This window comes from Seriola lalandi, unplaced genomic scaffold (genome assembly GCF_002814215.2).
Source record: "Seriola lalandi dorsalis isolate HSWRI2012SDOR001 ecotype SW California unplaced genomic scaffold, Sedor1 jcf7180002054322, whole genome shotgun sequence".
In the NCBI taxonomy this organism is placed as follows: domain Eukaryota; kingdom Metazoa; phylum Chordata; class Actinopteri; order Carangiformes; family Carangidae; genus Seriola; species Seriola lalandi.
Window position 1 is genome coordinate 343,982 of NW_019524875.1, and position 67,744 is coordinate 411,725.

General features: G+C 40.4%; 2 protein-coding genes, 1 long non-coding RNA gene and 1 pseudogene across 7 annotated transcripts; 1 reads left to right on the top strand and 3 right to left on the bottom strand.

Annotated features, from left to right (window-relative positions):
• Positions 1 to 10,336: 10,336 nt before the first annotated feature.
• On the bottom strand, positions 10,337 to 15,931 carry LOC147819088 (uncharacterized). The gene is made up of 3 exons (XR_015437291.1): positions 15,843 to 15,931; positions 10,835 to 10,978; positions 10,337 to 10,564 (listed from the first exon to the last, which is right to left on the bottom strand). It is a non-coding gene; the product is annotated as an uncharacterized LOC147819088 (long non-coding RNA).
• Positions 15,932 to 25,670: 9,739 nt separating this feature from the next.
• On the top strand, positions 25,671 to 40,705 carry hlfa (HLF transcription factor, PAR bZIP family member a). Its single transcript, XM_023406962.2, has 4 exons — positions 25,671 to 26,018; positions 26,969 to 27,328; positions 34,977 to 35,191; positions 36,533 to 40,705. The coding sequence occupies exons 1-4, from the start codon at positions 25,904 to 25,906 to the stop codon at positions 36,746 to 36,748; spliced, it is 906 nt and encodes a 301-aa protein (XP_023262730.1). The 5' UTR covers positions 25,671 to 25,903; the 3' UTR covers positions 36,749 to 40,705.
• A 623-nt stretch (positions 40,706 to 41,328) lies between these two features.
• mmd (monocyte to macrophage differentiation-associated) lies at positions 41,329 to 58,629 on the bottom strand. 5 transcript variants are annotated; one of them, XM_023406970.2, is made up of 8 exons: positions 58,561 to 58,629; positions 48,326 to 48,359; positions 47,343 to 47,424; positions 47,032 to 47,192; positions 45,871 to 45,945; positions 45,672 to 45,773; positions 43,926 to 43,995; positions 41,329 to 43,127 (listed from the first exon to the last, which is right to left on the bottom strand). In XM_023406970.2, exons 2-8 carry the CDS (start codon positions 48,349 to 48,351, stop codon positions 42,924 to 42,926), a joined length of 720 nt encoding a protein of 239 aa, XP_023262738.1. In that variant the 5' UTR covers positions 48,352 to 48,359; positions 58,561 to 58,629; the 3' UTR covers positions 41,329 to 42,923. The 5 variants fall into 5 exon arrangements, with proteins under 5 accessions (XP_023262738.1, XP_023262736.1, XP_087030286.1 ...); XM_023406968.2 differs by lacking the exon at positions 58,561 to 58,629 and adding an exon at positions 54,577 to 54,655; XM_087174160.1 differs by lacking the exon at positions 58,561 to 58,629 and adding an exon at positions 54,556 to 54,651.
• A 63-nt stretch (positions 58,630 to 58,692) lies between these two features.
• On the bottom strand, positions 58,693 to 59,107 carry LOC147819089 (small integral membrane protein 36 pseudogene; annotated as a pseudogene).
• Between the last annotated feature and the right edge of the window lie 8,637 nt (positions 59,108 to 67,744).

Here is a 67,744-nt window from a genome sequence, read left to right on the forward strand (position 1 = left end):
GTTGATTAAAGGTCATTAAATGTTGGGGTACTCATTAATAACACTCATTAAAAAGTATAACCAGCCCTGTTCAGCCAATAATTAACCCCTAAATTACAATGTGAGACATTTTTAAAGTCACTCCAGCAACAACTTAAGGCAATATGATAATTATGAATTAGTTTCAGACAGAGGGGGCATCTTTTCTTTGAATACGCGTTTATTTATGTGTGCATATTTGTTTTTGTTTCCACTTTGTCGGTTTTCTCTTAAGAAAACGCCCTTAGCAACAAGTGCAACATTGCATCGTACCTGCAGCTCCAGGCAAGATAAACGCAACGATATAAACAAAAGGTAGAAAATAGCAGGAATGCAGAAGGGTGGGTACTGGGTCAGAAAGTGTACACGGCCCAGATTGATGGTGTGACACATGTGTGAGGCCCTGTTTCTGTGAACTGCATTCCTTGAGCAGGGAGGCCTCCAGGATAGGGGCTTGCTGCAGTATTCTTGTGCCTGCCTGTTTAATCACATTTACAGGAGCCCACAAGCCACGGTTGGGGACTACTAGAGCGTCTGGAGCGGACTCAGGAGCTCACATGGCAGACCATGCTTGCTGCTCACATCTAGGCCGGCCTCCTTTCTCCTAGATCATTACACAAACCAATGCCTAAGCCTCTGCTTCAGCACTCCGCTCTGCCTCCGCTCCTCCCTCACTCCGCCACGGATTCCACTCCAGGTCTTTAATCTAGCTTGTTCCCTACTTTGAAAGTAGGTCACTGTTTGCTTTGTATTATTCAGCAACTGGAATGATTGTGCAGTGAGGGTTCTTGACTGTGATCTGGGTGACATGCAGCCAGCTAGTGGTGTGCAGAGCAAAAGAGAGAGGGCGGCAATAACAACACATCCTGACCGTGTGATTAAAATAATATTTGGCGTTGGAAGTGAAACTTCTCCATCAGTTTTGCACTCTCACACTTAAGCAGCAACCTCAGTGAATGACCTCTGCGCCGACATCGGCCTGTAGGTTTCATGCCACAGAGGAAATGGACGGGTGCTTAATGAGCAGTCATGAGGAGGCAGATGAATAAACGGCAGCATAAGCAGCGAGCTGAAGAGCGAGGAGGTCATAGCAACAAAGGGTCATGAAATGTTTTAACATTTAAGAGCATGAAATGAAATGAGCCTTCTGCAGACACGCACAACGATCTAGACGAGATGAACTCACACTGAGTTCATCTCATCCTTGCCACAGCTCCTGCACAGCCTCCAGTACATTGATAAAATCTGGCAGGAGTCTGGTCTGTGTGTGTGAAGGTATATACAGCATATTTGTGCCCACTTGGTATGAAATACTTTCTATTTTTTTCTGCTAAATGAATCTGTATTCAGTCCACAGGGGCTTTAGCCCAGCCTGGGATCCTACCTGGAATGCAGGGCTGTTACATAACTCAGAGGACTTTGGATGATCTGTGATTGATGCACTTTGTGGCATGTTTTCTTGGACCGGCTCCATCTGAAAACACAGCAGTGGCACACACGCACAAACAAAAGCACACACTATAAAATTATTTGTGGCCGTGTTAAGCTTTGTGTAAAAAATCAGTGGGCTCACCATCTGTTGAGTCACACATTTGTTCTGAGAATTTATCAACTGTCATTCTCATAGTTAGATACTGTAGGAAAATCATTAGTGGGGGAGAGGGGGAAGGGTTATGATTTTTAGTCACTGATGGCACAAATTCAAAAATCATTTATATAACCCAATATCACAAATGACAAATTTGCCTCAATAGGCTTTAATATTTTACACTTTTCCTTTTATTTGAAGTGTTGATCCATAAGAGGATATATTTGTGGTTTTAAGAACCAATGTATTTAGTTTTACATCTCCTCTCTCAGGCTTCGCTCTTGAGCTATAGTAACAACAGGTTGGTGAGCCAATCATAAGAGAGGAGGCTCTGATCCTCTGTTCTGATTGGCTGACTGTTTTCTGTGTGAACGAATAAAAATATAGCAGATTTCATGAAAAGACTCACAGAAACCAAATTCTGCAAGGTTGGATGGAGGTTCCAGGTGGGCGAGGCTAGAAGCGCAGCTGGGTGCGGTGACTACTTTGTTGTGACATCACAAAGTTCCAGAAGTCCTGACAGCTCATTTTAAGGCTCAGTTTCTGAACACAGGGTGTGTGCATTTCTCTGTGAACTGTGCGCTTTGATACTTTCACAGTATTAATATAGAACTTAGGCCTGCTTCATAATCAAAGAAGACACAGAAATCTCACTTTCTATGACCTTTAACAACCTGTACATCATATGACGTCTTCTGTCCTCAGATAAGGAAAATTCCTAAAAAAAAAAGACCTTTAATGGGGAGAAAAATGGAAGAAACGTTAGGGAGAGCAACAGAGGACAGATCCCTCTTCCAGGATGGACAGACTTGCAATAGATGTCATGTCTAAAGACAGGAACAGCATAGTAGATCTAGAGTATGGACAGTGAGGGCGTACCTACGCATACAGAAACCTACTGTACACTACCTACTCAGCACTAAACACCAGACAGACACAGTTAGAGACAAGCTTGTGAACATTTAGCAGCTAAAGAACCACAAATTTCCACATATTTGGTGGAGACCAGAAATACCACACGTGGCCAAAAACATCTGTTATTATAGGTTTCAGATTTACATATTTTCAATTCAATTCAATCGACAACCATTATCTCAAGGCATTTTACAGGGTAAGGCCAAGACCTTACAATATTATAGAAGAACCCAACAGTTCCCACAATGAGCAAGCACTAAACACTCCCGTTTAACAGGAAGAAACCTCTAGCAGAACCACACTCAGGGTGGGCATCCGTCTTGGGTTGAGAGAAGTGAAATTGGGGAGAGTGGGGGAGAGAAAGATAGAGAGAGAGAGCAGGAACAGCTGTATATACTGTTGTATTTAAGCACTCAGACTGACTGTTAAATTGAAAAAAAAAATGGTACAGCAGTCGCACCAATTCACCAGTGCTAATTTATTTTAACATAGTAGTCAGGAGGTTGTTGCAGTGTTTTTTTAAGTCACAAGAGGGTCCATTAAAAGCTTAGTAAAGCTGGCCTTGCTAGTTAGAAAAATGAACCATAAGGTTCAGCTGCTCTTTCCACAGCAATCATTTTTCCTCAGACTGAATAAATAACTGACATAATACCTGTAGATAATGCAGTATTAATAAAATTTGTGTGCAGGTATATGGAGCATAAGGTATGAAATATCCTATATCCAATTATTTGTGCTAAAATAATCTGTATTCAGTCCATGTCACTGCATTAATGCCACTGACAAAAAAGCCGGATGCCTCCCAACACAAAGCCTGCAGGCTTCAAATTGATATGCTGGTCTGAATAAAGATGGCATATGAGCAGGAATAAATCATCTCTTCGTTTCCTGCTGCGGTTCTGATAACCTTTTCCTGTCCTCATTAAGGAATGGAGATTATAGATGTTCCCGTGTTTTGAAATCTGTCGTGGTTTCATCTCAGTGCGATAAAAACCCATCATACAGGTTGTCTGATTGACTTGCCTCGCTGTTTGTAGTTCCCACATTCGTCTTTGTAACTAATCTTTACTCATTAAATCTGATAAATATTAAAGCCGTCCGAGGTTCTGGTTGCCTGGAAGAAAAAAAAGGTGTAGCTTCTTATATTTAACCTGTGTGCCTACAACATACAGGAAGGTTGCAAAGATGTGTTTATGAACCACAAGAAAGACTGTTAGTTTCCTCCTCATGTCTAGAACATTGTGTTTTTTTTTATAACTGATTACCGATGACTCACCTGACAGGTTTGAAGGTGTGGATGAGAATACCATGTAAAAGAAAAAGGTGTGTCGCATAAAAACTTCTGCATCACAATGTGCTTTTGAGATGCCTCAAGGACAACTACTTGATCGATTCTGTCCTTAAAGTTTCTCTGAAATGTGAGTACTGAGCAGGAAATGTTACAAGAAATAAATCCCCGAATTGAAACAACAACTTTCTGCCCTCAGCTTTGATCCTGTGCCTTGGTTTCACTTGGAGCAAACTGACCTCAACAGAGAACCACATAAGACATTACCAGGCAATAATAAATGCTGAAACCCAATGTAATGGGCGCACATAAATGTGTCTAACATTAGTCACCATTACCTGCTAATAAGCAGGTAAGCAGCAGCGATCTTGTATGTATAGAGTCAGCATATAATTAACTAACTATATCATTAGCATTTACGGAACATACTTTCTGGCAGTCACCTCAGCGAGTTCAAATAATCAAACCACATAGAAGCGAGAGCGAGATGCGAATGATACGGAAGAGGATTAGTGCCAGGTGAAAAAAATTATCTTTCTGATTATTTTCTTTTTCTTATCAGAAAAATCAGTCAGAATTAAAAAAAAAAATACATATATATTTTCACATTTGACCCTAATCCTCTTGCATACATAAAGACTGTGTGCCCCTTTTTAAATAAATAAAAATGTGTTCAGTGCTACAGTACAGTGCTTCGAGAGTTTTGGAGGGTTTATTTGCGCAAGCCTGCAATGGAAGATGGTTAGTTACTCTGTTGTCCTGACTGAAACATGAGAATGATGCCTGTTACCAAGAAATCACAAAGTAGTACCCAGTACTACAATATTAAGGCTCCAAACACCTTGTTACCCTTTATACATAATTGCAAACACCTTGTTAGCTTTAGCCTCAGTCTTTTCTGCATCATTACTCTGCGCAGAATTTCACGTATCATTTCAGTCGCCCACTAACAACAAGAAGTCTGTTTTTGCCCACTGTGATGTAGACCAGCTATGAGTTAACCTGCCTGTGAAGGAGGGAGGAGGAGCCTAGAACCGGTTGATTAGCAGTCTATATAGAACGCTGCAGGAATGATGAATGCTGGAAATTAGCATCGCCCTGATTCCTTTGACAAAACATCCAATGGGATTCTTCAAATGGTTTTTAGATTATCGCAGAAGATGAGATCTTTGACAAACAAAAGTTTATGATGCTTACATATTTTGTTCAGCAAAATAATCTTCATGGACGCCTCTTTGTTGATATTTGAGGCCTAAATAGCTACAATGGCCAAAAGTAAACAGCGAATGTCAGGCCATAATTGAACACCACAGTCACGACTTTGACGTATAATTTGATTTAGTTCTGACTTCTTCGAGGAGTAGATCAGTTTTCGTGTTCAGCGTGATGACATTTCATTTGCCCAACAACCTCCGTAGTCTCATTTAGCCACTTGTTGGTAACCGGTCTTTTTAAGACATGAAAAGTTTAAAAATATGGGTGGAGTATTTAATGACGTACTTTATATCATGGAATAAAAGCTTGTGTTGACCACGGACCTTACTAACCGCCCAACCAAAACACTTATTCAAAAAACCCACTGACTTTGGGATGAGGTAACCGGATGTGAAAGAAACTTATTTCTGGGGTTTAGGACTCTTTCCTGCAGCACTGTAGAGGATAGAGCTCAGATGTGAGTTCTGCAGCAGAACTAAGCTACCTGTACATCTTTTGACAGTAGTTTCACTGCAACTTTGTTCTTACAGGTATGATGTAGTTTGAAGACTATGAAGTTGCAGAAATTTGATTGTAGTTGCTGGGAAATGTTAATATGTTAATTACATACATGTGTCTTCCTTAGTTTACCTTTTATATATACAGTACAGGCCAAAAGTTTGGACACACCTTCTCATTCAATGCGTTTTCTTTATTTTCATGACTATTTACATTGTAGATTCTCACTGAAGGCATCAAAACTATGAATGAACACATATGGAATTATGTACTTAACAAAAAAGTTAAAAGTTAAAAAGTGAATTAACTCTTAAATAGGTCTTATATTTTAGATTCCTCAAAGTAGCCACCCTTTGCTTTTTTGATAGTGCTGCAAACCCTTGTTGTTCTCTCAATGAGCTTCATGAGGTAGTCACCTGAAATGGTTTTCACTTCACAGGTGATCCTTGTCAGGGTTAATTAGTGGAATTTCTTGCCTTATTAATGGGGTTAGAACCATCAGTTGTGTTGTGCAGAAGTCAGGTTGATACACAGCTGACAGCCCTATTGGAAAACTGTTAGAATTCATATTATGGCAAGAACCAATCAGGTAAGTAAAGAGAAACGAGTGGCCATCATTACTTTAAGAAATGAAGGTCAGTCAGTCCGGAAAATTGAGAAAACTTTGAATGTGTCCACAAGTGCAGTCGCAAAAACCATCAAGCGCTACAACGAAATTGGCTCACATGAGGACCGCCCCAGGAAAGGAAGACCAAGAGTCACCTCTGCTGCTGAGGATAAGTTCATCCGAGTCACCGGCCTCAGAAATCGCAAGTTAACAGCAGCTCAGATTAGAGACCAGATAAATGCCACACAGAGTTCTAGCCGCAGACACATCTCTAGAACAGCTGTTAAGAGGAGACTGCATGAATCAGGCCTTCATGGTCAAATAGCTGCTAGGAAACCACTGCTAAGGAGAGGCAACAAGCAGAAGAGATTTGTTTGGGCCAAGAAACACAAGGAATGGACATTAGACCAGTGGAAATCTGTGCTTTGGTCTGATGAGTCCAAATTTGAGATCTTTGGTTCCAACCGCCGTGTCTTTGTGCAACGCAGAAAAGGTGAACGGATGGATTCTACATGCCTGGTTCCCACCGTGAAGCATGGAGGAGGAGGTGTGATGGTGTGGGGGTGCTTTGCTGGTGACACTGTTGGGGATTTATTCAAAATTGAAGGCATACTGAACCAGCATGGCTACCACAGCATCCTGCAGCGACATGCCGGTTTGCGTTTAGTTGGACCATAATTAATTTTACCATAGGACAATGACCCCAAACACACCTCCAAGCTGTGTAAGGGCTATTTGACCAAGAAGGAGAGTGATGGAGTGCTGCGCCAGATGACCTGGCCTCCACAGTCACCGGACCTGAACCCAATCGAGATGGTTTGGGGTGAGCTGGACCGCAGAGTGAAGGCAAAAGGGCCAACAAGTGCTAAGCATATATGGGAACTCCTTCAAGACTGTTGGAAAACCATTTCAGGAGACAACCTCTTGAAGCTCATCAAGAGAATGCCAAGAGTGTGCAAAGCAGTAATCAGAGCAAAGGGTGGCTACTTTGAAGAAACTAGAATATAAAACATGTTTTCAGTTATTTCACACTTTTTTGTTAAGTACATAATTCCACATGTGTTCATTCATAGTTTGGATGCCTTCAGTGAGAATCTACAATGTAAATAGTCATGAAAACAAAGGAAACGCATTGAATGAGAAGGTGTGTCCAAACTTTTGGCCTGTACTGTATATATATATATATATTTGTGTGTGTGTGTACATATATATTTATGGGTATATACAGTATATATAGTGTTTTACACCTATTATTGTCTGAAGTGAAGGAGCCGTCGTTTAAAAATTTACAATGAGCTTGGTAGATCTGTCCTGATGTTTTTTTTAACTGCTAAGTTACTGTACAAGGACAAAATGCTTCACAGGCTTAGCAACAGTAAATAACACAGTCTGGGCTCATTGCTTATCAATTCATTTTCATTTGGGGAATAATGTGTGGTTTCAAAAGTTACAGTCTCTCTTGAAAATAGTAAATCTTTGTTTTCCACATGTCTTGCAGCCATGCGAGTGACCATCCTCTCTCATAGCCTTAATCTTAATCAATGAGATGGAAGATCAGAAAATGCCCTTTAGTCATTCTTGGAACAGTTATATTTTGGAAGACACTGATCTATTTTGAGGACATGCTGCAATGAGCAGTGCTGTTCTCATCCTTATTGGGTCCCAAGGCCCTAACCCATCAACCCCTATCAGTCTGTTTAAAATTCTTACTCAACATCCATTTAAAAAAAAAAAGAAAAGAAAATGTATTTATGTCAAATAAATAATTTGTTTGGTTTTTGGTTTGTTGAGCAGCCAGTGGGTCCAATTTGGTCTGGAATTAAATTTTCCAATTCTGTGTGCATTTTTCCCTTTTATATAAACATGCTTGCATCAATGTACATTTTATTCATAATCTGTAATAGTGTGCTACCACGAATCTAGACCAAGCAACCGAATTTGCCGCAGTCAGAAGCTGTGCGAAAACATCAGCAGTTTTCTTCTTTCAAGTGCTTTCGTGCCAGTGGGAAAAAGTAAATTTATGCTTAATTTGATTCACCAAACTCCACCACAAATGGATAACACAATCCTGTTTGTGATAGAGAAACCTACTGTAAAAGGTCCCGGTGTATCTAAACATTGAAACCATGCCAGTCAGCAACGAGGAGAGCGTACCACCTTAGCATGGTTTCAGAGGGAACGTGCAGCCCACACAGCTGCCTGCTTGTTTCAGTGTGTCTCTGTTGCCTGACTCAGTGGTGGCTTTATAGCTGGCACTGTCATCTGCCTCGTCCTCCGCAGGGAACAAAAGAGAATCATTCAATCCAACATGTCCCGCAGAGCCGGAGATGAAGGACACTGTCTGCTTCAAATAAGCTCAGTACAGAGGTGAAAATGTTCCAAAGTATTCTACTCTACAGGAGTATGCTACTGCTCTTTGAAGAAACTTTTATGTTTCCACGCAACAGCCACAGCCGGAGGCATGTTGTTGTCGGGTTGCCCGTCCGTCCGCCTGAACGTACGTATGTCCGTCCCCTTCTCGTGGGCACGATATGTCAGTAACGCCTTGAGGGAACTTCTTCAAATTTGGCACAAGCATTCACTTTGACTCAAGGACGAACTGATTCGATTGTGGTGGATAAAGGCTAAAGATCAAGGTCATGCTGACCTCACAAAATGCAGTTTTGGCCTTGTGAACGCAATATCTCTGTGACGCAAAAAAATTTGGTTAGCTAATGCTAACATATCTACTGACAGTTTAATGCTAAAGGCGTCAGTGCTTCTTTTGACTGTATACTAGTAGTAAGATGAGACCAAGACAATAACAGGGCTATGACACTCTCTAGCTACTGTTTCACTGGCTATGATCTCAGAAAACCTAAATCATAAAAAGAGTCCATTTCCCTCTCTTAGCCTTTAGCTAGGTGCAGGTCTGTAGGTGCAGGTCAGTGAAATGATCAATTATGGATGGAGTCATGTCTCCCTGCTCTGCTGTTCTCCCAGTGTTGTCTTATCTGTTCTACAGGATCCTGTTTGCCGCAGACAGACACTGCTGACACAGACGAGTCATGGGGTCAAAGTGTGGCTGGTGTTGAACCGACAGCCGCCATCTGCTCTGTGCCCTGAGTGGCATCCTTAGCTCCGCCCTCAAAAGAGGCACAAGCCAGGACAGAGTCTTACCCCGTGCGACCCCTGAGTGTTGCTTTTATGCATGCTTACTGACATGTTTACTTCTGCCTCGGGAGTCAGGGGGATAAACATGACGAGCTCAGTTTGCGCCCTCTCCACACCATCCCAAACTCACCTTAAACGTCCTATTTATTATTTATTATTTAGAGTGGTAGTGTAACGGAGGTGGTGTCACATGTTCTTGATGATCTGAATAATAAAAGTTAAATGCAAATATTTCAGTGAATAAGCTGCAAGAGAAAAAAATCGATGATGATCTTTTGTTAATTTAAAGTGAATGACAAGAATCATGTCACGTCTTTATTTCAAATTTTTTGAGTTTCATCAATACAGTTCATCATTTATGAATTGGAGATGCACATATTAGTAGTATTTGGTATGCCTGATTTTTTTTTTCGTTCTCCTCTTTGCTGCTGTCACATCACACCAATTTGTCTCCTCATGCATTTTTGTGCTTTCCTCATCCGTCCCACCTCTCACTAAAAGTAGCTTTTGCCTCTTCTTTGTCTGATCCAACATTGTGGGTGGCCGTTGCAAAATTAGCCAGACTCCTCTCTTCATTTCTGTCACGGTTAAGCCGTGACTCTAGTTTGTTTTCCTGTTTCTCCTGTCTGTCTGTCTGTCTGTGTGGCGTGGGTGTGGCCCACTCCCTCTCCCTGGCTCCTGCTTCACCACCTCACCTGCCTAAAATCAGCTCATCAAGCTCAGCAGTATAAGAAGCCTGGCACTCCCTCCACTCATTGCCAGGTTGTTCAGACTTTCTTAGTGGTAACGACTCTCTCGGCCGCTCTAGCCTTGGTACTGAAGTCTATTCAGGTGTGCTTTCCTCGTGATGGCCAACATTAATTTGTATTTGTGTCTCCAGGAACCCCTCCAGCCCTCAGCCTCTGTCCACCTGCTCCCCCACGCTACATCTGCTCTAAACCCAGGCTGTCTGCCCTGCTCTGTTTCAGCTACAGTCCAGGATACTGCACAGCCACCCAACCCCTACACCTACCTACAGCAATTCTACCCATTGCAATAAATCCACGACTTTTGTTACTCTCACAGATGAGCTTGTTAACTCTAGGCTTTTAGAACCAGTTAGCATGTTCAATGACAGCACCTGTACCAAAGCAGCAAAACAAAATGTATGAAAAAGACACAGGATAATGAGAAAATACATAAACAGCTTCCCGGGAGTTTTATATCAGACTCATAATTCTTCCATTTGCAGTTGAGGAACCTCCTCCCACTGTGTGCTGTGATTATTGTTTTGGTCAGACATCTGAAAATGACAAAAAATAGCCTTTTTATGAAAATGGAGGTGGAGGTTAAACTGAGTGCTCAGAGCCGCAGGTTACAAATTCATCCTGGTGATCAGAGGATGCAAAACGAAAAATGGTCAAAACAGTTTTGAAGTCAGCACGTAAGTAAGCCATCAGATAATTCGACTGTGATTGGCTCAGAGGCGACCGGTGCACGTATGTGAAACTAGGTCACCTTAACCAGAGTACGTAAGAGTGACAGCACGAACTCTCCTCTCCTTTGAACTCACCACAGTCAGTGGAGACGATGTTGCCTAGAAACTGATTATTCCTCAGTTCTCCAAGGTTTCACATAGTTGTTGTTGTTGTTGTTGTTGTTGTTGTTGTTGTTGTAACAACACATCATCACTTCATCTTCAGTTTACAGGCTAATTCTTAAAAAAAAACACACACACACACACACAGAGTCTGGATTAGAGAGAGAATCATGCATGATTTGATTCACTAAACTCAACCACAAATATAAAACAATCCTATTTGTGATGGAGAAACCTGCTGTAAGGTTTGTATATTTAGTGTCCACAGCCTTACAAGACTGGATATAATTCCTGGTGTATTTCCAGAACAAGGAGAGCGTACCACCTTAGCATGGTTTCAGTGGGAGCATGAAGCCCACACAGCTGCCTGCTTGCCTCAGTGTGAATCTGTTGCCTGGCTCAGTGTAGCTGGCACTGTCATCTCACTCATCCTCCGCAGGGACACAATGATGGCATTACCGCCGCTCCTCTCTAAAAACGTACATTATGTCATTCAACCAATTAACCAGCCAACCATTCAACCTTATTCTGTGTGAGTCACATGTTTCTGCCATGATTTTCTTCTCAATGAGGTGACATAAGTCTGGGTTACGAGAACGAGGATTAATCCTTTATTCTTGATTTCAGTCGAGTGGCAGCCGTGGGTCTGAATGTGAAGTGGATGGAAGTCCAGATATCACATTGTGGATGAAAGACAGGCGTAATTGAACAATGAATTAGACCTGACATCTTATTTGATGTTTTTTTTAACCCCTGGTCCTGTGTAAGCGTAATGATCTATAGTGACCTCCGACATATTTAGGTAGCTTGTTAAGATTTCCAGGGCATGGAGGGATTTACTTAGTAATCCTCCCATCAGCTGGTTAAAGCCAGTGGTCTATTTTTGTTCAACTGAAACTACGCTGTACTATTCCTGTAGTGTTTTTAACCGTGGCTGACCACTTCTGCAGGAACCAAAGCTGCAGTTTGGATTATTATTAACTACACGTGTACATTCAACTGGTAGTTTCTCAGTGGCACATCAAAGCTCAAAACACACAACAACATGATGTAAATGAATAAATACATATTAGTACTGACACAGTTTTTCGATTTGTTTAATCAATTGAGCATTGGATAATTAATCTGCAACAGTAATAAATAACTTAAAGCAATAAATAAATTATCAGGCAAAAATGAAATATGGTGACAACATGCATAATGTAAAGATGTCACTTTGAACTGAATTGTGATTTTTCTCTACTTTCTTACATCTTATAGTCAAAATTATCTCCAGATTAATCGAAAATTGATATTCTCTTGCTGTATCATTTGGCTTCAGTTGATACTGAGGTCATTTCAGTGCCATATTACAAGCCAAACCTCCATCGTTTTGTTGTCCCCAAAAAGGTCACAAATATCAAAAAAATGGAAGTTGCTCATATATCAGAGTGACAGTGGTGGGCTAAACACGGCCTGTAATCTTCACAGTGTTGCAGGGAGGGAGATTATAAAGGGCAGAGAACAAAGGTCTAACAGAGATAAACTGGGCTGAATTTATTCAGATACTTTCATATTTGAACTGATGAACATCCTGTTTTACTCGTTTGTTTCCCTTTGGAAGAAGCTATAAGTTTTGTATTGCACTTTGTCTGACATTATTACATATGCATATTCTGTATCTGTAACTGTTTCAGCTTTACATTGAAACTATATGATGAAATGTACCAACTCAACTCAATGATTTTTGTGCATCATGTTATACGTTTTCCCCAAGTTCCGCCTGACATGTCTGTTATCTTTGGAGCTTTTGAGATCTGCACTAGACTAAAATAAAGTTGGCTGCACAGCACGAGTTGAGTTGGTAATAACTAACCGCCAGTGGGTGTTAATTAATAAACACTTCATTTATCTCTCTGTAACTTCATACTGTTTCTTCTTGAACTTCCTGTAAATGCATAAATCAGTTTAGTGCATTTAATTTAAACCAATAAATCAATTTATATTAGAGATTATATTATTTTGCTGTGTAACTGTCCCCAGGGAGTTTGTCTGTAAAGGTTAAATGACAAAGATTATGAACATTTAAAGAGATTGAACATCAACACACAAAAGAATCAGTTTTTTCGAAGCTTCATTCTCAGACTATTTGTTTCTGGTATCTGGTTCACAAAACCCAGTTAAGTCCGGTTCTTAAAGACTTCCTGTTACACACTTGGTGTATCACGGAGCAGAGCCAGCTCCATGGCAACTAAATGCTTGCTAGCTGTTAGCGCTATGACATTAGTGCCTGTGTGAATCACTTGGCTTGAGGGCTTCCTGGCGAGCCTCCAAGGGGCTTCCGTGACAACACCAGACAGCCGAAGGACAACCCCTCCAAACACACACTCACTCATACAAACAAACACACACACACACACGTACAACTCAGCGTCCTGCTCATCTGTCCCTCCTCTTCTCCCAAAGCCTCGTTTGGCTCAGCCTGGCTCGTCTCCGGCTGCCTGAAGGCAAGAGGACGGTACCGCCGGGGCAGCAGCTGCTGTTGCCGTACCAACACTGGTACACCGGAAATAACAGACGGGGCCTGGAGAGCCTGAGGGACACTTTGTGCTTCGTCCATTCAAATGTGCAGACAAACGGTGCATCACCCACCACATGAGAGAAGCCACTTCTTAACCCATTTAACCAAACAACCCCGGCTCTGAGTTGATGCGTGTAAATATTATCTGATTATGAGAAACCTAGTTAAGAGACTTGGCTCTCTCTTATATCAGTTCCTGCAGCACGGAAGCTTCTCTCACCTTTGGTTCAGCCCAAGTAGGATTTAAACAGGAGTTCAGCCAATAGATGGTTTACTGAGTGGATGCACACACAGTTAACACTCACTCTTCATTCACACTTTTCACTGCATCATTTAACTAAGACTCCTCTGAATGGGAGTGGTTCTCAAAGTGGGGTCCCCCAGAGGTCCATGAGGGGGTTCCTGAGGGTCCCCAGGAAAAATGTATTTTCACTATGTTCCCATCCATAAGTACCACAATGACAGGATGTATGACTATTATGGTCATAAGTTTCAAACACTGTCGGTAATAAAACCTCTAAAAGCATCTAAATCTAAATCTTATCAGATGGGGGTCTGTGGTCTAATTTGTGTTTAAGGTGTAAGGGGTTCCTTAATGTGAAAAAGTTTGAGAAGCACTGTATTAGAGAAGCTATAGCCAACATGCTGGAGCTTGTTTGGAGAGGGATTGTCTGGTGAGATAATCAGTCCACTCAGACCCACAACAGGCAAATGAAGCAGCGGAGAGTTCTGACAAATTATCATCGAATACGAAACGTCTACATTGGCAAGATTCAGTGCCATGCAAAGAGTGTAGTGGTGAACGTAGATGGACGGTTAAACACACTTGAATCCTTTCCATGTGATTTTACTCGCCTAGACATAAATATAAATGCCTGATGTCACGTGGGAAATCAACTAGATTTTAAATTCATTTTGAAAACATCAACAGTGAATTAGGGGAACTATTGAACTTCCTGGAACAGTTACTTCCTGGAAAACAGTGACCTCATACTGCACCCGTGGGTGTATGTGAGAAGTCCAACCAATTACGCTATGACTGATTTCAAGATGATTCCATCTTTTCTGCCCTTTGTTTCAAATCAAATCATCTTTGGCTTCATAACTGATATGCCATTAATTTACATTTTAGATCAATCTTTCACTGCGCTGTCCTGATCATACATACTGTTCGCAGGACTTTTAAATATCATGACCACAATCTTTGATACTTTGACTCTAGCAAAGTGGTTTCTATTACTAGTACAAAATGTGGCAAAACATGTGTTGACAGTCAACGTTTTGCCTGAAGATAATTGACAAATGCAAATTGGTTTCTTATGAGCTGGTGTGACTCAGTCACTCTTGGTGAGTTCCTACACTTTGCAGTTACTACTGAACCATCATGCCTCAGAGTTCTGGCTCCAAAATAGTGTCACCTGAACATTACAACCAGATGTGATCGTTGATTATGTCATTCAAAAACAATTAGTCTCCCACTGTAACAGAGGCTACTCTTCTCAGGCTTTCAGGCTTTCCAGCACATTTGGAACCTGCCCAGATTCAACCACAAGAGCATTAGTGAGATCCAACAGTGATGTTAGGTGATCAGGTCTGGCTCGAAGTTCTGTTCAACCCAAAGGTGTTGGATGGGGTTAGAGGTCAGGGCTCTGTGCAGGCAGTGCAGTGGTCTCTCATTGTGTCACTGAATGTCTCAAGCGTACACAGGGGAAAAGGAAACAAGAACAATCTTTTCCATGTAGCCAGTTTTAAAGCCCTTAAAGCGAGGTACCTGGTAGTTCTTATGGTATCACCTCCACCGAGCTTCCAAGCGAGCTGAGGCGATGCCAAAAGGCTGCGTAAAAACTGCAGACCACTGATTGGTCAGAGAGAGTTGTCACTACTGCGTCATCACTGTGCGAGCTGGGAGATTCCATGTGACTCTTTACTATACGTTTAGTATGGCAACTTGCAAAACGACACCTTGGTCCGATGAGGAGGTGCAGATGTTTCTCTGTTTGGTATCCCTTCGCTATCCTCCATTGTTCGTGTGTGTCTTGTGTTGAAGATAATATCACAATAGCTTTGTAGTAGCAACATTGATGGGGTGCTATCTGCAGTGGAGAAACAAGTTCCTGGTACCAAAAGCAAGTAGAGTTGAGTTGAGTCTGTACAATGTGGTGGAAAAATGCTATTAGCTACACAGATGCACTGACAACAAGAAGAAAGACAAACTCGTTGTATAGCAAGTCTCAGGACAACACAAACAGGTTCCAAGACAAATACCAAGTTGAGACAATCAATTCTAAGTCCTTAACTTGGGGTCATTTCCATGTGGAATAATCTTCTACTTCTACTTCGATTTATCGACTTAATTGTCGTAGCGTGGGCATCAACAGACCTGCAACACAGCAGAAGCCAATCAAATCCAGCTGAAGTTACCTGTGGTGGATAATCACATATTTTCTGATTGCAGCAGCCATTCCCTCACTGAAGGAAGCCTCGGCTCAACACCAGTAACTTCAATCAAATGAACATCGGAATGGGAGCAGACAGCAGTCGTTTAATGAGGCGCTCTGCTGGGTCCAGATTGTTTACGCTCTGTGTCATGTCAAAAATGAGAGGGCTGAATTGAAATGGTCCGCTGTTCTGTGCGGACACCTCCACTACCTGTTTTCTGCTTCTACATCCTGACTCACTGCAAGAGGCAGAAACACGGAGACACACTGGCACAACACAGCCCCGTAACATCAACACAACAGGTTTGTTTTTTTTGTTTGCGTGACAGGAAGAGAGAATCGGGACAGACGTAGAAAGCGTGAAAGGAAAGACAGGGAGTCAGAGAGGGGAGAGGAGGGAGAGGGAAAAATAAGTCAGAGAGAAAAGAGACGAGACAGAAGGCATGTGCTTGGAAACGTGTCTGTCCATGCTGACAGCATGTGATTCCATACAAGTCTGTGAGCAGACTGTTTTTTTTCTGGTTGTGTTGTGTGTGGCTCTCAGTCTCTCTCTTTGTGTGTGTGTGAGCAGGACTTGCTGTTCTTTGCCAGAACCTTCTGCAGGTTCGTACAGACTGCGAACAATAATCTCGTCACCCGCAACCACCACCAGCCCACAAGGTGACTGGCTGGCAAAGACGGGATGCATCAACAAAAAGAAGATGGTGCATATCGAATGATAACTCGGCACATCAAAGAAGGGTTGAAAGGGGGAGAAAATAGATACAAATATTTGATAACTAAGGTATATAATTAAATAAAAGTATACTAATTATATTCATTAATTATATGTTCTAATTTCTTTATGTATACTCTTTTTTTGAGGAAATATCCAAATTGGTTTATATTTAATTTCCTTACATTTACTTATTCATTACCTCTGCCAAGGAGGTTGTGTTTTCACCCTCATCTGTTTGTTGGTTTGTTGGTTTGTTGGTTTGGTTGTTTGTTATGCAAGAGGTACTGAACCCATTTGCACCAAACTTGGTGGAGGGCATTTCAGGGAAGATTCCATGAAATTTTGGTGCAGATCCGGTTAAATCCGGGAGAATAATTTACCTAGTTATCGCATTTTTCTGATATTTTCATCAATTTGTCAGGAAATAACAGTTTGGATCTTGATGTAAAAAATCAGTCAAAGTAATGGTGTTGAGATCTATGACTTTGTGTAATTTGGTGCAGATCCAGATAATAATCTGGAAATGTGTAGGATTGTATAGGCATGGCAGAGATATGTGTTCTACTGAGCGCTCTTCTAGTTTCTTCTGTTTGTTTTAGGTCCCTACACATACAAACCCTACTGCAAATAAAACAAAATTCTGTTTTCAGGGTGCAGATCTCACTGTAATTTGGTTTCAATGTTGACTGAGTCACAGAACATTTGGTATCTACATTCATGTTAGTCAGAATATTACATAAAGTAGAATGGCACTCAGTAGAGCACATACCTCCGTCAGGGCCAAACAATCCTACACATGTCTGTCAGCTCCAAATTATTATCTGGATCTGCACCAAATGTACAAAGTCATAGAGCTCAGTATCATTGATATGTCTGATTTTTTACATTAAGATCTGTACATTATTTCCTGGGAGATTGTTAGAAAGTGGGTTTAAAAAATCCTGGATCTGCCCCTTTAAACAGATCAGCACCATATTTGACTGGGGTTCTTCCTTGGTCCATGCTCCATCCCTTTACCGGGTTTGGTGCAAATTAGTTCAGTACTTTTTGTGTAATCCTGCTGACAAACAAATTAGCAAATGGGCATGGGTGAAAACCTCCTTGATGAAGGTAAAAACTTTGTACCAAAATTTAGTGTAATGTAATCTTTTTTGTACAGTTACAAAGTGAGTTGTAAGAAGAGTTTTACTGAAGCAGTTATTTGATCTTTTCTTTTATGGTTTGGTGTTGGTGCTACAGAAAAAGTCAGGGGATCACCAAAGTCAGAGAGCTTCATCCTCTGGGAACCATGGATGTCTGCACCAAATTTCATTGCAATCCATACAATAGTGGCTAATCTTCAGTGTGTGAGTGGTCAGGTGAACTGCTGCCAACGTGGCTAGATGAAGTGGGCGTCCACATACTTCTCTCCATGGCAATAGCATGATTCATATCCTTTCAATGAGCTCACCTGCCATGTATGGAAGTATTCAGATTCTGTTTCCCCTTACTTATCCAGATTTTTATTTGATTTGTCACAGTGTGTATAAATAAATCAATATAATTTGATATAGAATATCTCATCATGTGTATAAATAAGATGAGAGGTGCTTTTTTCTAAAGCTGTAACTTGGAAGATCTGCTGTGAAGCCTGCACAGAGTTTACTGTCAGATAAACTGCCACAGCAGAGGCTAATGAAAACCCGAACAAACAAAATGTCACCGGCTTTCAAGTTGTTTTCCCTCAGCTCTTAACATTAATTACTAAAAAGGCAAAATTAGGCAAAGTCCCATTTTCCACAGTACTTTATGAAATTGAATTTCAAAAACGCTGTTAGTTACTTGCTCTCGCTGCCAAATCATTAATTCGAGTATGACTCGAAAAATTACAGCACTCTCACAACGAGAATAATCACTTTAATGGATGGAAATTCTGTTCACATCATTTCGTCCACTGCAACACTTGATTCAGATGATCTGAGCATGTTTTTAACAGCTCTTTGGTTTTTAAATGAACAGATTCTGAGAGAAATGCACTTAAAACCAACATCCTTTAATCTCATGAGACTTCATATTTCTTTATTCTAGGTCCTCATTCATTCATTTGTGTGTCAAACAGTCAAGTCCCAACAATGAAGAAACCCAGCAGAGCATCACTCTCCCCTCCTCCCTCTATAAATGGACCCACGGCACATCACAGGCTCCAGAAATACACGGTATAGCTGTCAGCCACTCGGGTTCACCTTCAGCCCCTCTCTATGTGTGTGGGCATCCGAGTGCACGGCGGCGAGCAGAGGAGATGTGAGTGTTTAATGCAGCGTGTGGGATGTGGGAGATGAACAGCCCTCCCATACGCCTCAACATCTCTCACCTGCATGCTTGCAAGTGGAGATGATGAGCAGGTAGGTGGAGAGTCAGCTGGAATTTCAGAGCTGTAACCGGCGATTTCTGTTCCTGCAGAAAGGCCGAAGTACAGCTGGAAAAATCAAGACTGTTCCCATTCCTCGTTTAGCAAAACGTGGGTTGAAGTAATTATCCTTCCATACCATAAACATGCATTACTGTGTTTGGTTTAGTGGAGATCTGGAGCCCTGAAATGAGCTTGAATAAGGTAAATTATGGGGGTGTAGTCCTAATTTACAGCCATATGATTCATTATTGACACATCAAGCAGATCATGTTTCACAAGGATTTTTTTCCTCGTTTGATGGATATCTCCCTTTTTCTGAACCAGGGTTTTGTTGAAGACGTTCCAGTGAAATTGGAATTAAATCTTGTTAAAATATTCCTCATGGCCCAGTCACTTCCACTGCACAGTTTCAAATCAATACCAACTGCACGAGCATGTAAAGTTCATCTGTATGAAATCGTCACTGAGGGATTCATTTAAACTAAATTTAAGGGTTGGACAAAATAACAGATACAATAGGAAAAGCCTGAAGTGAGTATACAAGGTTATCTTTGAAAGAAAAAAAAATAATTCACAATAGCACATCCACTCGATCCACACCAGTCCTCATCCTTAAAAACCCCTTCCAAGTCTTTAACTTTGCTAACTTCCATATGATGTTTTTATATAATACACACATATGATGAGTGAAATAATTAGTCAAAGCCATGACTGAGTGTTTCCACCTTGAACTGCAGTGAACCAATGACAGTCTCATGAAAACAGATTCAGGGTTTTGTAAGTCACAAACCTAAGGAACCAATCCTGTCAATTTGTGGGGACAGGGGGCGGGGCTAAAATACACTTGAAACCTTGTCAGTACAGAGAGAGAGAGGTACAGAGAGAGCATTAGCACAACCACTAACATTGTCAGTCACTGCTAACTGCGCTAACCGTTCTGATCCGTCTGCTAGTCTCTGGTTCTGGTCTCAACAGACTCCTCATCTGCGTCTGGGTCTGACTGAGGCTCAAACATGTGGCTGAGTCTCTCTGATGTTTCCTCCTCGAACCATCTTGATTCTTTCTGCTCTTTCACCTGTCCACCTGGAGCAAGCAGGTGGTGGGCGGGGCCACAAGGCCTGATCCAGACTAGATAAGCTTCAGCCCCAGTTTTCCTTTTCTTCACTTTTCATGTGGGAAAACCACATTAAACAAAATATTAACCATAGCAGAGGATTTTTACAGAGTTTAAAACGTGTCTGGAGAAACTTTAAAGCTTTTTTTCTTATAGCACTGAAAGTGAAACGCACTGTTTAACAGACGGCCATGTTAGAATGAAATAAGAGTCTGAAGGATCATTGTCTGGGGAGGATGCTGACTCTTTGCCTTGGACCTTTTAACTTTAGCTTCAATCTTATGTCATTACAGGCCTCAGTTAGGTCCATCATCGAAACATCTTTCATGGTATAAATGCGTCATTGTTGAGTCTTTTTTTTTACTTGTCATGTGTCAGATAATGTAATTTTTAATGTCTCCCGTCTTTTCTGATATCTATGAAGAATGCACCATTGTGAATGTGGAAAAAAATAATGAAATTAATAGGCTGATAGTCAATTCTCTCTTTGGTTTAACTTCCGAAATAGACCCAAAACTTGCACAGTGTGCAGCCTGTGCAGTTTTATCAGCATTACAAACACATCAGGGAATCCTGAATTCTTTTGAGGCAGACATTCAACCTGAGTGACGGTTGCCTCCTGTCCTGACTGAAACAGTGTGCGCCGGGACGGTTGTGTATAGCTTCAGACCCGGGGCGCTGCTGTTACAGGGGATAACCGCCGAGTCCATGTAATTGCTTTGCTAAGTGTTACATAACAGGACCGGGGTTTGTTGCAGATTCAGGATCATTTCAGCAGCAGCGGCGGCAGCAGGCTTAGAGCCTCAGTGCTGCTGGATTACTCTGATATATTTCATCAAGCTCATTCATTTCCCCTCCTCTCTCTGTTATCCCATTTCCCAGAAAGAGAAAACTTGCTTTCTGACATCGCTTGACCCATTTATCGCATCAGGTCAGGGTTCTGCTCTGGGCATTATATTTCTTGTCAGGATGGTATGAATGCAACAAGCATGTTGTTGTCTGAGTGGAAACCCCATCTTTTTAGTTTTTTTTTGTGGCCACATATGTGTGCTATGACAGGTGTGACACACCTGTCCACATACTTCAGTGTAGTTCTGGTCTGTGGGGCTGGTTTTTTTTTTCAGCTGTGGCTCGTTTAGCTCCAGGGAGGAGAAATCTCACTGCTACACTGATATTTCAGACCACAATGTGTTGTAACAGTTTGGGGAAGGTGCTTTCCTGTTTTGACATGACAGGGCCCCTGTGCACAAAGCCATGTGTGAATTAGCAACCAAGCTTCTGTCATGTTGAACCCACTTTCCACCAATAGTGCCATTAATAATAGTGGTTATGATAAATATAAGATGTGTCTTCGTATATGTCAGCCGCACAGCTTTTTCCTTTTCTCAATCACTTCGTACATTTTATCATCGTCGTCATATAAATCCTACAAACTGTATGAGGAAGTTTTTATGAAAGTGATGCTGGTTTTATTTGGCCTCCAGACAGAAAAGCATTGCATTTAAACAAACAAACAAAAAAGAAAAACAGCAGAATACATTGATAGGTAGGTTATCACTGCATCTATAATTTAATCCTGAAAAGAAGATTACACTATTCACTGCAGAGAACACTGCACAAGCTTTGCATTGAGGGAGAAGCTGAGCAAACGACCCTGGCAGAGTGTGTGTCCACACACCCATTGTCTGAGTGAAATGACTCAGAGACTGGTGGGGTTTTTTTTTTGTCTGTCTGTTTTGAAAATGGATTCATGGATGGAAGAAAATTATGGTTTAGCCAAATGGTGAATTTCAGAATAGAGTTTTCATCATCTGTAAACAGTGAATTGTTGTATAATGTTTCTGTGTGTGCAGGTGGAGACATGTTATCGCACACAGAGTCATGTCTCCAATCTCACCTTGTGAAGACGCACCTCTCCATCCTTCCCTTCCCTGTACAGATTATTGTTTGTTTTACTGAACACATCTGAAAAAGTCAACATGTTTTTTCCAGTTGCTCTGCGTGCTACACAAACTTTACCGTCAACAGTTTTCATTGGGAATATTTCTTCAGTAAAAAGTAGTTCCTTCAGGATTGTTGTATTGTGGCACGAGATGTGTGTAAAACCAGCGAGTAAAACAATAATGGATGAGCAGCCACACACTCTTCAATAGTAGACGGCATTGCATGTGTTTTTTTTTCCTGTAGGGTTTTTGTGCATTTAGGCTAAAGTTGGCAACTCAGGGACTGTTCCCATAATGATCCCTACGAGTTCTGATCAAGTCATGGGGGAGGGGAAACATGTTGCAGGTGTTTATGTATTTGATGAAAACTCCTGCAAAAACATGCAGCTGAAGTACGAATATTTCTGTTAACTTCCTGCTTATAGGCGCTGAATATAAACACGATCATGAACAAATAACCGGAGCTCTTGTTTATCTTCAGGGTCATTCTGTTTTATGACTGTTGTTCCTCATCCGCACAACAAACATCACAATAAAACTAATATCTTATGGAAATCTGACGCCGACTCTGAGGAGCAGTTTTTCTCTGTTAAAACTGTGTAATCCCGTCTGCCTCCACACACAGGTCTTTGTGGTCCGCTGTCACAGCTCGAAATCACATTTTTGCACGCCTGTGTTTCTTTGAATTTGTCTTTTTATGTGTCCTTGACTAATTGTGCCGCAGTGATTCAGGGGCACGCTGCTCTGTTCAGCTGACCGCCTTCATACAACACATGTTTTGTTCGGCTCATACGTCACAGTTTTCCTTCCACAGAGTTTTCTCACAGTTATAAAAAAAAAACAAAACAAAAAACCACACATTATTCCTCCATGTACTGCATGAAACAATGAGCCCATGTGACCCAAAGATGCATCAACTATGACTCAAACCTTTAACCTTTTGGTCTCATAGCAGCTCTCAAGCAAAGTCATAAGAGTGGTGTTTTTTCTTTTGAGGCAGAATTTGATAGAATTGATATGATTAGTTACATCACGTCCACTTTTTCAGCATATTACTATTTAAGAGTTCAAATGTAAAGACTAAAAATCTTATTAATGACTGTTTACAGCGCTTGACTTGCAGCTGGGGTAATATATTCATAATATTCATTTTAAAGATGAAACTTCCTTTTACAGGTATTTATAATTTGGCTGATATTTCTGTGTGTGAATAAGTGCTATTAGATCTTCTTTGACTCTATGGACAATATGGAACCACAAGAGGTTTGCTGGAAGATATATGGAACTGGTGACTTCAGTAGATCAATAGGTCAGAAGAAATACGCGCTTTTTCTTTTAGTTTGAGTTTGGTGACATATTTTTTTTATTAATGGTGAAAAACCAAACATTTAGAAGAATAGAAATATGAATATATACGATGACAGAATAGGAAAGAAGGATCTTGTCAGCTGGTGTAAAATCATTTCTGCTCATTGGACGGCTCCTCATTCTCTCTTGGATTCTTTCCTTTGTGCTTCCTGGATGTGAAATATACTCCACACTCGCTGGATGCACAGTTGCTGTATCTGTGTCCAGTCTCTTGAAATCTGTCTGTGTATATATCCTCCTTTTTAACTCTGTCTCTCTCACTTCAAAAATATTAATTTCTCTTCTACAGTCAGCATTCCTTCTCTATACCTTTGATTTGTGTGTTTTCTTTGTCTGTTTTTTTTGCAGGACGGTCAAATGAAATGAAAATATGATTAAATGCCCAGATGATATGTGGCACTTCATTGTGGAATTTGCGTGTTTGGAGGAAGAACACTGTCTTTGTGCAATGTGCCATGCAACAAAAAACAAACAAACAAAAAAAAAAACAAATTTTCAGATCATAGATGATGCATAAAGCCTGAGTTTACGGTTGATATTTAAGTGGATTAAAGGCTGGGAGATAAGAAAAAAGCTTTATCAGGATATAAAATGATGGTGGTGCCTCCTGGTATTCACATAGGTGAGATTGTGAATGGGGAAACACCCACATGGAGCTCGTGCAAAAAGCAGTGTCCATGAAAAATAAGATCTGTGTTTTGATATGGTGTGACACTTTCATAGGCACAAGGATAATTTCATAAAAAAATAAAAAATAAAAAAAAAGGATTTGTCCCAGTCTGGTCCTGATCCACGTCTGCACAGTTGGCTCCTTTTGTCATGTATCTCCGCATGCAGCCTGTCTTTCTTGTCATTTTTCTTTTCCCTTTTTTGTGGAAAAGATGTGATGCTGATGACACAGACCAACTACTCATTAAAAACAAACAGAATGGGCAGAGTAGAGCGAGGATTTAAAACCATGACTCAGCCACTACTACTTCAGACAGCGTGAGTTTCCATGTGCCGCGACCCGCGCAGATAGAATTGCAGTCTGACAACACCCATTGGCAGAAAGTAGGTCAAGTTTAGATTCACGTCATTCTTCACTGTGGCACTACAGTGGATTGTTTCCTCCCCGTTCAGATTTACAGTCGAATACAGCAGCACAGAGAAGCTTTTTTTTTTTTATTGGTCATGACATAAACAGTATGACATTTCCTCTGTTTGAAATGTGGTTTTGGAGAGTTTATACTACATATAAACACACATCTCATCTGACAGAAGAAACTGAACCACTCAGGAATCTAATGTCTCACAAAATCAAGCTGCTTTATTCATAAAGAATCACATACTAGTCTGACTTTGAGCGCATATTCTGCATCCAGGGGAGTTTTAGTGGAAAGCAAAAATGTCTTCTTACACTGAGAAAACCTCTGAAATGACTGGTTGAATCTAGTGATTTTAATGTGTTGGCTCTGGGTGTTTGGTTCCATTTATTTGCAGTTAATGTTGAGCCCAGTTATGGCCTGAGAGAAGGTTTAAAACATTATAATAAAGATGATGATTTCTCTGGTTTGAGGGGTGGTCTGATGACAAATGATTTAATAGTGTTTTCAGTGAAAACTTTCCACAGTTATACTTTTGGAAAATGTTTTTGGTTGGGTTGAAAAAATAGACTAAACTCATCAAAACTCCACAGAACCAAAGGGGACGTCTTTAAATGTCTTATTCTGTTCGAACAACTGAGCGCTCAAAAATATTCTGTTTACAATGACAAAATAGAGCAGCAAATCCTTGCATTTCAGAGGGTGGAATCACAGAATATCATTAGCATTACTTATTACAATTTTTGCTTGAAAAATGACTGAAACTATTAATCAATTATTAAAATAGTTGATTCTTTTTTCTGTTGATTGGCTCATTGATTAATCAATTAAGCATGTCAGCTGAGGACTGACGATTGATTTTGAGTCTTATGACAACAGAAAATGATAACAATACTCATCAATGTTTAATCACAGAATAAAGCTAAACTAAACGTATGACGTATAATGTTTTTTGCCCTGTCTGCCCTTTCACTCAATCACTAGATTAATCGCCTCAGAAATATTAATACAATTTGTCCAATAGCCCATGAAGGAAGCATTTTCCAAGCACCCGCTCAGAACCATGAAGCTGTTTTCTCCCACGCTGAGTGAACGAGTCGCGAGAATGTTTCCCCGCCCACCCGGTGCTTTGACGTCACCGACGTCCGTCTCCGCACATGGATGGAGAAGTGTAGAGGCTCCGCCAAAGCCCCGCTCCCTCCGCCCTCCTCCTCCAGCTATTTGCCAGCCAGCCTCAGCGACAGACAGCCAGCCGCTCACCGTCCTGCTGCTGCGTGGAGTCCCGTCTTCGCCCTCCGAGCCCCGGCGTCGATTTTCTCGTCTACGAGGACCTCCACGGGCCGGCAAGCGAGTTCTGTCGCGTCTCTTTTTTGGGGGGGAAATTTCAGTCATTGCGAGCTTTATTCTCCAATTGCCCTGCAAGATATATGGAGAAAATGGCCAGACCTCTTCCTTTAAACCCAACTTTCCTGCCGCCAACTCACTGCGTACTGAAATCCCTGCTGGAAAATCCGCTGAAGCTGCCTTTCCATCACGATGAAGGTACGTTTTAAAACGAGCAAAAAACTTGACTTGCACGTACAAGGACTCGGCTCTCGCCTCCTCTCTGAGGTGCCTCTCCGCAGCTTGTTATTTTCATTCTGCAGGCATCCACGGTTTTGACAGATGCAGCGCAGTGAAGGACACTGGTTAACTAAACCCACCGAGAGCGACTCCTCTAAATATTCTACGATCTTTGCCGAAAAATAAACTAATCTTAATAGTCTGGGAGCGGCAGAGATAAATAAAACAAAATGCTGATTGTCTCTGTTGAGTGTTAGTTGACTGACAGGTTGACGTGAACTTCAGCTCAAGCTAACGAGCTATTTCAGTTTGTACTTATGATCTAAATTTGTATAATACAGACCAGATTTGCATGTGCTACTGTTGAGACTGCGCTGCTTTTAGCTCTTAGGTGCGCTCACAACCTTTACACCCTCGACTTCAATGGGTTAGGGGTACCACAGACTGTCGATAGAGGGCGTCTTCTCAGCTCTTCAGCTGTTGTCAATGCTTGCAGTGCACCCTGTTTGTATTGTTGAATGCATTGATTGTTATTCCATCATCTGAACACCAATAGAGACCCCTTTTCTAATCTTAAGGGGTTAGTTCACCTAAGTAACAACACCCTTTTCCCCAATCAGCCATACAGATAACTTTTATTTGTACAATAAAATATCCACATATTAATTTAGATAGACCTCAGTTGTACACAGTTTTGTTTTTACAAGCAATGTTGAAAAATTACCCACCAACACATTTAAAGAAATAATGAACTGACAGACAGACAGACAACTAAAGTGAAAATTTTAATATTTCAAATTCATCTTTTTCTTCCTTAAAATTGGTTAAACTGACCCATTAAGATGAAACTCCAGGCATACTTTCTATTTATACCCATGCACTGACCCGTGATCTGAGACACTGATATGACTGTGTGCAAACATTCACAGGATTTGGAAAAGACAAGGAGAAAGACAAGAAGCTTGAGGATGAGAGCAGCACAGCCAGCCACCCACAGTCGGCCTTCCTCGGCCCGACCCTCTGGGACAAGACCCTGCCCTACGATGGCGACAACTTTCAGCTGGAGTACATGGATCTGGAGGAGTTCCTGTCCGAGAACGGCATCCCGGCCAACACAACCCAGAGCGACCAGGCTCAGCAGGCAGCGCAGCCGGCACAGGCCCCTCTCCAAAAGGCCCCACCGCCCGCCCCGCCCACACCCACTGTGGTGGACCTCAGTAGCCGCGCCACCACCTCGGTTCACACAGGCATGGCCCCTCAGACCTGCATCCACAGTCCCAGCACAGCAGGTAAGAAGCACATGCAGTGGAGCCTGATGTGCACCTGAAAATCACACCTGCACCCAGCAGGTGGGATCACACTCTTGTTCACACCTCCTCTGTGTCAGGGGAGGCTCTAGAGGTCTAAACTGCTGTTTGCTCACCTGCTGCACACACACATTTTCCATCCACCATTTGAGTAACTGTCAGCCCTGAGATGTGAGGAGAGAACAAAGATCTTGTGGTTTGTGCCCTGAGTCCCTCGTCATTGGCTTAGAGTTTGCTTTAGAGCTGTTTCTCATTTAGTTTCTGCTGCTTCTCCTGGTTGGAGCATTTGTCTGAAGGTTAAATACACACTAACACACTTCAGCTCTGATTTACAGCCCTGCACTGGACTTTGGAGTCCCACTGCACAGGCTAATCAGGCTCAAGTCCAAGGATGCAATACAGTCTCATTCATGTGCTGTGTTATGAAGATGTGTTGTAGAGTCTATTTTTCCTTTGTAACAGTTGGCTTCCCCATTTATTTTTATTACCAAGAGTTCCCTGTGGGGTTTGGCGGTGGCTGATTAAAAGTTGCTTGTGTTAGTCAGAAATGTGATTCATAAATTGCTAAATCGTGCTAGACTTCATTTAGCCTCTGTCCTGCAGTGTAGACGTAATGAGACAAATTTTTGATGAATTTTAAGTTATTAAATGGATCTGTACATTAGCATCTACATGGAATCATCAAAATATTTCAAAATGTCAAGAAAGGCAGTGTTAAAGCAGTTTATTTCTTTACAGATGTATTATTTCAGCACTAGGTTCCAGTGATTTCAGTGATCAAATTAAGTTATTCTTAATGTAAAATCTCATTATTGTAGTGAGCTGACATTAAGCAGGCAGTTGGTATTTACACTGAAGCATTAAACTGTGTAACTGGGTTTGTTAAGCTGCTGCCAGACACTATTTGGGTTGTTCAATTCACCAGACACCAGAGTGATTTGAGTCGTTCAAGGGGCCGACCTCCACTGTAAACATAAAGAGAGTAAACTCTCCACAGGCCAAACCCAACCACGGCACCGGAGACAGTTTGTGTTTCACATCCAAACTCAGACGTGCAAAAGGCCTCCTGGCAGAAGATGTGATGATAAGTGACAGATAAACAGATTGGAGTGTTTTGAGGAGGGTCATTGTGTGTGTGTGTGTGTGTGTGTGTGTGTGTGTGTGTACCTGTAAACACTGAAGAGGTGGGCTGACGATGGGAGCTAATAAGAGTGTGTTAATGGACCAGTGAGAATATTCAGATCACTTAAATTACAATCAGTCATACACAGATTAAAGTTCTGTGCAGTTGTGTGTTGATCTTAATGATGGAAGATGTGACAGTTTGGATGATGATGAACGATGAATGATGATTGATCACCATCCTGTCAACATCTCAAGGACTGTTTTCGAGCTGAGCAGCAGCCACTCCACTGCTTATCCATCGCTTAATTACACAACATGTGACCGACCCCTGTTTCCTCGTTTGTTGGGTGAAATCGTCCATGACTTCTTCCTGAAAGTGCCACAAATCACAAAGCCCCATAGTAAGTGTTGCATTAGGTCTATTTCTGCCAACAAAAAAAAAAATGTCATCATGATGTTTGTAGATCTCCACAGCTGGTGTACCACCACCACCACCACCACCACCACCACCACCATCACCACACAAACACATCCACTCAGTGTGTTGTGTCTTCTAGTTTCAAGATTAGGAAGTAGCAGAACCTTGATGAGGTATTTTAAACGCTGTGTTACATGCACTATAATGTGCTAAATACATCATATCACATCTAGTCTTTGTTTACAATACAGTAATAGGGCTAGACAATATAATTTATGGTATCATTGAATGTCTCACCAAACTTCGAGGATCAAAAAAATGCCTTGTTATTTGATACATAAGGAGTAGATGAGTGAATCTCATCAGTGTCGGTGAGCCAGTGACCATGCAGCATGCTCGGACCAAGATCTGATAATGCTGGCTTATTTACATGAACATATTTAAGTGTGTAAAGAGGAAGAGTTTCAAAATAAAACTTAGATTTAATTTAAAATTTGTACCATTGTGTTTATTCTAACTTTCTTTTTGTTAAAATGGATTTGATGAAATTGGTATTGAAAAAAGGATCTTTTGCCAGTGTGCTTTTACATTTATTAAAAGTATAAGTAAATGATTAGATTGAAAAGTAACTGGAAAAAAATGAAAAAAATATATTAAAAGGCATATTTCACAGCAAATCTAGATAAAAGAAACAATCAGAAACCTAGCAAAAATCATTGATATTTTAATGTATCATCAATTTCTTCATCCACACTTCGTGCTTGATTGTATACTCTATGATGTTTATGATGATGACATCAGTCTAATAATGACTCTATTTCCATAAGTACAATGGAGCTAAGATAGTTTTACCCTCCTTTGAGCCCCTAATGGCCCCCTGTCTGCCCAGCTCCATCCTGCAATAAGAAACAGTGCAGTGTTAGCTGCGTCTAACAAATTATTGTTTGTGATCAATTGTGAAAAATGTCCCATGAAGAAGTCTGTAAACAGTCAAAAATTCAAAGATATTTAGTTTAAAATTGAAGATTAATCTTTAATTTCTTCCAAAATTGCTGATAGGAATGAACATAACACAAAGGTCACATAAATGTAACTTAGAACAATATGACGATCTTCCTACAAGCTCAGAGAACTGTGGAGACTCAGCCAGTAGAGTTATAGCTCAAACCTGAGAACAGGAGAGTTGGTTAAAGGTGGAGGAGGTGAAACTGTAGAGTACTGTTTATTCCAGAGCGAGTGCACATGGGCCTTACATGCACAGATAGAACTTCAGCCTCTGTGTGAGTGTGAGTGAGTGAGTGTTAGTGAGTGAGTGTGTGAGTGAGTGAGTGTGTGTCTGCGTGTGTGTGCGTCTTCACATTTCACGTGAACGCGGCTGGGGTTTCCTGCAGCGTGCCGGGCCATGTGACGGACACATGCAGGCGCCGTGTGCAGCTTTGAGCTGCAAACAGGAGCCTGTCACGGCATGAACCTGCCTCTCCTCTCTTCTCTCCTCTCCTCCCTCCCTTTCATACTCACTCTCACTTCCACCCTCCCCTCTCCTCTCCTCTCCTATCTCCCTTTAACACTCTCTGCTTCCCGTCCAGTCTTCCTCTCCCTCCCTCGCCGGGCTCAGCTCTGACACAGCCTGGACTCAGAGCCAAGGCACAGGCTGTACCCTGCAGAGATCACATGGACTCGGGTGTGCTTTTGTCACGTGCATGCAATATTGTTCCAGCTCGCCGAGTCTCGTCTCGTCTAACCAGCCACTCCACCACCACCACCACCCACAACAACAACAACCACAATCCCTCTGTACCTGCACAGCAGGCAGCTGATCACATTGTTATCACAACCAACCAACAAATGAAAGAGCAGGTGTTTCAGTGTTTCCAGCCTGAACGGCCTGCAGATGTTGAGGGTCTTGTGTGCACCCTGTGCGCTGTTGGCAGGGGCCATAGGGGAAATCAGATGTGGGAGGGGTCAAAGGGCGTGTTGTGGTGCATTCCAGTGTGTTAGTGAAGGGAAGGTGGCTCGGAGAGAAACATAAATCAGTACATTTGAGGAGCTGAACCTGGAGTTCATCATTTTATCAACATGTAGGAATAATAGCAGCAATCAGTCAGGACTTATCAGTAAATCCTTTTTCATTTTATCTCTCCAATTGTTGGAGCAGCCAATTTCCTGCGGCCCGGTCTCTTGCAGACTGAGTAGCTTTCCTCTCGAGTGTCCCGTCATGTGGCCTGTGGACGGGATCAGCGTGTCCTGCATGAGTTACCTGGAGGAATGAAGTCCTCTTGACTTGAATGTCATGTCCGCAGCATTTGGTTGATAAATCATTCAGACAGCAGGTTGGCACTCGACACTGGTTTTATTTTTCCTGATGGGACTAATGGGAAATAGTGCAATTGTTGGGGACTATTTTCTTCGAGTATTTGGTTCAACAAGGTGACGTATGTGTGAATAAACTACAGCGTGTGTGTTTATGTTAATGAAGGAACATGTCACCCAGTGCAACAGAGATGGTTTTTAAATATTTGCACAATAATGCAGCTCTATGGCAACAGACTGATAAGATACATCAAGCTTTGGATATTCACACAATATTTATTAGTCGTATTAATTGATTCTTGGTCTTTGGGATTTCTTGATGAGAATAAAATATAGAATATCAGTTTTTTCTTCATCATGCAAAGGAAAAGATAAACCTGCCCCGTTTGCCCCCAAGTGCAGCATTTGAGAGGAGGATTTGGCTGCTGTTGGTCCAGTGTTACACCCCGGTCAAAGTTCAGCTGCCCAGTCACTGTACACAGATACAACCAACGGCTCCGCTTATCACTAACTGTAGTATTATCACTCTCACAGCAAGGTGATAACACTTTGATATGAACATCTAGCGTGACACCAACCCACAGCCAGCAGGGTGTGTGTGTGTGTGTGTGTGTGTGTGTGTGTGTGTGTGTGTGTGTGTGAGAGAGAGTGTTTCTGTGTGTAAATAGATAAAAATGATGTCACTGTCATGTCAAACTAAAACGAGTTCTACAGGTACTTAACCAAAAAAACCTGCGTAGTCCTGCCCCCACACGGCTCTTTGTAGGTCAGCTCTGGGCTCTACCTTTCCTGGCTTGTTAATTTTAGATTTCCTGTTCAAGAGGAGGAGGGAGGAGAAGGTGGGGGGGGGGGCTATTTTGTGAATCCACACTCGGCGTCGTACATTAGTTGAGCACATTACGGGTCAGCGAACAGGCTTGTGCGTCTACTTTTAGCCCGTGATCATGCTACTGTGTCTTAAACTCCACTAATTAGGAGATCAAAATGACTCGTAAAGGTGATTAGGGCGAGGTGGGCTATTTCCAGTTTTGTGTGCCGGCCTGAGAGATTGTCTAAGACGGCGTCTACTTTTAGTTAGTAAGAAGCTTTCTGTCTGGCAGCACTCAGGTTATGAATGGTGGGAAGTTATGTCAGTTGTTATGTTTCTTAGCTTATGGATGGATTACCTCGACAGTAAAACTGTGGCACCAAGGAATCAGGTGATACTAGGAGCTGATTTTTATTTTCGAGTGTCATCATGATTGGCCAATACGGTGTTTCATCTATAAAGTGACAGGAAATAGTGGAAAATGCTCATCACAGTTTCTCAAATCTGAAGGTGTAAAGTCTTATTGAAGACGTCACCAACTAATCAGGAAAATAAACATCAGATGAATGGATAATTAAATTAAAATCATTAGTTAGTTACTAATTGTTTTGTTAAAGTAGCACAGACTCTTCTGTACTCTTGAGGTCTTGTTTACTTTTAGATTACTTAATCATTAAACAAGACTAAACTTTGTATACGTCTGGACTGTGTTTTCATTGTGCGAGATTCAAGACATAGTTGTAAACTGTTATAAACTAGTTGCTAAATGTTGCTAAATGACACAATATGCCAATTAGCATGTTCATAATGTATTTGCATTCAGCAGGTTTCAGCTCTTGTGGTCTATTAAGACGACATGTTAACTTGAAGCTGCTGCTAAATTCCAGATTTTATAACCAAAACATCATCTGACAAAATCACCAAACACATAAATTAAAAACAAAGACTGAGCTGTGATTTCAGCTGTATTTACTTTCAAAACCATCACTCCGAGAGTGAGAAAAGTTAGAAGAGAGAGAAAATCTTTGTTATTTGGTCTCTCACACGGCGCACAGCCTCCATCTGGGAAACAAACTGCTGCTCCGCCGCTCATTGAACAGAGTAGATACAGAGAGAGGACGTTAGTGGAGACTTTTCTATGGAAAGTAGCTACGTCACAAGATTTTTTGCTAAGTGCTCTTTGAAAAAAAAAAACTTCAGGGGTCTGAAGATGAACACTGTCTAGCCAACATTTCTTCTTGACATCTTTTGATTTTGGGCTTGAGGTATGCCAGAACAAGATATTTTGGCTTTGGGTAATTGTGATTTTCACAGTTTTCTTACATTTTATAGACTAAACAATTAATAATTTAATCAAGAAAATAATTGGCAGATCATTCAATTCTGAAGTTAATATCTGTCGCCTGTTTTTTAGAGGCAAAGTTCTCGTTCAGCACTTTGATGCTTGAAACCTTCGGCTCCTTTTTGTGAAATGAACGCAGTGGATTGTCGACATCTCTTTAATTTAAAAATAAAGTCATTGTTTTGTTATCTGATCGAAAAATTTCAAACCACACCCGGTCCTGACTGTGTGTAGTGGACTTCAACATGCCATCTGTCGGAGACATGTATTTGAAACATGTGTGAGAAAGTTGTTGGTGTGTTTTCACTGGGGAATTTTTCCACATTCATGCTCAGCTTTATGAGGTGATAATTAGACGCTTTAATGGTTCCAGCATAGTTCCTCAAACGAACACTGTGTTCCGTGTCAGCACAGAAATGTTGTTTTCCTTGAGCTCAACAGACAAATCTGAGGCGGTGTGTGGCACCAGCTTGAGGTTTTCATGTCTCTGAAGGAGCCCATCGCTTCCTCTGGGTAGGGCAGCGTCTCCTGACGTACGCACAGGACAGACTTCCTGTTTGTTTCTGATCAGCACAGAGAAAGCAGTCAGAGCCGAGTCCGACGGCCCCTTCTCAAACTTCCACCGCAGCCAAAAGCAGAAAGCAGCTCACCCGCGTATTCTCTGACCGAAGGTCAGTGGCATTGACTGGCTGTCACGGCACGCTCGCAAACAAAAATCTGGGTCATGATGTACAAGCTGAGAGCAGATCATCAGCAACTGGTGAAAATGCTCACTACACTCTGTTGCTTTCAGGCTTATTCCTAGTTGTTGTTGTTGTTGTTGTTGTTGTTGTTGTTGCTGTTGTTGACAAGGTTTTTGTATCGATGCAGCTGTGGTTTGTATTACAAAAGAGTTCACTGCAAATGTAATGAATCACACAGTAACTGTTTCATCTAGGCCGGCTAATAACCTGAATCACCCTCCACTGGTCCGCCCATGACCTCGAATCAATTAGAGAAGCCTTACACAACAGGCGGAGACGTGAAAGCATGCAGCAGCTCCAATCTGCTGGATTGAGATCAGCTGACAGGGGCAGCTGATACCTGCGGAGTCTGGAGATAATACAGCTTGCGAAGTGATGCGTCAGTCTGTGTTTACCTATGTGTTTGTAAAGGCTTGTGTGATAGTACCACCTGCTGGTCGGATCAGGAACACGCAGGCAAGACGTTGTTTTTCCAGAAAAAGCTTCACATCTGCACCGACGCTAAGTCAAAGTCTGACATTTCTTCAAGGATCAGCCGTCGAACACACAAACATGTGAGCTCAGAGGGATGAAAGGCGGCATTCAGCTCCCCCTCAGAGGCCCCCACCCCCGCGGTGCGAGAGGCTCTCAGCAGAGTTACCCACCGCGCCTCCTCCTGTCTCCTCTGTCCAGCTTTAAAAGATTTGCTGATGAGAACTCATGATGTTACATAACCAATTATCCCATATGGAGCTGCCACCTGGAACTTTAATGGTGCCATTTCTGCCATTAGAGTTGAACTCAGAGGAGTTTGATTCCTGCTCATTTCTACCGTCACTAACAAATAATTGAGGTTTTCAACACTGTTGCACGCAGTAGATAATGTATGTTCTTTTCCTTTGCAGCACTGCCCTCATCCCGGGACACTCCCAGCCCCATCGACCCAGAGTCCATTCAGGTGCCCGTGACCTATGATCCTGACCCAGCAGACCTGGCTCTGTCCAGCGTGCCCGGCCAGGAAATGTTCGACCCCAGGAAACGCAAATTCTCCGCCGAGGAGCTGAAGCCGCAGCCCATGATCAAAAAAGCCCGCAAGGTCTTCATTCCCGAAGACCTGAAGGTGACCTGCTGCTCTCACTACTGGGGTTTAGCTGGGGCGGGAGTGTTTTTGGTGATGTGAGATCAGATCCAGTGCTGGGACCTGTTGTTATATAAGACTGTGAAGGTCTAAGGCTGGTTAAACCCTGAGGGGAGGCAGACCCCGGACTAAAAGCCAAACAAGCTAAATTCTCAAGCATGAGGATGAAGTGGTTGACATACTAAAAACCAGTGGAGAGAATAAACAAATCTGAATAATGATGTAGTAATAGACTGCAGCTGTTTATCTCAGCTCCTCTCAACTAACCTGAAATAACTGAATTTCTGCCTGTTATCTACTTCACTATGATGAAGGTGGTTTGATTCTTTATTTATTCTATAACTGATCGACTCGAGGAAAAAAAAGTACAAAACACAAATCAACATTGTATCCATATCCAAGTTTTCTGACGCCACACTGTTGGGACTATAAACCACAAAAACATGTTTTTACTTAAAACTTAATAAACAAAGCTACATTTTTCAAAATGTTCAAACGTATAAGAGCTAGTTTAAAATCAGGTCAATATTGTTTTATATCAGATGATTAAGATGATGAAGTAATCAAGATTATGAAGCGAACAAACTATTAGTACTTGATTAGTATTTGACACTTGGTATCGTGACATTTCAGACAATATCAAAAACCTGCTGAGGCTTCCTGTCGACTAGCTTCAAAGAAATACACAGAAAGAACGGAAGAGCTCGCTATCAAACCATGTAAACAGAAAACGGTCAGACTGAAAGACCAAAGAGTAAAAGTACGACTTTTAACTGTATTTTTAAAAAGGTCGTTTCTTTTCTTTTACAGAAGGAAAATTCGGAAGGAGGAGGCTGAATACTTGAAATGTCGTCACACTTAAAATTGACCTAAAATAAAGTCAGTGAATATAAAAGTAGCTTGATAATAATTCCTAACTGCAACTTGAGTCAGAAAAAATGGTTATTTAATACAGTTGCTGCTAAATATGGTGCAACACTGATGTTCAGGTTGGTTAGTTGAGATGAATCACAGCATGAAATAACAGAAACCCACACTCTGACGTGCTACAGCACAAAATTATTACCTTTCTATTTATTTTTAGTCTTTTCTAAAAGAAAAAAAATAAGCTCCAGGTTTTCAACAGAGGGTCTGTGGACCTGTAGGGGGTGGAGGGAGGGGGAGTTAGCTCAATATGGACATCATAGACCAGTGTGTCGTCTCCTTCCTGTGTGGAGGTGATGAGGACCAGGCTCCAGATTCAGAGCTGGTGAAGGGAAAAGGAACAGAATTCATTTGGTAATTTGTGATCTGAGCCCTAACCTGTCTGTTCTTCCCCCTCAGGACGATAAGTACTGGGCCCGGCGCAGAAAGAACAATGTGGCAGCTAAGCGGTCACGGGACGCCAGGCGGCTGAAGGAGAACCAGATCGCCATCCGGGCCGGCTTCCTGGAGAAGGAGAACGCCGCTCTCCGCATGGAGGTAGCGGACTTGAGGAAGGAGCTGGGCCGCTGCAAGAACGTTCTGGCTAAATACGAGGCCCGGCACGGGCCCCTGTGAGCCTCCAAAACTCCAACTCCCCCAACCACCGCCAAGCCCCCCCCGCTCGTTCCTCCCCAACACGTTAGTACCCCAACCCACCCTTTCCTCCAGTTTGAAGGACAATGTGTCTCTTTTGGTGGCACTGCCCCCTCTTCCTCCACTTTCCCCACCACGTCCCCTTCCTTCCACCTGCCCCCGCCCCCACCGCCCTGCCTCCTCCTCCCCCGCCCTCCTCCAACACACACCTGTATGATTCTGGTATTATAACTGTCATTTTGACTTTTATCATAAGCTTCGATTTGTCTGTTCCTTCTTTTATTTTCTGTACACATCGTTCGACTGAATATATATATACATATACATAGATAAATATATATATATTTACACATGCATACTTCCCACTTTAATGTACTGTGAGGAGTTATGAGCCAACCCACCAGCTGAGCCCCCCCCCCAAACCCCGCTACCTTCCACTTTTGAGAAACAATGCCATGCTGTTTGTTGTTCACTTTCATACCGATTTTATACGTGACATCAGGACTGAAAACTGTTGTTTCCTGTTTCCCTTCTTCTTCTTCTGTCTTATAACCATGTGACATGTCAGAACCTGCTTTTACCCCCCCAAAACTGGTGTTTTTAAACCCTGTACGAGGTCCGCTTTTTCTTCTATCAGCAACATCATCTTGTTTTTGATCCTCTCTCGATGTTCATGTTGTATATCAGTTGCCCCCCCCCCCCGCGTTCTAACTTAACACAACTCCCCTCCGGCTTCTCTAACAACATCCTCGGTATTTTAGCGTAAAATTGCAATTAAAAAAAAATATTTTTCAATTTGCCGTTTTTTAAAAACCACCATTATGGTTTTTCATCTGGTTTTCATCACCCGGACAATGAGCAATAATCCCTGTCCAGAAACTTAACTGACATGACAACCATGACACCCCTCCCTGCTCCCCTCTCCTCCCCTCCCCACCACCACCGCTGGCAACAGGGAGAGAACTCCCTGTTTCCACCTCACATTAGCTCACCTCCGTTAACTGGGATAACCTTAATTAACCTCTGCACTAATGCGTGTCTCACAATCTGATCCGGTGCAATGTTTCCACTCGCTCAAAATTTTCCTCCGCCTCATATTTATCTACCCTTTATTTCTCAGATGGAAGATTGTTGTTTTTTTTATATATATATTCTGTTGATATAATTGTTAGTATTAATACTTCTCTTGACATTGTTGTCGTTTAGCCTCCTCCTTGTTTTCAGATTTAAGCATGATTTCTTTTACAGAATGAAAAGCTATTTACAAATCTTTTCTTTTTATTTGCAAAGTTGTTGATAATTCTTTTTTTCTTTTTTTTTTGCTTCTGTTTAATTTAGCATGATCGATGAGTGTCTTTATTTTAGAAATCAACAGATGTCTGTAGTCTCTCTCTCTCTCTCTCTCTCTCTCTCTCTTTGTAGCTCTATGTTTGCCTTCTTTTTAAAGATGGCTGTATGAATGTAAAAGATGCTGACAAAAAAGGTTGGATGGTGTTGTCCAATACTGTGGTTAACCCAATCAATTTGTTTACTGCAAACCAAACTATTCACAACAGAGATGATATATTGGTTACAAGAGATATGTTTATATAAACCTATTCTATAAGTTGTTCTTTTTGTACAGTATTTTTCCTATACATTACTGAACTATGTATTTTAAAGGCACAACAGATCCAAAATATTATTAAAAAATACAAGTATATAACTAAAAGACAAATGCATATAGTGGTATTTTAATATTCTATATTAGTCAGGATGTGGTAGTTTTACAGAGATTTGTGGATATTCAGCAGCACCTAAACTTCCTGGGCATTATTATGATTATCACCATCATTAACACTCCTTCTTATGTTGGTGCCACCTTTAGGATCCCATTAAACTCATAGGAATCAGATGCACCAAAACAAAATGCAGTCCAGAAAAAAGAATGTAAAGATAGGCCCTTTCCAAAATCTATCGACTCACATCCAATGCAAAAACACACAGTTCATCGTGTTTAGTGTGGCAACCCCCCCCCCCCAAAATGCGTTCCAACATAAGTTGTCTGGCAACCGGCTTTTCTTTCTTTCAAGAGCGAATCTTCAAACTTGTCGAGGCTTTCTGTAAACGCGCAGCTTGTGAGTCTTGTTTCTCTCTGATCTGATTTGACGGGATGAAGTTACTATGAAGGAAGGGAAATCTATAGCTGGTTACTATTGCTGCTCTGTGTGTGTGTGATTGGTTCCTTCAGCCAATGCAGTTGTAGCGTGTCCCTGAGCCTGAGTGATGGATACTGGAAAGCTTTTTAAGCCCCCCCCAAACGTTACTTGTGTTGTAGTGTACAGCTGCATGCTGCAAAGTTTTCTGCCAATCAGTCACGAGTGGGACGAGACCGATTACTGTATTTGAAGGCTGATACTGACATTTCTGACCATACTATGGAAGTCCAGTTATGCAAATATTCAAATTAAATTATCTAAAAGAATAGTTACAGCAAGACTTTATCTGCGTATTTAATATATGGCTGCAGCCAGTTAGCTGGAAACATCTGGCCTAGCTCTGATCAGCGCTAACAAGACCCACCTACCAGCACCTCCAGATTCTGTACAAAAACCAATGTGTGTTGTTGTTTGACACTCAAGTTTTTGTATGGATTAAACAAATTAGACACGACATTATTAAGTGAGCTAGAAATGCTGATAGGAGGGATTTTGTTACCTTTGGACAGAGCCAGGCTAGCTGTTTCCTCCTGTTTGCAGTAACCTGTGCTAAAGAGCTGCTGGCTGTAGTCTTAAATTTACTGCACAGATATGAAAGTGGTATTAACCATCCTCTTACCTGTCTGCAAGAAAAAGTTATTTTCCATTTGTATTTTCCATTTGGCCGACAGGCTGTCAGCCAAATTAACAAAGAAAAGTTACATTTAATTTTTTGTTTAAAAAAATAAAAATAAAACAAAAATCTATCCACTTTTTTCCTTTTCCTTAATTGTGCTTTTTTTTTACATTGAAATGGAAATTGAATGTGTTTAATTTTGTCATCCATCATGTGCACACAAAGGAAATTTGATGAATTAATTTTATTATTGGCAGCTGTGGACGTCCATAATTTTATTGAATGTCTGTTCAAATTTAGGTCATGTTGGGAAAAACATCGGAACACGGGAATTTAAAAACGTAACAAACCTAAACATAACAATCAGAAAAGCCAGTATCGGCCCAATAACACAGCAAACGGACAGATCAGTCTGATCCAAGCCCAGACTTGGCTGAACATTATCTATCCAATCCAAAGGTGTGTGGGATATGAAATTATTCTTTTCTAACCGCAAACTATGGTCTTAATGTTTTTTGCGCTCTAGAAGGTGTTTCCCTTCTACACCTTTTCTGCACAGATGCACTCGAGTGTGAACAGGGTTTGTAGAGAAAAGTGAAGACTGGAATGATGCTGATCCGTGAATCTGTGGAGCATCTTTTTATGAAGTCGTATATATATATAGGAAAAAGCCAATAATTAATCCATGTGTATCCCAAAAGTACCTCACTGTCGAGTGATTTCACTACCTCACCCGGAAATGTTAACCATAATTCTGAGTCTATTCCAGTGCCTTGAATACACTGACTGTTCCCCAGTCTCTCAGCAATGTAAAGATCTCATCACAGCACCACTCGGATAGGTTCAGATCTGCACTGAAGGGCTTCTTAGTGCATCAAAAATCTATATATTATATACACTGACTCCTTTCATTTCTTATTTTGGACATTGCAACAGACTTGTAACCATTGTATTCATGGCAACACCAACGGACTGTTTCAGAGTGTATAATAATACAACATAAAAGAGTATTCGGTCTTGTCTGTCATGGAATGGATGCATAACATTTGTTTGTGCTGTTCAGCCCTCAGCCTCTCTGTCTCTCTGTAATTTGTAGTGTCTAATAAAATCCCAATTCTTTTCTGACATGGTCTTATTTATCTCTCTCAGAATAGATTAAAATTGTTTTTTTGAACCAAAAAAGTGTCCGCAGCATTAAGTATAGAAAACTGTATTTGGCACTGAATTCTTGGTCTAGTTTAAATTGTTCTTTCAGATGTTTTTTTTTACTCTAAGTCAAGAAATTTGGACATTTTACATTTTAAAATGACAAAATTGCATTTTAATTTAACGCTATATTTTATTCAAACATTAAACACTGATGCATCTACAAACAAGTTTTTTGTAGAAAAATCTTTTATTATTCAAGCTACAGTTTGACGTTCGTCTTGAAATCTGGATATCATTATTATCATTATAAAACTAATTATTTATTATAAAAATTTGGCGATATTAAGTGAAATGGACCCATAGCAGCCACAATAAGTTTGATTTTTTTTTTTAAATAGTTTTAAGTTTTAAGTCTCTTGTGTCTTCACTTTTCTGACAGAAAATACACTCAAAAGAATGGACATGTTAAAATTTCTGCCCCTGCAGGAAAAGAGTCTGTCTAATAAGAGTCTGGTTTCCTGCTGAGAACAAGTCGGTGCTAACTGAATTTAAAAGGAAAGCTGAGTGCTCACAATGAATGACAGTCTTGTCTCATCAGATGTGGGGCATTATTATTTTTTATTGTCACATTATAAAGGTGATATTCAGTATAGTGGAGGAGCATTCATGTTTATGCAGCACCATTAACAGCCAATGGAATAGACAGGAAGCAGTTTTTTTCCCTGCAAAGGCCAGGATTCATGTAATCAAAAGAACAAACAACAGAATATACAAACATTACAAAACAGAGTGGTTAAGGAAATCATTTCAACAAGAGCCACATAAGAAATATGCAATCATTCAGCTCCATACATCACTAAGAGGAAGAGCGACAGACAGGTAATTTCATGAGTCAGGAGCCATTGAGCAAATTTACAAAACCATAAATCAAAAGCAAGAACATGAGGTTTCTCCACCGATCAAACCCACGTCAGAATACAGACAGGAAACACTGTTCGTCCTAGTGGTGCAAATCAAAAACAGAGAGAATCAGTGGAAATGTAATACTGGACTACAGTATAAAGGTCGTGCATACACACACATACACACACACACACACGCACTCTACTGCACGCTGTTCACATTACAAATACAGTTCTGTTTCAACATCACACTGCCTGAACTGAGTTTCTCTCATTTGGCTCATTAACAAAATCCACATCTATCACCCGTGTCGCCTCCGCACTTCCTGTAATGTCATGAATCACCTCCTTAACTCCGGTCCCCACCAGCAGGGGGCGCCAGACACCACCAGAATCAAGCGTGGTTCTTTGAAAACTGAGGACTGTGTTTGGATACAAGTCAGGAGAGTGTGAACATGGATCAGATGGGTTGAAAATGTCATCTTTGTTTAAAAAAAAAAAAGAAAAAGAAAAAAGAAAAAAAAAAAAACCTTTTCTTCGTGACAAAGAAACAACTACTGATTAAGGTTGGGTATCGAAACGAACAGTTTTTGGTACAGAAAGTTGGCATTGAACGTCTCATCAGACACCAGTTGATTCCTGATTTAAAACAAATTTTGCCAGTTTGAAACCATTTTACATTGGCAGAGCTGCATGTTTAAAAACACGAGACCTTTGGCTTCTTTTGTTAGATGAAAAGAAAAGGTTTTGTAGCGAAACAGTTATATTTCTCAAAAGCATGGAAAAAAAGTAAAATTTTGGTATTGGTACTGCAACTCAAGCATGATATGGAAAGAGCTGATTTTTAGCACCTCGTATCCTCAGTGTTCAAATCACCAGCTGAAATGTTTGAGTCTCCAGGTTTTGATACACAATATGACCCCAAATATGGAATGTGACTTGCTTCAAGTGATACAAAAGACTGCTATCAAATTTCTCAAATGCTCATGAATGTGCCCAGTTTAACACCAAGAGTAAAAAGTTCAAAAATCCCTCCCTCACTGTCAAGTTTTTTTTTTTGTTTTGTTTTTTTTAGACTGAAGTTGTACAAAACAGCTTTTAAAGTAGCTTTTGTTCATCATGGAGACGCTGAAAAACCTGTTCTCCTCCATATTAGAAAACAGTAAACAATTCATGGTCAATATTTTTTCGTAAACTTTTCGGCTGTCGCTGCAGCTTCAGCGGGCAGTTGAGGGAGTCGGTGTGCAAAGCGCCTTTGCTCGGGGGAGGAGAACGGGGGCCACCCGCTGTGGTCACGAGTCGAGGAGGGTGTCGGCGCTGGGAGCCTTGTAGAGGTATTTCCAGATGGCGTAGTAGTGCACGGCTGCAGCCAGCGCCACGAACACGTGCCAGATGGCGTGGGCGAAGGGGATGACGCCGTCGCTCTTGAAGAAGAACACGCCGAGGCAGTAGATGAGTCCTCCGCAGGCCAGCTCCTGAAGCCCCTCAGTGTTGCTCTGCAGGATACAAGAGGAACAAGGGAAATACAGGAGATGTTACATAGAGTAAATCTCCAGCTATCTACTTAAATAAAATCTACTGAGTCTGACTGTGGATTGATCACATAGTAAATATTAAGTATAAAACACCAGCATGCACACAGGAAAAGATTAAAACAAACAAAAGAAGACTCTGCAGAGTGAGTCTGTTTGAGCGAGGGCTGCGTTCACACCATGTCCCCCCCATGTCTTTTTATTGAATATTTTCGGTGTACAAAAATACAAATACAAACGAAGCATTGCATCCGATCAAAAATCAAGTGACCCCCCAACCCATCCAACAACCCACCAGACCTACACCACTGAATTAAAGTTTGTCATTCCTGACGATTACCAATGGGAAGCAACATAAATATTACATTATATTCTCTGCTTCCATTTTTTCCCCACAAACTTCAAGAATGGCTGGCAAGTTACAAAGAATTTTAGAGGGAATGTTTGCTTGTGCTTTAAAATGTAACCGACGTGAAACAGTCAGAAAATAATATTTCGTTTCTCTGATTCACTGCTTTGTAATTGCTAATGCCACGCCCTGTCTCTCGACAGCAACTGACAAATCCTGCATATTACACCTTTAAATAAAACCTCTCACTTTACAATGAGCCGAGAGAAAAACAACAACTTTGAGGACCACTGCTTTTTTTGTGTCAGCGAGAAGAGGAAGTATCACAGACTCACACAGCCTGTTGAGCTGCTGTTTGGAAGAAGTGACATGTGACATGTCAACAAACTGAATGTGACTTTAGATAAAATTACCATTGACGTCACGACTGATGCTGGGAAAAATCCCATCGTCAAATAGAAGGCCAGCTCGACAAGTTTATACCTGTGAAGACAGAAACACACACACACGTCATGTTCACCGATTGTGTTCAAGTGTAACCAGAGTAGCACCAAATGATCTAAAAATGAGGGACTTCATTACTGGAGCTAATTCTAAACATTATTTGGAGGCAGGACAGCGATAATCTTGGAGGTGAATTGAAGTTTTGACATTAACATTTGTGCTCAACTTCTGCCAATTAAGGCTAGTTCATAAAGGTTTGTTTTAATGATGCTTGTTTGACAGGTATTTTTGTCCTGATTTGTTAGTAATCGATTAGTCACGCAGCACTGAGAAAAAGCTTTTGATAGGTGGTTTAAGACTTTCAGCAGAAAACTTGCAGAGAAAATTATTGTAATGATGTCCTTCATGTGGCAGCAGTCAAGGCATTTAAGTGACTAAGCACAAACACAGACACAACCTGCCAAACCTGCCTTAAAGCTTCCTCAATTCCACATAATGAAAGCAGATCTGTTTATCACCAAACAGTAAACAGAGCGACGGGTAGGAGTAAAATTAAGTTAAACCACATTTTTACCTGATGCATGAGTCTGATGGCGGCAGGGTTCCTCAGACGTTTGAAAAAAATGGCTATAAGTAATTTGTATAACAATATGGACTTTGTGTATTGTTTTGTTTTTTGTTTTTTTTTCCTTCATTTTACTCCTTTGTTTAAGTGATTTCATTTAATTGGTTATTTTATTTTTAATATGGATTAATCTGTCAATTATTCTCTCAATTAATCAATCAAGATATTTAATATAAAAGTTATAATATGTAACTTTTCCTCATTAAAATGTCTAAAAACAATTACACCGATGTTATACATTTTGTTGAGTTGTGAACTTACATTATTCCAAATGTTTCCAGCAATTTTCAAACCTACAGAAACCTGTTAATGGTTTAATATCCCCTTTGCACATGCATCAGTGTCGTGGTTGTCTGTCAGAAAATTGACTTTTTCCCCACTTTTAAGACACATCTTTACGATACTCTTTTTAGATCTTGGTTGTTTTTAACTATGTATTTTAACCAGATAAAGGATTTTCTCAGACGAAGTCATCGGACAAAGCTAAGCAAACTTTAGCCGCCACTGAGCTCTCAGCCCCTCTTAGACATCCTGTGTCCAACAAACACAAATTTTTAACATGAAACTGCTTATTTCAGTGGAGGAGGAGGAGGAGGAGGAGGAGAAGACCTATGGTTAATTACAGTAGCACCAAAACCTCCTGAATGATTGACACTTAACTTATCCTAAGCAGGAGAAGTTGACTGTAACAATGGTGAAGACAACAATTCCCATAATCCTTCGCTACTTCACAACATCACCAAACTCACTGTCTTTTGTTATTGTATTGACTGAGAGACTCCTCGCAGCAAAATACATACTATGCGTTTAAGACTAAGAGAAGGGTCAGAAAAATCAGCTAATATTCAAATTCAAGGAGCTAGAACCAGTGAATGTTTTTGGCAGTTTCTCTTTGAATAATTAATCGTTTCATCATCACTGGATTGTCTAATGAAGAGTGCTGCACAGTTACAAAGATGTCCAGACTCACTGGTAGTTACAATCACAGACTTTCTATAACTTCACAAAAAGGGTATGATCCAAAATTTTATATTCCTCATTTCTGATACAAACACAACCACTGGGTGATCCGACTGTGACATGAACTCACTTTTCATGATAGTTGAAGACGTAGATGGTTCCAGCAGCAGCCATGAGCCATACAAACCAGCGCATGTGTGCTGCTAGAGGGCCCAGTTCACGCAGGTTTAACCTGAGCAGAAACAAAGACAATGACACACGTTATGTCTCCATGTGTGACAAGACACAAACTCCTCTGAGTCTATAGTGAGCTCCTGTCTGACACTCACCAAGGTGTGTAGGAGGCAGCAATGAAGAAATAGATGACCACTCTGTCGCACATGTGGAAACACTGTTCCACAGACCTGAAACCAACAACAAGCAGGTGAAGAGGTAAGTTCTTTGTTTCTCGATGCCTCTGATGTACAAAACAAAGACATTATTTGCATGTTCATGTAGGGCAAAAAAAACCCTCTCGCTCTCAGGAAGTCATGTTTCCACAGAAGAGCTGAGTAGTTCACAATACAGCAAGAAATAAAAATTGGACGATGAACAGAAACAACAACCTCAACAAGGCTTACAGCAAAGATGACAGAGTATCTGAGGTGGCATTTGCCAAGTTGCTTCAACTTGTTGTTTTTGGTCCAAAGCAACCCGACATGAATGCAAATAACCTGTATTTACTAAAGTGATTAAGGTACGTGACACTGGCAGTGTTAACCGGACAGGTGATCCGACACACCTGATCAACATTTCTCTGCAGCAAAGTGTGAGGGATGTATCACTACTGACTGAATTAAATAGTTAAGATTTTAACTTTAAAATAAAGGAATGACACATCAATGCTCATTCAGGACAAAATCATCCTCAAACTAAGTTAAAATAAATTTGCTGCATAACCATAGACTGGTTTTACATCATTACTCATTGTTGTTGGCGCACAGTCTCTTTTGACTGTAAAACTGTCCATTCCAAATCTACCACAGGCCTTTACAACATTCCCACCTGTCAAAGAAGTTTTACAAGAAGTCTCAAATTATTAAGTAATGAGTTGAGCCGTTGTACACAGTGCGCAAGAAAGACAGACAGCAAAGGTTTGACATGAAACCTGAAACCAAATAGTGGATTTCCAGGACAAAAAAAGCTACAGAGGAAGCTAAGGAATCCAAAAAGATGAACGTGTGCTCGTCAAGTGAAGTAACAGCGTGGTATTATTGCCTGTGAAATCAGAGACCGGCTACACTGTATACTATTACTCTCACTCTAAATATTACAACAGGAATAGCTGATTGTTTGTGTCCCCGTGCTCTGTTGTCAGGTCTGTGTCCTCGTGCGTTACGTCTGTACTTGCAAGTATGTCATGTACAAATGGCTTTATGACAGTTTGTGCTGGTACATGTCAGCCATGGTTTTCTGCCAGTATGCTCTTTCATCACTTTGCTTCACCTCACCTCATGTGGCTCTTCTTCCATGTGATGATATGAAACACAGTGGAGACCAGGAAAAGGGCGCAGAGGCCCATGCCGTACACCCAGGCTGTGATCCTCTCCCAGCGGTTGTCCGACAGACGGTGCAGTAACGCCATGCCCACGACCGCCGGCACAATGAGGAGCTACAGGGTCGACAATCAAATCACAGAAACGTTCAAATTAAAAAAACATGCAACTCAGTTGATAGATATTCTAGTCAACTTAAGTATTCTGTGTCAGTGATGTTGAACAACTCTACATCTGAGATCCAAAGTGAAATACAAGCCACTCACTGCATGAGTGTAGCAGTTTGCAGCATGCTCATAGCAGGTGGGCTGGTAGCGGCAGTTAGCAGAGGCCCGTCTGTTCATAAACCTGAAACACACAAATTAATAAAACAAAAAACAAAAAAGTAAACATTAACTAGTATGGCAGGTTGATTGTGCACTGTACTCAAACAAGACCTTTGTCCTGAATCACTCCTTATCGCAGACTGGTGTAAATGTTTATTTACAGATGTAAAGTAGCTTCCAGTATTGATAACAATAAATCAAATAAACCATACAAAGTAAATGTATAGATAGATAGATAGATAGATAGATAGATAGATAGATAGATAGATAGATAGATAGATAGATAGGGCAGCCAAGGCACACCATACAAAGGGACAAAACAAACAAATAAAATAACAAAATACAGAATAAACTAAGAACTTAAACGTGATATTGAACTTACTACTACTACTGGGGACTAAAAGTATATTATATAACTTTGCCTAAGCTAATTAGTCTTGAACAGGTTCGTGTGCACAGACAATTATAAAGGCATTGCCCTTATTTATATTTAACAAAATATAGGTTCATATACTGCATATATTACTGGTTAACATAACATTTAAAGTTGAAAATAACATTATCAGCCACTCTGTTGTTTGTTGATTTAGTCTAAAATCACAAAATGTCCAAAAGCAAAAGATATTCAATTTACAACAATAAATAAACAGAGAAAAGCAACAATTTCACATCTGAGAGGCTGACACCAGAGAATTACATTTTCTGTAATGGGCTTGTATGAACCCTAATACAACTATATTTACCATTTTCTGTTCCAGAGTTGATACAATAAATCCAAAATTTAACAGTGATTTAGTTTGAATTTTCCTGCGTGCATATTATGTTAGAATAAGGTAACTAACCACAACTGATTAGCATTCATATGGTTAAATAATATCAGCAAAACATTATTCTTACAAGCTGATTATCAGGTTTTCACCCACCTCTGAAAGCTGTTCACCCTCTTCATTTCACTTCCTTATGAACCACAGGAAGCAAAAAAAAAAAAAAAATCAGCATACACCAGCAAACAAAAGAGCAACAAAACGCTGGTTTACAAAGAGAGAAATAAAACAATAAAGTGTCCTGACAAACCGGACGAAACGGAAGGCCTAGCATGGGCTAGTCAGCTAGCTACTCATAAGCTAACTTTCATTACAGCTACAAGGCACCGGCAGCATTAACACTCCCACTACAAAGGCACCATTTTAGCCTTTTTCTTAATACCATTCTGCAACAAAATACTAACTCACTCCCTTTTCTCTGAGCTAGAAATATCCATGAGCACCAGCGGCAGCGAGCACTTAACCGAAAACCCCCCCCCCCCCCAGCAAGAAGTCAGCCCCGGCGTTCAGTGACTAGCTGCTCCCTGCGGAGCCGCTCAACTAAAATATGATTTTTCTTTTGGAGCCCCACCGCCCAAACAGTGGTGAGATGTTGACTGACAGCGGCTTTAGCCAATGAGCAGCGAGATGGCCGGTACACTGGCCAACAAGATATTGGGTAGGCGGTGTCTTGTGAGAGGAGCGTCATAGTCACGTTCTGGAAATGAAAATGTTGGGAATGTGACTGTTTATAGGAAACGAACAAATAGACAAACAAGTAAATACAAACATAGATGAATTGATTAATCAATTGATCAATTAATTAATAAACAATAATACTTCGAAACCATTTGGTCCTATTCCACGGTCCAGTTTCCTTGAACTCTTTCTCTTTTCTGTGTGTTGTAGGAACTGATTTCTGTTTGTTATGCTGTTCAGCGATCCTCTGTCATACATGTTTCAAGACTTTTCCGTGCTTATTTTAAATGTTATTTCATGTGTTTATAATATCCCTTTGCAAAAACTGGCTTAGTATAAGAAAATAGATGCAATATCAAATAACAAAAAACAAAGTTATAATTTTCTTACTGCAAAACATGCTGCCTTTACATATTTTGGCAGCACTTTCTAAGGCACCCTTTATAAAGGGTTTATAAGAAGTAACAATTGTCTTTAATAACATAATTTTATTACTGCCTTATAGAACAAATACAAGACATTAATAAGTCCTTTAAATAAAAAAATTCACCTCCATCACAAAACTTGCATTGTCTTTGCATTTATCACAATTACTGAACAATTAATTAATCATTTTGTATTTATTACTGCAGAATTGATGGCTTATTAAAAAGCATTTGCATATGAAAGTAAAGCCTAAAATTAATGACTTAACAGATCTATAAAGCATTAATAATAATGTTTTATTAACCATTAATAAAGCCATTAGTTAGGGTCACTAATCAGACAGTGTTGTACTTCTGTCTAATCAAGAAAAGCTTATATATTTTATACATTCATACAAAAGTGGCATTGCAAGTGTATGTTGAATTAAGGTGTGTAAATTGGAAACGTATCTACTAATTCTGTATGTTCCAGTTGAATGTTTTACTTTGGCTGAATAAGCAAAAGTAAAATCTAAAAACCTGACACTCCTGCCACCTTTTGTCAGATTCTGAAAACTGACTATCATATGTATGCGTGTTCTTTTAAACAAAACATGTTCTTGTTACGTGTTATGTAAGAGGTCCCTTTCGGATGGAGGATGTCAACAGCTTACACTTACTGTAAAGTGAAACTGGCTGAGCGCTGTAGCTTTAGATTTTTTAAAGTTTTCACAATTTAACTATTTGACTGATTCTGCTGAAGACATACAGAAACCACAGACAGCTTCCTGTAGCAGTTACTATGAGAAAGGAAGCATGCAATTCTGATGGTACAGCCGCACTTCTGGCAAAAATCTGACTCTGGTGATGCAGCAAACAAAGCGACCCAGACCCAGACAATGAATTGCACACACACAGTGTCACGCTGTAACAGCTCAGTTGCATAATGGAACTGTAACTTGATCAGTGACTCTTAGGTATAACAGTGTTTACATAAGACCAAAGTGCAATCCTTGTGCTTAATGAAGTTCAAGCTGTACCACTCTGTTAGTGCCGTGACTTCTGCTGCACACAGTGACACAGAAATGAGCTGAACCCTGAGTGTGTTTTCTCTTTTTTTTACTTTTATCCTGAGCACATGAAGAATATTTTTCTATCAGCAGATACAGATAACCACTTTTCTTGGATTATAAATAGTGGATTATAAAGAAAGATCAAGTATATATCTGAAATGCAAAGAGGAATGGTGTTCTATATCAAACAGAGGTATTTGGCTCTTTGTGATAAACATACTGTACCAGTAGGAGCAGAGAATGGGACTGATCCAGATGAAGAGAAAGAGCTCTTTGTTGGGGTTTTAAAAAGGACATTATCACAGACAACGGGTGTAGCCAGAGGCCATATGTCAGCAGACAGTGTCTCCTTGTTTCTGGCCTCACTCTGCTTTTTCCCCCCACGCTGCTTCACTAACACCTCTTAATGTGAGGCACACCTGAGAGCAGCGGTGTGTCACAGCGGCATCCTGGCCGTAAAACAATCCGTGTCTGCGTCTGTGACCTGAACTGATCACCTGCCGAGTTTGGTGGTGGACCGATGCAGCTTCTCAGGTCCTTGACCTGCGCTCTCACCTCACACAAGCAGCTGTATCAGTTTACATGCAGCCTGTCACTTTATGTGACTGTGTATGTTGAGAGCAAAGATTTGACTTAAAACAGCTATTTAGGACATTACAAGTAGCAGCAAGTCTTATAGGAAATGTTTTTTCTTATGGTAAAAAACTAAGTTAACAGCATAACTTTAATAACATCACTGTAAATTTTCTAATTTTAAATTAAGCTAGAATTACCGACTCGCAGTTGTTTGCTTCTGCCACAGTTTACCTCCCTGTTTATCCAGTCATATAAAATATGAACCATTTGTGTGAAATTTTGTCATAATTGCTGTGTGAAGTCTTGAGTAATTGCTAAAAAGTGTTTTCTGACATCACTGTGACCCTGACCTTTGACCTTTGAAGTCTAATCAGTTTGTCCTTGAGTCCTGGTGAAATTTTTTACTAAATTTAAAGAAATTCCCTCAAGGCGTTACGGAGATATCGCATTCACACAGCCAAAACCACGTTTTGTGAGGTCACCATGACTTTGACCTTTGACCACCAAAATCTAAGCAGTTCATCCTTGAGTCCAAGCGGACATTTGAGCCAGATTTTAAGAAGTTCCTTCAAGGCATTACTGACATATCGCATTCACAAAGCCAACACTCCTATAACCTGTATCATCGTCAGAGTCATGATAGACAGTTGAGAGGAAAAATGATCAAAATTGATGCAGCACAGCAAGAGATATTGTGTTTTTTATTCCTCGCATTCTTGTTCCCTGCCAAAACCTTGCACTTACATTACCCACAATGCAACTCAATCACTCCAGTACCCTGAAGCCTCTAGCCTCACGCAGAGGTGAGGAGCAGGCTACAGAGGTCTTATAAGCTCAACTCTCTCTCCACACCACCAGATTTTTTTCATTTTCAAACTTTGACCTTAAAAGCTGACTCAAGTGACATCTCTTTATTATTTTTTTCTACAAGAATCAAATAATGCATTTCCTGTTTCAGTGCAATCTTCCATAGGTCAGGGGCAGGTCAGAGTTCATTTTGACCTGCAAATTCTTATAATTATATTTACAATGTGCTGTCACCCTTTACACTACCAGACTACAAACTGAAGCAACCCTCAAACAGACTGTTCACACCTCAGGACCGTCCTACAGGACTGAGTGTACTGCGTGCAGTTTTGCTGGATGGAAGGTTAATGTGAGTGTGCCTTTAATAGTCCATGTGCTTCCATGACATCACCTAATACCCCCACCTTGCTGCAGCCATCCTCAACCTGAGCACAGGTTTAATCAGCCAGAGTCACTGAAAACATCCGTGTAGCTGTCCAAGCATCTAATGGAAGATGTTGGTCATGATGATTTTATTTTCGTCAGTTCTCATAATCAGCGCTTTTCTGTACATATCAGGACATCACATTTGTCTAAATCTCCTGAGATTTACATTTCATGGATTTTTTGGGAGATAATATGAAGTTTGGTTGATGAAGGGATAGTTTTAGGTCAACTGTTTAGAGAAATGTTCCTCTACAGCCTCAGACCCTTTTCCTTCTCATGCCTGGTTGGAAGTTACCATTCTGCCAATTTCCAGCTTGTAAATATTCACATCAGTATACAAGTTATAATGATGAACAAATCTCAGATTCTTCTGAAAGCAAAAGCATGTCCATGTCCATGGCTTAATAATATTGAAACACCTGAAAAAGCAAACAAGCCTAGCCAGACAATTCATGCTGTATGACCGACTCTACAATGACACAACCAACTTTAATTTTCCAGCGATGTAAATGAAAACTTGGTACAAAGTCTCCTATAACCATGACCTTGTTATTCTCTACCTCTGCACCTCAGACAGTTTCCTTCCTTTGCCAGTCACCTGACCCTGCTCCTCCGTGCACACCTGTCTATCATTCCCTCATCAAGCCCCAGCACATAAATAGGCTATCAGCCACTTCACCTTGCCCAGTTGCCAAGTTGTCATTGTTGATCATGTGCCAGGTTTCAACCATGTCCTTTCCTGTTGTTTGCCATTTTGCACAGAGACCTGTCACCTGCCTCTGACCTGCTTTCCTGCATTTGACTATTTGCATTTTATTCCCACTCTTCAGATTCTCCTACTTGCCAAATGTAACCCTGTTCATGAACAAATGGCTCCAGTAAAGTGCCTTTAATTTAGCCTGCTCTGTGGTTGCGTTTGTTAGAAAATCAAATCTGAACTGTCAAAAGAAAATGTGGAAAAACAAAACAGCAGTTAACTGTGATTTATACTGAAGAACACAACAAATATGTCAACAAATCACATATAACTATACTCCAGCTTTTTTCCTGCAGTGACTTGGGTATAGCTCTTAAATAATAGTTCAATCTGCAACTTGTAATTTTGCTCCTAACAAACATTCACAGGTTCAGACAGAATGTTTGTGCTATTTTAATTTTTTTTTTAAATCATGCCTTTTCCACCCAGGAAGCATTTAAAATGATTGACCACTGATCTACTGATTTTAATAAACTCATAAATTATTTAATTTCCTGAAAACTCAGGGGTCAGATGGTCGGACATGCTCATGTTATTCGACAAAGTCTTGTTGTCACGTGAGGGTCAGAAACCTGCTGACCTGGAGTCAGTGTCCTAAACTTTACCTCTCAGCTGCTCCAAGATAAACAATCATATCATGTCATACCGAGAACACACACACACACACACACAGACAACCATGCAATCATCCACAGATAACAGTGTGGATGGATAACTGAAGTCAATATGACAACTACCACTGGTGGCGTAGGATGGACATACTGTATCTACTATAGGTGGGAATGCCTTAGAATAAAAGAGGCTTTCTGTGCACACGTGACACGGGGTTAAACAGCTTTGTAATCGGTTTACCGTTTCATGCTAGAATGTATTGCCCATAGTTTACCTCCAGAGGGGAAGGGAAGGGAAAGTAATGAACACAGAGAAAATGTCTCTGATAGCAAATGAAACACTAACTGTAAAAAAAAAAAACTGCATGGGATAGTACTTCTCTGCATAAAAAATGGCAGTAGCCTCATTCCAAAGTGGCTGCAACAGTGAAGGTGCTGCATGAATTCAGAAAATGCATTTTCATGGCAACAATTTTAGAAAGAGTCAATAAATAATTGCAAAATTGCTCATTCTTAATTGTCTGAATTTTATATAATTGAATTTCCACATTTCTGTAAATTTAGATCAGATTATTATATATATATTTATTCCTGCACAAGTCCCAGTTTTATTGCAATGTCCATCTGAAGACAAAACTAAACAGTGTCTTTAGGTCAGAAGCTTTGCTGCAGCAGTGTTTTGCCTCAACCAGGTTAATTAATCTTGCAGCTAACGAGCTGAGCCTGGCGTGCTCTATAGTTGAAAGCGCACTGATGCTTGTGGCCGAGGATTACTCTGTTCATCGAAGCACAGCTGCCTTCCTGTTCTCACCACACACCTTCAGTGTCACAGACACAAGTCTACATTAAGGTTGTGCTGTAACAAAAACATGTAGAGCCAGAACTATCTGTTTTCTGTTGTGTGTACAGCAGCAATTTTGGGCAAACAGCGTTAACAAATTATCCACATTCACTGTTGAGAAAAAATATCACATTTAATTTAATTTTGATCACTTACAGAACGAAATATCCCTCATACCCTCATGCTCCAGTCCATTGCTCCTTGTCTCTTTGTGGTTGCATTGCATCTCTTTGTGCCCCTGCATGGGGCCCCATGACCTTTTGCACCACTGGGCCTGTGTCCAATAAGCCTGTTCAGTAACACGTGGTAATACAAATAAAATATATCCTGCTGTCAGGAATATGACCGCGATCAAAAGGCGTTAAGAGCTTCCTAAAAAGACAATGCTTTACATCCATTATATTATTATATCACATTTCTTATTAAAAAAGAAAATAGCAGAAAAAGACATTAATTCATGGAGAAAAAACATGAATGAATGATGATGATATATGACTTTTTTATATTGTCAAGCTGTATTTGAATTATTACTTGGCAGCACAGCTCTGTTTCGAAAGTCTATCCTCCTCTAGTGTTTTTACAAATGCGGATAATGTCATAATTTTTAAATGGTTGTTACAGCACACTTTAAAGAGAGAATTTCAGCACCTACATTAGCTGTCCAGTGGTAAAGATGCTTCTCTAATCAACAAAACAAACAAACTTGTGTTTCATTTTCTTGATTAGATCTTAAAGATTAGATAGGAAAAGTATTGGCATTATTTCATAAACATAATGAAAGAATCCTGGCCTCGTCACATGATAAAAGTTTTAGCCAAGTCTATTTTTTTAGCTTACAATATGACAATACTCATGGCTACACAAACATATCTCTGTCTTTGAAACAGGGCTCATTCTTTAAGTTTTCACATGGTATTAAGATGAATCTGGGACATTTTTAGAGAGGAACTCCTCTGGCTGTTTAGATACTGAGAGGTGAGGTTGGGATGGAGGTCAGCTGATAAACTACAGTTAATGTCCAGTATAGTCTGTAAAGAAATTAAAATGAGAAAACATACAACTGAAGAACCTTTTTGAGACATTTAAAAAGATGTCATTTGCCTCAATTACATAATGTATTTACCATCTCTTTGGCTAATCTTCACGTACTTCACGGTTGGCCTATTTTATGAATGAGATCCATTTACTGCACTTTTCTGAGAAGCAGGATTACACAGGCCTCCATCCTGGTTTCTGACCGTGTTGACTGTGAGACTTCTCAGAGCTACGAGATCTATTTCTGTTGAGTGTTGGCAGCACAGACTGGAGCTGTAATCAGTCTGTTGAATAATCAGGTTTCTTTATTAACCAACGAAGAACTGATTCAGTTGCCTGTATAAACGTTTCTTATCCTTGTGTATTTCCTTTGAGTTAGATGGTAGTATTACTTATCTATGTTTGTGTTTCTGGAAGGCACATGGCCAAGAGTCAGAACAGATAATGGACAACTGATGAAGTGTGCCGATGGAGTCAAGGACAACAGGCTTTTTGGTATTAAAAGTTGACAGGCTAACACGAAGCTTAAGGCAAAGCTCTGATTAAAAAATAAAAACTAAGTATGTATAGACATCATTTACTTCCACGTCTAACTTAATCAGTGGTCAAGGTGGTTGTCACTTGCATGGTTAGCAAGCTGAATTAGCATGGCTAGCTAGGCTAACTAGATAAAACAACATGGTTTGGGCATATTTTCAGGGATTAACAAGAATGCATTGATTAATGCACTGTAGCACAGCTATACTTTATGTACTGTATAATATACTAAGCTTTTCAACATTAGCGTGGTGAAACTCAATCAGTGAAATGTTTGTTTAACTAAAATCAAAACTCGTCTATGTACTAATAATACTTTTCATGTTGGAAATTGGTGACTAAATTAAGTGCACTGAAAGTCACAGACTTTTGAAATTAAACATTTTTGGAGTGTGTTGTTGATAGAGACTAAATGCTGTCCAAATCCATTTCTCACTGTTAGCTTAACATTACTTCAGGGCTCTTATAACACACTAACTGTTCAGTTGGCTAAAGCAAGTAGTTACCTACTGCGCCATTGAAAAAAAAAAGAAAAGAGAAATAAGAGTAAATCATAAAAAAGGAATTTTTGACTCTGATGAAAAGCCGTAAATAAAATGTATTTTTTCATTGAAATATTGATATAGTGAAAATATATATTTGTATATTTTTATCTCCCTCTTGCCTCTCAACAATAGAGGAGGAGCTACTTGCTGTGCCTCTATTGCCCAGCTTCCTCTGGTATGTTCACATAAGAACACTTTTGAATAGAGGACTGTTACATGGAGTAAAGATGCAGATTCCTATGTTCATGACATGTGAGCGTTCATGTCACCGAGACAGCTGCATGATTATAAAATACTGTGGTTTGACATTACAACACCACATCCATTAAATCTGGGTTGAATTACTTTGACCAACTAATTCATAATAAAAAACATTTTTGTTTGGTTTTCATCACTGTATCAGATATATAGGAGTCATTATTATGACTTGGATGTTGAATCTTATTTACAAATTGGAATCTGATAATTATATCAACTCCAACATGATAAGAATGACATGACATAAACCTATTCTGTAGATTAGGATAGTTTGAATTGTGATGGCAAGCTACACTAACTAGCTAATGTGTGTTAATAACATGGCTTGTGGTTATCAACAGATTGCACTGTATTATAATACAGTACATATATATTATATATATACATATTATAGTACATATAAATATAATAGATATCTGTGACATCATTTTGTTTGATCTTAGGCTCCAATCACTGAGTTTAAACTCAACCAACAACATTATTTTTGCCTCCTGAAGACATTTGAAAATGTTTTTCTGATTAAACTTCAACTTTTTTCTTCCAAGAGGGTGGTTCAGTGAATAATCTCTATGACTGTGTTGTCTAAATGCCAGGAAAGGCCCTTTTTTTTCATCAGATATGACAGGCTTTGAGGTTTCACTCGGTGCAGTTATCCTGAAAGCTCTGCAAACCTGCTACAAGGAACAAGTCCGAACCTGTGACTGCTCCAACAGGCCAGCACGGACTACAACATGATGCTGCACACGAGATGAACACAATGAATGACTCATGAAGCTGTTTGGACAGAGCTGGAAGGAGCAGAAAATCATAAGCTTAATATAACTGAAGTTGGGTATTTACAGATGCCATTGAAAGGGTAAAAATTGAATGCATAAAAGGCAAAATAACATAACAACTTCATACAACAGCAGCTTAATATCAAAGTCACTCTGTTTGCTTATCAAACACTGCAATCTTCTGCTTCACTGTTGTTCACATAAAACATTGCTTGCATGTTTCCACAGACTTGATAAACCATATCTGCACTTGAGTGATATGAGAGACAAAGAAAAACCTTGCAAACGCCTTTCTTTAAGTCTCCTCATCATCTCAAAGTTGAACAACAGGTAAGAGTAAGAGGTCGTAGTTGTGCTCGTACTACGACTGGGAAGTGGAACACTGAGTCGCTCAAAGGGTTAACACTTTCCTGCCGTGGGTGGGGTGATTAAAGACAGACGTCTCAAAATAAGAATGTTGACATGGCGGGTCAGGACCTTGGTCGGAGCGCTGTAACCCATCTGTCAGCCGCTTTGATGACCACATGCATACATCACACTTCCTCCAGTTATGTAAGAGGTAACCGTCCGTTCAGACTGAACCAAAAGTTGAACACTAATAAAATGCGTCTTTGAAATGTAAGATAATGCATCTTTGATATTGATAGAGTAGTTAAAGTAGAGATGATAAGTTTTATCTACACGTTAGAGCGGAACAAAGTCCAAAGACAACACGGACAACAAGGCACTGGTCTGTTTTCTAAATGAAGTTAAGTTAACACTAACTTCTCCTCTACTACACTTCTCTGTATGTTTTCCCAACCCTCACCTTAATCCTAAACCTCTCTCCCATTCTGTCTGTCAACTCAACACAACAGAAACGCCCTCTTTATTCCTTGTGCTTTATCAGTTGTGACATTTGCTCTCCAGAGCAGACTGCAGGCTTTGGCTTGAGATCCTTCAGATAAAGAGGGATCTTACGCGCATACACATAGCACTTAAAGACATCACCACATGTCACCCCCCCTTACCGTCCAAGTGTGGTCCTGTGGAAGTCAAATCCTGGCATTGTCCAAGCAGCGCAAGACAAGAAAATGTAAAAAGAAATGTATGTACAAAAAAAAAAAAAAAGAGTCCGGTATATACAAAGGTGAGTCCTCTAAGTCTCACTCAGACCATCGTGCTCTTCTTCTCCCTGAAGTCCGGGTGCGTTGGCTCGTGGTAGGTTGTGATCATGTTGGCCGTGTCCCACCGTCCCACTGGGGCTGGAGAGCTCTGCATCACCACGAGCCTGATGGGAGACTGGGTCGGCTGCGGGTCCGGAGCGTACTCCTTAGTTGGATCTTTGCCCCGGCAGTCGTACATGATACATGATATCAGGAAGACCAGGAGCAAGATAACGTAGCTGGCAATGAGGATGCAGAGGTTCAAAGTGACAGGGTCGATCTCCTGGTAGTTTTCCAGAAAGCCCATGGTGCCTGCTTCATGCTGGGCGGCCCTGAGGCCTCGGAGAACAAGCACCTCAGAGGAAGAGAAGGTAATAGGTATCGACGGCCGACGGAGAAACACTAAACAAGGTGGCAACAGGGTTTTCTCACTCTCTATCCTCTTCAATCTGTCTCTCTGTCTGTCCTCCACCCTCCCTCCCTCCCTCCATCCTTTCTGCCTCCCTTCTGTCTCCCTCCTCTCTGTTTCAGATGAGCGCCGTGCATACGTGGCTTTGTGGTAAAAATACTTTAATCCGCACCACTCCTCCAACCTTGAATTTCTGCGATCAATGGATCACTTTAATAACTTAAGCTTCAGCTGTAACACAGCAACTGTGACAGATTCTGTGTTATGTCATCTGCTAGCAAGTGAACATTAATTACTGTGCGTTTGACGTATTTGAGTGCATGTCCGTGTGTGTGTGTATGTGTGGTGTAATCTTAATCTTGATTGTGAGTGGGGATTGTACGAGGAAGCCATCTGGCTAAATAGAGGCCGGACAGCGAGACTAAAAATGCTAACATGCTAACAGAAGATTTAATCAACCACACAAGAAGGTAAAAGACATTTTCTTTCCAAAATCTGTGGTTGTATTGCAAATGTAATCCGGACAGATTACAGCAGCCTTTGTCCTCCGTATCCCAGACTGCTTGTTGTAGGCAGGATTATCACAATGGACGACAAACTCCTCAGATTTATAATCCCTGTTGATGCATGACAATACAAACCATGTGTGCAGGTGCACGTTGTAGGTGGGCACAAAAAAAGTTGCATGTTTTTCAACAAGTAATTTCTACCTGATGCATTTATTTAAGATTATGAGCCTGATGGACAGCAGAGGGCAGCAATTAGCAACGATAGCAGAGGGAGCTTAGACTCAGAAGAAGCAGAGCTGGAGGCTGAACTTTGACACAGACAAACACTTCAGGAAAGCGGGAGGTGTGAGTGTGGGTGTATGTGTGTATGTGTGTATGTGTAGTGTGTGTGTGTGTGTGTGTGTGTGTGTGTGTCATACATATTTTTGTGTGTATGTATACATATTTGTGTGTGTATGTATACATATTTGTGTATGTATAGATACCCTGGATGTTGCAGTGTGCACATGTTGGAATGTGCAGATGTTGAGTTTTGCAGATGGACACTGTTGTCCTGCAGAAAGGAAGTGGAGACATGGATCCATATGCAAAAATTAAAAAATAAAATGCATGTATAGTGTATAGAGGTGGAAACAAAAGGTTTGCACAAAGTTTACAAAGCGCACGAATCAGTATGAACATTAGTAGAAGTAATAGAAAACTGTGCATATTGTACTTTTTACTGTCTCATGGAATAAAGACACAACATCTTAGTCTGTCTGTGCATCTGTCATATATGTTTTTAACTCATTTTTAAGTTTCCTGAAGTAGTTTTCATACATATCAAACTTTCCCCATTTATAGCTCAAACTGTGTCCTCTGTCTTTTATTTTACAATAACCCCGACATGTTTGAGATCTTTGGAAATTTTTAGTCTTAAATTTCACTTACTATGCACTTTTGTTGCACTTCTTTACCTGATCTCCGTGCACTTATTGAACAGATTTAGTGCACTTAGTGCTTACACCAAGGTGTCTTACTGCACTGAAGCTTTTGATAAAAGCGTCTGTCGAATGAGTAAATGTAGATGTAATGAATGCATTATTAGTGCGTACAATATCTCCTGTTAGGGGTTTGATTTTTTTGCAACTCAAATCCTTAAAATCCTTGAAAGTTGGCATCTTTACTCATTACTTATAAATTCAGCAACTACACTGTGGAGCTGTGTGAGCAACAGGCAGCACAGTGTTTTTTCTCTAAAAGAAAAAAGATTCATAACATAAGCATTAGATCAAGTACTAATCTGCTCCAGCTTCGCCTCCAGAACAAATTCTGGCACTTGTGATGTTTCCTGCCTCCTGGTGTGTAACACTGAGGGTGGGCAGCATATGTACACACTATATATGCATAGTGCAGAGTGACCTCACTCCTCTCTTGATGTTCAGGCCTGTAAACCCTCTATATGTTCAGGAAACTGATGTCAGAGGCAAATGGCTTGACCCCGATCCTGCCTGACCTCCACACAGCTCCCCTGGCCTCAGGATGAGAACTGATGGAGGGGTTGGAAGGAGCGGGAGAGTGGGTGGGTGGGGGTTTTGTCAGGCTGACAAATCATCCCCCTGTGAAAAATGATGACCTCTGTGCGTCACTGATCCTGGTCCGGCTCCAGAAGTCAGCATCTGGAGGAACCAAAGTGCATTTTGCAGTATAGTGGAGGCAGCGACGACTGAATCATTTCCAGTCTGAATGTTTTCATAACACACATCATAACGTGCTCACGATTATTGACTGATTATCATGTCACAATCAGGATATTTAAAATGGTTTAATATTATATCATATTATATTATATAAATCTGGATTAAATGTCATATAATTTCTCTCATTCACATAAAAAAACTGAAAGCTCCAGGGGACATAACTCTGTCTCAGGGATAATACACGCTTCATAAATACAATTTATGACCTAGATTAAATCTATTAAAGAGGTTGTACATGACATATCACACTGCTGGGAAATACAGAAGGTGTAATTTTTCTATATTTTATCCTTGTGCATGCAACATGATATATCTTTAATTTCCCAAACATTGTTTCTTGGGGATTAAAAGACAGAACAGACGGGAGTTACATGACAAAATAAAGTACATAGATTTATCACTATTGGCTGCTGGGAACAATATTTTAATGCTCTCAAAATAGACCTGGGTTAGAATATTTTCTCTTTCTGACTTCTTGTTTTCAGGAGCAATTTGCAGTGAAATAAACACAAGGTTTTTTCATTTGGAGAGAAAACAAAAGGTCCTGATGTACTCAGTTAGTTAATAGTTCAACTTACTTTATAGGCTTATTTTAGTACTTCCAGACATCATTTATTCAAATTTCAATAGTTTAAAGCCAACAAAACTAATTTAAAGAGGAATTATTCAGTATTTCCACCAGCATTTCAGTCCTGTCACAGATGAGGAAAATAAAGCTGATAAACTATACATTGAGAGAAGTTGGTTTATAACCCCAGCATTTTTATGCTCCCCCATGATGTTAAGTTGACTTTTTGACTGAGGTGATTTGTTTGGTCTAAATGAAACACAGTTTCTTAAAGACAAGAGATGTCTATGTAAAATGTTTTCCAGTACCTGAACATCATGATTTGTTGTTGACACTTAGACATATCAAATCAACTAGATCTGAATCTTCTTGTGTTGTGTAACTTTTTACTTCTATTTTGTTTGTGTGTATCAGTTTAGGCTGCTATACATAACATAAAAAAATCAGGCAGGGGGTGTATTTATTGTATATGTGGTGTGATGTTAATAATAATAAGAATAGCCGCAATTATTGGGGCCCAAGCAGCTCAGGATCATTCCAGTACTGTATGTATGAATTGTTATTGAATTTTTGCTGAAGCAGGACTTAGGCCATCTGGGGTTTCAAACCCCTGACCTTGGTATCCCCAGAGAAGGGAAGAGGGTGCAATGTCACCCCAGTTTGGTCTATAACAATGAATGGGGTTCTGATGCTAGAACAATTTAAAAAACTTAATTTGATAAAAATGTAATTTCTGTGTTTAACCTCAACTCATTTGTTCTTAGTTTTGATTGAGACTTTTGACAAACACAAATCTCTTCAACCTAAGCACATTTTTTTCAAATGCAGAAACTTCACAAAGGTTGGTTTACAACTACAAACATTATTTGTGAACTTCACTTCACAAGTTCAAATTCATTTGGACCCTAATTTGAGCCCATACAGGTATGGGGTGTAATTATACGCATGACTCACCATTTCTTGCTGGTTGGAGGGGACCTTAAGGTGTGGTGTTGGCCTGAGTTGGATTATGGCATCCCTATGAAAATACATAATGATAATTGTATTAAATAAAATGACTTTCCTTTGAAAGTAAACAAGGACATTTTAAGAAGCTCTTATTTTGACTGAAATGTTTTGAAGCATTGTAAGGACACAAACGATTTGTTAATCATCCATTTAAACCTCATTTAGCATAAAAAAAATATGAAAATTGGCTAATATAAATTTACCAGCAAAGATGACATATAATAGTAGCTACAGCAAACAACAGTTAAAGTTTGCTTACTTTAATGGGTTATGGTTTAAGTAGTAATTAACAGCTGTACAGCACCAAGGAGGATTCACCGCCACCATCATATTCTTTTGTCATCCGCATTTTGTTGACTGAAATGGAAAACACTTTGCATTCGCTGATTGGACCCCTTATAAAAGAAAAAACACCAGCCCTCTTTGAGACAAAGAGAAGCCATATTTTGTGTCAGTTTGTCAGTTTCAGAAAGGACTGAGCTAAAAACAGTCAGAGGAAGAGTGGTGTCTCTGTCCTGGGAAATGTTTGTGTTGTGGTAGTGTCGGGGAATGATTAGCTCAGAGGATGTGATGGGTTTGTCTGTGTGTATAGCAGGCTTCTTGGGTGGAGTCTCTCCTGCTCATCTTGGAGATATAGATCTTCCCCGTGCAGCGCCAGACTCCCACTGGTGCCAGGGAGTCCGGCTGCCTCGCCGGGACCTAGAGACAGACAGCAGGGAGAGATGGGGAGGGATGTGTTGACAAATCCTGCAGGCAGGAGTCTTCGGCCATTTGTGGCTTAGAATGTTAAGAGTTCATCTCTGCTTTATATTCCTGCTCTGTCGCTCAGGCATGAAGCCCCGGCATGTTTGTTATAGTCTCCCTGTGGAGATCCTCACCCCAGTCAGACACGATCTGACCTCACCTCTGCTCTCCCACCATCAACCATCCCAGAAACAAATGAGGAGAAAGACACAAGCCAAGTTGATGTGAACTCATACAGGGATAACTCCTTTATCCTAGAGCCTGGATGACTGAATGTGGAATAAAAGAACAATAAATGACTCATGTAGTGATAATGTATTATAATATAGAATATCTCCCTTTGTTCTGTTATAAGAAGTAACACCCTCACAAATTAACTTTATGAATCAAAATAAACTAAACTATGTCTTTATTCTTATTTTCTATTTACGTCCTTGCAAGGCTAACAAGTTAATTAGTTAGTTAGTTAGTTAGTTAGTTAGTTAGCACTGTTTTTGACTTCACTATACAACATAAATAGAAAAGATAAATGACCAAACACTGAAAATACTGGCTGGTTGCTAAATGTATTTATGATGTAGGCAACCATGTTTTGTTGCAGCTTCTTGTTTGCAGCATCTCCATGAGGGTAAACGCTCACAGAGTGGGAAGGATTTCATATCACCTGGACAGCTTTGTTCTTTGTATTTAATTCACATTTCTTGTTTAGTTTTAGTACTTGTCACAGCTCCCGGATATTTGAAACTCCAGTGACAGTAACACTATCACTGGGTTAATCTAATTAGTTTAATGATAGGTAACTAGGTTACTAATTGCTTGAACTCAGGTTTCCTCTGTAATGGAAAGAAAATGTTGAGTCACACCGACTGAAGGAAAAGTTAAGGTGACGGATGTAGAGAGAATAAAACACAACACAGCTCAGTTGTCAGTTACAGTTACACAACAAAACAGCTCTGGTTACATCCACCATTAATGTTATTTAAAATGTGAATCGACTCGAGTCTCTTATAAGAATATTTTGCTCAGTCTGAAGTGGCCTGTCGGGCAGAGGGCAGCGAGGGGAAGGGGTACGAGGGGTGGTGGGGGTGATGGGGTTAACGTGATCCTCCGTCTCCTTTGTGTCTTCAGACTGTTTGAGTTACTGCAGAGATGTTCCATGAGGTCAGCAAGGAGGTGCTGTTACACAACCAGGAGACAGCTGAGGGAAGCTCCTGCTGCACTGCTGAAACACTGTCTGGATCTAATGGCTGAGAAGAATTCTGTTTATTTCATGTTTCATTTCTCCAAAAAGAACACTGGTCCACAAACTAACATTAGATTAAATATCTTTAATATATATCTCACAAATTAAGAGGTAGAAAATAAAGCCAAAACTGATACATAAAAAAATGTCATAATATTGAATATACAGTATCAGACTATATTTGGTCTTCCTGCCATTTATGGTCCAATGCTCCTTGGGGCCTTTTGCAAAGTGTGAATAATCCCCCTTTAAGTGTTAAGTACTGACTGCTCATCTTGTGTGAGCAGTAAAGGTATGAAACGAAATCATTTCCCAGGCAAAAGCCGATGGAAAATGATTCTTAACATCATTAACTACAAGTTTTGAAATAGATTGACATCAAATACAAAATCTCTTTAAAATCTCTCTACATTAAAGACTATAACTGAGAGAGTGTTAATTTATAAAATACTTGAATGTGAATAAGCACCAAAATGATATGTGCCAGGAGGTGGTCAAACAATGTTTTTTATAAAATTTAAAAATAATATGAATGATTTCATAAAAAGCTTTGTAGATTAATTAATTTTAACTTAATATTAAGTTGCCATTTACAGTGTCTGGTGTACAAAGGTGAAGAAACTGGTATTAAAGGGAAGCTCAGTATCTTATTCTCCATTATGACTGTTGGTTATAATGACATAGAAAAAGTTGACTCCCAATAAGCATCAATCAGGGCAAAGACCACGAGCTTCCTACAGCTTTGCACAAAAAACTATCATGGTAAATACTGATAATGGACATAAATAAAACATCATCATCATGATAAAACCACATATTATCCACATGTTAAGCAGCTAAACTGGTTCAGTTTTCCCTCTCTGGGTCTGATTGTGACGTGTACTGAGTGGCCTCTCGGTAGAGGAGGAAGAAGAGGACTGGAGGGAGGGAGGGAAGGAGGGTGACGTCCCAGCCTCTCGGACAGCAGCGGGTGACGGACGGGCCGAGGATCTTGCAGATCTGATAAAGGCCCAAAGAGAGCCCTTTCCTTTTCCTGAGTGCTGGACTGTTTGTGTTAGAGCGATCAGCGTCTCTTCTTCTGGGTGTGGGAACCTGCTCCTCCCAGAGTTCATGGTTTCCTCTCGTCAAGGACCCACATGTGTGTCATTCAGCCTCAGAACTGCCTGAAGAAGGTTGTACAGGATATTAAACATATTTATTGAATGGGGTATTGTATATAGAATCAGTTTTTACTTCCCAATTTTTTGTTTTATATGTATATACACAGACGGATGACAAATTAAAGGAAAAAGCAACATAAAGTGTCTTAGTAACAGCTTCACTGCTCCTTGACATGCTTGATTCTCCAAGTCTCTGAACTTCAGTGGAGGGATGAACCATTCTTCCAAAAGATATTCCCTCATTTGGTGTTTTGAAGTTGGTCAAACCACTCAGGATAAAGGTGATCACTCTGAATAACTTTCTATTGATTTGCAGTGACCATTCCCTCTAAGGAGACAAATGGACTGGAACCATGTCAGCAAAATGCAAAACAGAGCCACTGGATTTCCCTCACTGTAGGGGTCAAGCATTCAGGCCTGAACCGTTCCCTTGGTCTACGCCACACATGCACTTGCCCACTGACAATATCACTTTGTTCCACATCTCTGCAGACCAGCGCCTCTGGTTTCGGCACTGAACTCTCAGATCTGCATTCATCTTTCTAATGAAGGTTTATGCTCTGCAGCCTTACTATAATACCCCTCTCTTTGTAACTGTGGATGGACTGTTGCTGCTGACTCTGATCACGTCTTGCATTGACATCCTCAGTCGCCTGAGGAAAAGCTGCTCTTCTGCTCTTCCTTACATATCGCACTGATACACGAGCATCATGGTCATCAACTGTGCTCTGTCGACCCTATTTGCTGACGTCTTTCTCATAGATCTAAATGCAGATGTCACTTTAATCACTGTTACTAAAACATGAACCCTCTTTCAATCTCACTTAGATCTTTTCCTCTTATCATCTTGAAACAAAATCAGGATCATCTGGTATTTTCAGATATGCCACAGAGCATGATGGGATGTTAACTGTTTAATCGTACCATGCAGTTTATTTGTTATTTTTGCCCACCCATTTATTCAGGGGTTTCTTGTCTGTATATTTATCTATATATACTCAGCAGTGTAAAACATCTATTTATATACATTCTTATTTAGTTTTTTTCTTTATATGTATGTCATCCAACAATGATGCATACACCTCACATAGAGTGTGTTTTGGCATAAATAATTGTAGGTTATTTGGCTCTTTTTTTAAAATCATTTTAAACAGCTGTTTCAGAGCCACATCAGCCCTCCCATCAATACTTTGCATTAAATATTATTTTGTAATAATCAAAATAGGAACAAATGACACTTCTCAATCACAAAGATATGCTAATTCCTCCTACTGGCACTTCTCACCAAGAAAACTTGTCCAATCCAATTTAAATAAATCCACGTTTGAATTCAGTCTAGATTATTATTCTGTGCAAATGACTCTGGTGAATTAGAGAACAATATATCTCGCTGATTAACAGCCTAAGTTATTCTCTGTGTCTTTTTTCTTGCAGCTTTGTCTCAGTTTAAACGCCTCAGTGCTTTTGTGCTGCAGCCCACATTCACACCCAGTTTAAATCAGCAGGGAGCTGTAAATCTGAGTCCTCACTATTGTCTCCTGTACGTCATCACAACAGCTTGTGCGATCCTTCCCCGGGCAGCGCTCAGAGGAATGTCCACAGCTGATAAAAACCAAAGGAGCACCCCAAGATCTCACAGTGATGTTGTTTACAGTCTCTCAGGAGGGTG

Coding starts and splice junctions, on each gene's coding strand:
- hlfa (XM_023406962.2), top strand. CDS start 25,904: ATGGAGAAAATGGCCAGACCTCTTCCTTTAAACCCAACTTTCCTGCCG. Junction 27,329..34,976: donor CCACAGTCCCAGCACAGCAG/GTAAGAAGCACA, acceptor TTTCCTTTGCAG/CACTGCCCTCATCCCGGGAC. Junction 35,192..36,532: donor TCATTCCCGAAGACCTGAAG/GTGACCTGCTGC, acceptor CTTCCCCCTCAG/GACGATAAGTACTGGGCCCG.
- mmd (XM_023406968.2), bottom strand. CDS start 54,643: ATGCAGGGGCACAAAGAGATGCAATGCAACCACAAAGAGACAAGGAGC. Junction 48,360..54,576: donor CAATGGACTGGAGCATGAGG/GTATGAGGGATA, acceptor GTGGTTCATAAG/GAAGTGAAATGAAGAGGGTG. Junction 43,128..43,925: donor CATCAGTCGTGACGTCAATG/GTAATTTTATCT, acceptor TGTATCCTGCAG/AGCAACACTGAGGGGCTTCA.